Below are 64,820 nucleotides of genomic sequence, written 5' to 3'. Positions count from 1 at the left end.
ATTTGCTTTTGAGCATGAAAAATTTGGACCTTTTAGAGTTCTGAAGTCTGAACCTGCTTTTCATGCATTTTCATCATCAACCGGCAAGGAAGATTGGAAAGATTTGTATGCAAAGGAATTGGATGATATGAAAAAGTATGTATGATCAAAGGAAAAGGAACTATATCATTAGATTGTAAGCACAATATTGATAATATTTATTATGTTGAAGGTTTAAGGCATAATCTTTTGAGTGTAGGATAGTTGGTGGATAAGGGATTTCAATTATAATTCAAGGATAGAAAATGCAAAATCATTAATAGATCTGGATTGAAGATTGCAACTGGTACTTAGAAAAAAGTTAATATATTTCATTTGAATTCCAGTGAGAAGACATGTTTGATTGCACAAATTGATGAGAGTTGGCTATGGCAAAAAAGGTTATGTCATGTGAATTTTGATTGCATGGTAAAGATCAGTTCAACTAAGGCAGTTAGAGATATACCTAATATTGTGAAGCCCTATATTCTAGTACATAAAGAATGTCAAATGGGAAAATATGTCAGAAGCTCTTTTAAGAGTGTACAAGACAAATCTAATGATCTTCTTGATCATATTCATACAGATTTGTGTGGCCCTTCTAGAATTAAAAGTTTTCAAGGTGATAGACATTTTATGCTAATCATTGATAATTATTCTAGAATGATGTGGGTTACTTTTCTAAGGGAGAAGTCTGAGCCTTTTGAAAAGTTTAAAATCTTTAAGGCTAAAGTTGAAACTGAGACATGCTTGAAGATTAAGTGTTTAAGGTCAGATCATGGTGGAGAATTCACATCTAGTGAGTTTAATAACATTTGTGAGCGGCATGGCATAAGGAGACAATTTTCTGCTCCTCGGACACCTCAACTAAATGGAGTTGTGGAAGTAAAGAACATAACTATCTTGGATGCTGCTTGAACAATGATGAGGGAAGCTTATCTTCCTCATATCTACTGGAGAGAAGAAGAGCACAACAGTCTATACATTCAATAGAGTACATGTCAAAGGAGAAACCGGTAAGACACCTTATGAATTATGGTTTGGCAATACACCTACAATTAAGTATTTCAGAATGTTTGGTAGTAAATGTTATATGAGTAGAGATGATAAAATTAGAAAATTTGATCCTAGATGTGATGAAGGAATATTTCTTGGTTATTCTAATGAAAGAAAAGCATATAGATGTTATAAAAAGAGATTGCAGAGAATTGTGGAGAGCGCTAATGTTAAGGTGGATGAGATGAATAAAAGTCAAATCGGAGTTCACGAGCAAGAACCAGCAATGGAAATGATCATTACTGAACCTGTAACACCTTTACCGGAACAAAATGTTGAACCAGTTACTGTGGTAGTCTCAAAAAATTCAACAGTAACTGAAGAAGAGGAAAGAGGAACCGAGAATCAGAAGACTCCTAGGTATGTAACGTTGAATCATTCAGAAGATCAGATCATTCGGGATAAGAACAATGGAGTGATGACAAGAAGGAGATTAACAACTAATGAGCTATGTTCAATTTATCAAGTTGAACCGGTATTAGTAATTGAGGCATGTAAAGATGAATGTTGGATGAAATCTATGGAAGAAGAGTTAGATCAAATAGAGAAGAATAACACATGAATTTTAGTTCCCCAACCTAAAAATAAGAGTTATTGGAACTAAATGGGTTTTTTAGGAATAAATAAAATGAAGATGGACAAGTTGAAAGGAATAAAGCTAGATTTGTTTGTAAAGGATATTCTCAAAAGGAAGGAATTGATTATGGTGAGACTTTTGCACTTGTAGCTAGGATTGATGTTGAATGCTACTTCTTTTCTTAAGGAAGCATCACCGACCGTTCTCATCTCATAGGCTATTAGTGAGGCAAATAGTTCATCCATTAAAAAGATCTCCAGATCCTTGGCTTCTTCTATGGCATACACCTTTGTATCATACTTAGGTGTAAGACACATAAGTACCTTCTTTACAAGGATCTCATCTGCAATTTCTTCACCAAGCCCTTTGGTGGTATTCATAGTTTCATCAAATTTGTGAAGATAATCTGCAACATTTTAATCATCCTTCATCTTGATACCTTCAAGTGGCCCCTTAGTGCTTGTAGCTTGGTCTCTTTGACTTTTGCATCTCCTTCAAATAATCTCTGCAATTTATCCCAAGTTTGCTTGGCTGATGCATAATGCATGACTTTGACATATTCATTATCAGACAGTCCACTCAAGATAGCATGTTTGACTTTTGCATTTTTCTCATACTCCTCCTTGGCATTTGGATCAATGAGAAGAACACTAGGGACAAAATACCCATCCTTAAAAGACATCCACACATCAAAACCAAGGGAGGAAATATAGGTCTCCATTCTTCTGCTCCAAAAGGCATAGTTAGATCCATCAAGCATGGGGGCTTTTGAGGAAGAAGACTCATTTCTTACCATTGTGTTCAAGTTCAAAAACTAGCCAAGGTTTATAAACAACTAGGAACCTATGCTCTTATACCAATTGTTGAACACAGAGAACCACTGAGAAAGGGGTGAATCAATGGTTCCTAAACTCTTTTACTTTTAAAATAACTTAAGAGTACCAGTTATTATCTTAAGCACCAAACAATCAAACCAGTAAAGCAAAAAAGGAAACCAAAGAGAAAAATCACATAAATGCAACCCACAACACCAGATATATGAGGAAAACCCAATATGGGAAAAACCTAACTGAGAAATGTTGTTGGAGACTATTGCTCCAATCGAGCCTCACAAGTAAAACATTGGATTACAAAGATTTAAGGCAACTTTCCAAAGAGCACCAAGCCCTTTTGTTTCAGGGGACCAACCCAAGGAGCACCAACCCGTGCACCAAGCTCCAACTTGGTGATGTATATATTGAAAAATAATTTAGACATAGTTAAGGCTTCTTGTTGCAAATGAATTTTGCTACTCCTGATCAAATGGCTTACTGCCAGTTGACAGTCTTTTCTTCTCCACTAGATCTCACACTACCAGTTGTGAGATCACTCTCTCTAATTCTTGGCCTCTCTTCTCTCTCTCTCTCTCTCTCTCTCTCTCACATAGTCTCACAACTTACTGTGTCACACTTGGATGTTGTCTTGCTCTAACACACCTCACCAGTTTGCTTAATTGTTGCACCTTCTACAGTTATACTGGTACTCAATCACTGCCAGTAAAACCCTCTCACCAGTCTACTTTCTCACTCACTCTGTAGCTTTCTTAGAATAAATCTAAGGCAAAATGATCCTGCTCTACACTTAAGCTCTCTTTTCTCTTTTTCTTCTCTACAAGCATCCATCTTTTCTATTTTGAGCTTGTATATTTATAATCATAGATTCCCGCCAAGAATGCATTCAAACACTGCCATGTTAGGTTTTCCTTTTCCAACTCAATCCAAATCCCCATTTATTCAATCCGCTTTTCAAGATGTGATCTTTATGACAACGATCAATCTCCAGCCAAACTTTGCATTCCAATGTGCGTTTTCTAAATCTGGAGGTGTACACCATCCTTTTCTACTTTTCTCTGTCACTTGCCATTAATGGCTTTTCTGTTTCCTTCACCTATGAGGTACAAAAATCAAATGTTCTTTCAAGATCAGTGTGATTTCTTTTCCAGCTAGCCTTCCTCGAAACGCAATCTTCTGGCATCGTCTGTGACTTGCAGGTTCCTCATTACAGCCAACCTGCATGCAGATTTTTACATCGATGCACACTCCACTGATGTGTGCAATACCTCCACCTAGCATCCAATTGTCATGCTTGTCGACATCCTCCTTTGCTTGGATTCGTATATCAGTTTGACATACTCTGTCGAACCAGGTTGACTATCGATTTAGCTTATCTCACCGGTATGACCATCAACCATTCTTTTGATTCTGTTCACCAGTCGTCCATTAGTTGATGTGCCTTCTTTTCGGTTTATGCCTTACCGATAAGCCTTCTTTACCTGTAGCTAACCTGAGTCATTTGTACCGGTAGCCTTCCTTCTTTCTACTCACTCTCACTTGTATCACCATCATATATGTCACCACTTCTAACTTACCGGTGACCTTGCCAAACCGGTTGACATCAATGACAACTTAGTGCCAAATTGCCAACATATAGTTATCCTTAGATTGTATTTTATGAAGTTGAATATTTTTTACACTTAAAAATATTGGGAAGCCCTCTTGAAGCCCCCAAATATGAATTTTCAATATACCTCCATTTTTACAAGCGTTGAACAATTGAGAGCTTTCTCAATCTAAAAATCCAGTCTATTGCAACATTACTAAATCTACCCGACAAGAATCCACGCGAGCCTTTTGAAGGCATGTTTTGTTAGGGGTATTTAAGACCCTACCATTCCAACTTATAATTTTTATGGATAACGTGGAGAACAACATACTCTCCACAGTCCCATTTTATTGTATAATGTAGTCTAATTACCTCCTTTAATTTCTACCTTTAATTTTTTGCTCCTAGAAAATTCATCTCATTTACTCTTTGGCTACCTTGACATAGATGTTTGTTTATGGGGGGATAAAGGTTTTTGGTGTATATCTAGCCGAGTAGAGTCTAAACCTAAATCCTAAAGATAAATTTCAAGTTGAAGAGACTCGGATTCTCTAACCAATGGAGATGAACTCATCACCTTATCAATTTTTACAAAAAATTCAACACATTCCTCCCTCCATAAATCTGATGTAGAAATTCCTCTTCCTATACTGATTGATCATTACCCATGAGGTAATCCTCTTTAAAAATTTGTTAATCCTCTTCTCCCAAAAATTCATGTTCAATCTGCTTTATTTTTTGAATACACACTTTTATAACCATTTCATCAATAATAGAATCAGGATCCAAAACAAAAAAGTAGCTTTTTTAAAGTTTGAAAAGAATTAACATAATGCTTGTCTAGAATCTTCCTCATAGCTAAGAATTGTTTTCTCAAAACTCTCCAACATGTGTGTATTCAAGGGAGATTGTAGAATATAACATGGAAGAGTCATTAATTTCTCCCTCTGAAAACTAGCTCCCTTAAAGCATTCCATTACATGATTTTTTTTATCAATAGAACTAATTGGAAAGGATGTTGAGAACACTAACAAGGTAAGAAAACCCCTAAAAAAACATGTGATATTTGGATAGAAACATCAATTCAAAAAGAAGACCTCTTTTTGCCATAGCTCACTTCTAACACCTTATTACTTGGCACATCATATGTTTGTAGACGAGATGGAGACCAAGAAACCAAATCCACTATTGTAGAATGAGACAATATATTTCTTTGAAGTGGACCTTGAGTATATCTCTCCTACTAGAGGTTATTTTTAGAGAAGAGGAAGCTCTCTTGGGTCCTTGCAAAAGAGCATACTTTTGTATTGGAAACTAGATCTTCATGATCCCTGATATCAACATTTCCCATCGTTAAGAAATCAGAAGTGAAATAACACAATTGATTATGATGGGAGACTACCATAGATGGATCTTCAATAACAATGTTTTGTAGGCAGGATACAAATTGAGATTGAATTAAAATATTGGTTGGAAAAGATTTAGTCAGATCTAGTAAGACAAAAACCCTAACATGAAGACTAGTATGTTGAAATAGTTTAAAATCATGCTTCAGAAAATACCCATTTGATTAGCAAGGGTTTGCACAATATGAAGATCTTGATATTCCAAAGGAAGAGTGGGTAACATGACTGAGAAAGGAACAAACTTCATAGACACCCTGGTAGGATCAAAATTTGGCATCCATCCTTGTGTGAACAAGAAAATGAATCTAAGAACCATGACATAGATCTATGAACTAGATCTCTATCTTTCTTATCAAAAAATATTGCAATTAAAATCTCCTCACCACCATCGAGGAAAAAAAGTTCAAGGATATTAGACCAAGAACTTCGAACCCATAAGGATAATTTAGAAATTTCAAGGTTATAGCTATAAAACTAACTAGTCAAGGCCCTATTTTGGAGTTCAAATATCTGGGTTTCAAGGAGACCTTATCAAAAGGTTACTTTTAAAACAACCTCATCATTAGACCTACCCACATTAGCAAGGACTAGTGTCTCCTAGATGACCAAATTGTTTTTCGCTTTTTGTGAACCCATTTTGTCAAAATCTCCTTGTGATTCCTCTAGGCTCTCCTTTTCCTCCCACAAAACATTTTAGCTTACCATTAATAGTTACGTCATTTGTATATCCATCCAATCTTTGATCATGCCAACCATTTATAGGCTGTAGATTTGGACTGAGAGGGACTCATCATAGAGGGATATTATTAGGAGATGAAATAGAGGGTGAAACATAGACAAGGAGAGAGTTACGGTAAGAAATGAAATCCCTAAGCTGGAAGGGTGAAAATTATTATTTGTAAAAGTGCCATTCTAACAAAACTGATCTCGAGGTCCACACCATGATGACAATCTTGTTGTGGTGGAATACCTCAAGGTTTGCAACCGTAAAGTTTTTTAAAAATTGGTCATTTATATCCTACTTGTTTTTGGAGTTCTCATCCTACTTGTCATCATATAACATTTTCCCATACCTAAAAGAATATTAGAAATAATGAAGAAACAAGAACTCCAAAAGAAGTGATTATTAACATTGTCATATCCGATTTATCAAATTTATCTATTACACATTTCATGGGTTCAAAGCCTTCAAATTATTAGATTATTAGATGCATTTACCCTCTACCTTTCGTCCATTGAAACTGAAAACTAAAGATGAAATTTATTATACATAAAATCAAGGGGGCATTCAAGCATTTAGTGTATAAATTAATTTGATTTTATTATTTATATATTACTTTCACTAGTATTAAAATAAAAAAAATTAAACTAGAAAACTATTGTATACAACCACTGATATATCCATTCATGATACCAAGTCTTCCTACATGAAACCAAAACAAAAATCCAATTTACGTTAACCATAACTTCTTAACTCGTCTTTGCATTCGCATGCTACCATAAAGTACAAAAACATCTTAGTCAACACTTTAGAAACAAATTAAATATGTAGAGAAATAATTGAGAATAGAATATGTGAAAATATAAGTACAAGAAGTTTTTGATAGATATACACATAAAAATAAATAAATATTTAAATAGATAATTGATTATTTTATTTTATTTTGCAAATCAAAGTCTTGATTGAAAAATTTAGAGAAAAGGAAACATTCCATAGAAAACTACGTACATTGCAACTTTTGCATATTTTCATTGCAATGCTTGACAAGGACTTTAGTTGTGGCATAGCTCTGATTGTTGATATACAAAGTGCAACCTTTATATTTTATTCATTTCAAGAATGTCTGAAACCAATAAACTGATGCTTTTGGATATCGATTTAAGTTATTCTTATAATCTATGTAATGAAGACCAAACCGAACAGTATAGCCATTTACCCACTCAAAGTTGTCTAACAAAGACCATGCAAAGTAACCTTGTATGTTTGATCCATCCCTGCAATTCAACCATCACAATATTCTAGTATATAAAAGCTAAAAAGCAAAAAACAAAAACATTTTTTTTAACAAAAAATACCTTATTGCTTGTTGAACAAATGATAAATGTTTGGAGTGATAATCGATTCTCCGAGTATCATTAAGAGCTTGTGCCAATGACAATGTATCATCATTTTTTTCATCAATACCTATAAAAATATACTCAATTTTTTTAATTGAAAGGATAAACTTTGATATTATACAAAGTAAATCTACTTCTATAACAAAAATATATTAATAAAAAATACAAGCAACAACAAATTTATTATTGCACCATGTATAGGGATAGCCAAAATTTTAATGACTGTCCAGTGAAAATAGTTAAATTCACTATAAAATGTTTTACCATTCTCTGTGATGAAAATGAGTGGATTGTCATATCTGTATTTAATATACTTCAACAGGTCCCTTATACCACGTGGATACACGTGAAGCCAACTCGATCCTGCCTGTGGTCCGATGAGCATACCATTTCTCTCAGCTGATCACATTTCGATAGCAAATCATGTCAGAGGTTAAGTTCAATTTTTATAAAGTATTGCTAGATCACGTCAATTCATGCCCTTTGGAAGAAGAAATCAAAGATGTGTACCTGTTTGATTAGTTTGAGAGTCCAATGTGAAGCTTGTGTTAAGGGGATTCGGAGCTGTTAAAACATCAGCAGCATAGAGAGCTGTGTAATAATTTAAGCCCAGAAAATCAAATGAACCTTTCACAATGGCAGATTGATGGACAGTAAATTTGGGTAGCCGCTCGCCAACAAGCTGTCTCATGGTTGAGGGGTATCTCCCTTTTGTAATTGGATCCATATACCTGTAAATTTACCCAGCCAATCAAATTCATACGAACGGGTAACTAAAATGGGCATAAGTAGACAGTTTTCAGAAAATCGTTTACTTACCAACCAAACATAAAATCTATGGCCCTTTGGGCGGCTTTCTGGTCCGAATGTGATTTTGAATAGCGAAGAAACCAGTGGCTTACTAGTGTAATTCCGATCAATCCCTTCTGTGCCGCCTACACAAAAAAAATGGAAGATTGGCATTTTGACCGTTGTATGCAGAACAAGAAAATTTGGGGCTAAAAGGTGGCTAACCTGATACTTGGTCTTATAAACACGCACAGCAGCTGCATGAGAAAGAAGAAGATTATGCGTCACAATATATGGCTCTGTTGCAGAATTTCCTGTGCTCGAACTTCCATTGGAAGAGGAATGGCGGCCGGGTGGAGTTAGCCCAACGTCATATCCTCCATAAGCGTAGTTATAAGGTTCGTTTAATGTAATCCAGTGCTTCACTCGATCGCCAAACTCTTGAAAGCACAATTCACTGTAAGCTTCAAAATCTTGCCTGCATATATCAGATCACAGATCTCCTTATGCACGGAAAATGGGTAATCAATGAAACGAGTGGGTAATGCATCAAGGATTCAATGATTTGGAAGGGTTACATACACAATATTCTCGCTGAGAAAACCTCCATACTTGTCCTCCAGAGCTTGCGGAAGGTCCCAATGGAAGAGAGTCACAAAAGGCTTGATATCTACAGACAGGAGTTGGTTACCACCTTAACAGTATTGCAGTGATTTCCACATCGATATTAGTAAAAGAGAAACACTTTACCATGTTTTAGGAGTTCGTTAATAAGGTTATTGTAGTACGCCACTCCAATTTTGTTTATTCCACCTTTGATCGACCCATCTTTCTCGCAAGAAAACTCAATTTAGGAGACCAAGAAATAGAATACCTAAACGCTAGCTATATTTCTCTAGAAAAAGAAAACATATGGCTCACATGGTAGTATCCGTGACCAAGAAATAGAAAACCTATATGCATCCATGCCCATGTCCTTCATCAGTTTCACATCCTCCTGTAAATTACACTATCCCTCTTTAATATAGTTCAACACAAAATGCATTCAGATGGCAAGAAATGGTAAAGGTACATTCATAGATCTGAGAAATATATGATTCGAATCAAATGTTATAAGCACGACACCTTATAGCGATGATATTGGTCCACAGCAACATCCCCATTGCTCCCATCAGCGATTGTCCCTGCACATAGTTTCATTTACAATAAGCTTTCGGACATAGATTGCAAGAGAGCAAATAAATAGATAGAAATGGATAAAAAGATAATTGTATGTATAGAAGAGCAAAAGTTAACCTGGGATATGGGAGAAAGTATCCCAGATGCTTGGGCTTCTTCCTCCTTCCCTAGCAGCGCCTTCATACTGATATGAAGCAGAGGCTGCACCGAATATGAACCCATGTGGAAACCCACTCCTATTCAGTACTTTTATTTCTTCCTGAGCTCCTACAAGAAACACCCACCACATGCACACTACTGCACAGGCTCTCCATCCCACAAGGCTATTCATTGTAGTAAAATGCTGGAGTTTTTATCCAATACAAAGCAATACAGTTAAGCCAGGAGAATGCATAGATAGCCTCTATTTAAACAAGAAAAACGAGACCACTCTATGAGAAGTTTAATTTGACCGTCAAGAGTTAGAATTATGCATTAAAACGATGTCCCTCTTCTAGAATTTGAATCTGACCGTTGGTTTCATACTGATCAGCAGTATGCTTTATTTCATGATGATTTAAGTATAAACAATGCTGTATATGGATTTTAGGCAATTTTTTCTGTGATATTAATTTGAATGAGCGGAAAATTCCTAACACATCGTCTATAATTGATTTCAAACGTGGAACTTGAACTGGTCCTTGTCACGTGGATTGTGCGAGCCTCGGAATTTGAATAAACATACTCAGAAGCGTTAGATTCAGACAAAGAAGGGATGCACAAAAAACGTGAATTCGGAGAGAAATAAGGAAGCACGAGTGAAACCATTATGAACTTTTGTATTATCACATTCTCAAATTCAACCTTATCGTTTTGTCGTAAGCGTCTATAAATTTTATGACAACATCAAGTATTGTTTTGTTTTTCCCTTTAAAAATTTGGGTTAAATACTTTTATTTAGAATTATGAGTTGATCAGGTTAGAGATAAGGATCATAATTTTCAATAGGAAGATAAAGCAATAATATTTAATAGGGGTTTTAATTTTAGTGACCAGAATCACAATGACATTACTGACTATAATAGGGGTTTGATTATCTAAACGAGAGTGTGAAAACCATCAGCAATCATTTTGTTAGACTAGGGAATTTAGTTATCTTTGAATTGTAAGGAGTAAGGGTGAAAATAACTATGTGATATGAATGATTTCAGTGAAAATATATATTTTTCAAATGTTTCAAGGAATATATTTGAAACAATTAGTTAGTTCAAAATAGTCTTATTATATGTAAAAAAATAAAATAAATTGAAAATTGGATTTTGAATTAAGATGGCTTAAGCTAAAAATAAAATCATTGCTAATTAATTTACAACACATTAAAAAAGAGTTTGAGTAAGTCAACAATAATTTTAAATGCTACAAATTTAAAGATAACTTTCATTGTTGTAGCACAAAATACTAAAACAAGTCTCATTAATGAAAAATGAGTTTGATATGAACTTGTTGGCCTTTTTTCTTATCATATTGTACTTAATATATTGTCTTTGAGTTTTTCTTGTGATATATATTTTCATTATGTTTCAAAGCATGCAATTATTATTGACTTGTTTAAATTTGAGTTTAATGTCTAACTTTTCTTTCGTATTAGTTACAATGTCAAGTAATTAATGTTTTAGTTTATATATATCTAGAAGTTTTATGTACTCTCAAACTTTTAGCTTCTTCAAGTTTTTTTCTAAAATATAACTTAATTTATTTTTTTGTTATCACAATTGAAAAACTAGTTAATTTAAAATCAACCCATCATATGCATAAAATATGTGGTGGCAAGTTAGTTTAAAATAATGTTATTGTATATTAGAAATCAAACTACTCATAAACCAATGAAAAGTTTAAAATCATCAATCAATTAAAATTCTTAAGTCTATGAAGGAATGAGAAAAAAATAATCTAAAAGAAGCTATGATTTTCCCTATAAGATAGAAGTAGAAATGTATCTAGTCAATCTTTCTTATGAGGCCCTTTACCTCAACTATCAAATTTTTTATTTCTCATGAATAGGGTTTAGTGGATGAGACAAAACCACTTTCAAAGTAATGGATTGTATTGGAGTAGGAAGAAATTTTCTAGATAATACATGGATTATTATAGACCACGATATATTATGTAAAAATTATTAATGCTAATACTTTTATAATTTTAATTTTTCGGTTAAAATATGTATTTTCTAAGTTTTGATTAGTAGTTTGTAGCGTAATTGATATTAAGATTTTATGGTTGTTTATTAAATATTGATTATTCAATTCAATAAAATTAGTACAATTAAATGATTTACATAAAAACCCTAATAAAATAGTCAACCATCTTTTTGAGGTGTAATTCAGAATCAAAGTAAGGGTATCATGCAAAAGGATGGCATTCATATATACAATCAATGTGGCAAAAATGTTGAGGTTTCTTAGTAGAGCCAACCCAACCACATAGTTGCATTGATGATAAGTTTTATGGGTCACCAATAGTTTTCGATTAGCTTTGTTCACTATATTCACAATAATATTTCCCTTATATCTTGAATTTTCATATACAAATACATTTTTATTGATGGGATATTTAGCATACATCTCAACTACAATGAAATGCCAAATATCTCAACTCTCTTAAAATTTAAAAAAATCATGAAATTAGAAAAAGACTACCGGGCAAGGCAATGATAATAAATTCTTATCATACAACTCCATTCATTATTATTTTTTGATTCAATAATGAACCTACAATTATGCTCTCATTTAAATATTGCAATAAGGGTTTATCGAAAAGAGATTTAAATTTAAGTAACTCCTTAACCCTAAAAATTTATGTTTCATAATTTAGAATTTTGAAAATACATAGATAGAAACAATATATTATTATATGATATTCAAGCATGTATCTTGACTATTTTCTAATCTATACTAAACATTCATAAAAAAGATAAATAGGTAGGAAAGGTATAGGGTTTGAGAAATCCTTGATTTGAACATCTTATGTAAATTTCATGAAGTATGAGTAGATAGATCTAAGTTAACTAACTCTTATTTAATTAGAAACTTATAATATCACGAAAATAAATTCAATCTTGAAATAAATTTTAAAAGTCATAGTAAAAATCTTCATCAATTGCTAAATTTTTAGTAAACATTAATTTAAACTTTTTCATAATATTAATAAGAAAGGAGTACTCACACTAATAAGGCAAGGCAACATGGAATCAAAAAATTACTACCAATATGAGAACAAGATTGATCAAATACTCATTGTATCGATGCATGTATAATACAATATTTATTGATATATCCAGAAACCATGACATAAACATTGTATTAAATCTTTATTTAGATGTTTAAATAATATCAATAATTTCTAATTACTTATATTGAGAAAAGAGAAATTGAAGTAATTGAACAAGAGTAGAAATAATAGCAAACAAAACAATCGTTGTCAAGCTGCAAGGTGGAAGAGTTAGCCATAGCTAAAGTTGAAGATATTGTAAAAAGTATTGAAGGTGTGTAGATTTGTTCTAGATTTGTAAAATAAATGGTCAAATAAATGTTGAGAACATCACATAGAAGGAAGACTCGAAAAAAATGCATTATGTTTTCGTATGAAAGCAATAGAGCCTACTTAAACTAGGATCCCTAAGCACCAGTAATGTGACTCTATGGGAGGTGCTAAGAAAATACAAGTGTCTCACACCTAAAATAACAATGGATTGATAACTGGTAAATTTTATGGACATATGATGAAGGAGAATTTGAATTTGCAGTAGATGAGAAAATGCAGCAATGGTGGAAATGGTAGTGGGATTGCAGAGAACGTCTCAAGGGATGAGGATGCGGACGACAAAGCTTATGCAGGCAAAAGTGAGACCTAGGATGGTGGGACTCTATGAGTTCCAAGGTATTGCAATGATGCTTTTTCTGGCAAGCTTGATGTTTTGCATGGCTCTAAGGGACCAAAGGAATCTGCTAGTCAACTGGACTCTTCTTCAGCCCCTCATTGTAATAGGAAATGGTCTGCCATTTTTAGTATGCATCCAAAAGGTAAGTCGGTCTCTCCCTTTTTGCACAGTGCAGACCTTGTTTCTTGTACATTCTCTATTTCAATTTCGGACTATATTATGGATAAAACTATGGCCAATATGGTTTGTATTATGGTTGGCAAATTTATGGAACCTCAACTTGATATTGGAACTGTTGAAGCACGGTTTGCTCGAAAATGGAAAGGCAAAGGCCAGATTGAAGTGGTTGCGATGGAAAATGGTTTCTTTTCCTTTTCTTTCAATTATGATGAAGATTTAAAATTATTGTTGGCTGGAGGACCTTGGGTGATGGGTAAGTCCTCTTTGGTATTGAAAAACTAGAAACCTAGCTTTAATCCCAATGATTGGGAGTGTTATGAGGCACCCATTTGGGTTAGTCTTCCTGGCCTCCCCTTGGAATATTGGGATGAGGAAATTTTTTGAGGGTTGGCTGCTTTTTTCAAAGAGTTGTTATCCTTGGATCTGATGATGGTGACTAAATGGAGATTACTTTATGCTCAGATCTGTGTGAATATAAAATAGTTAGTGGATCTTCCCTAGTAATTCACTTTCAATTTGAAGCTGGATAATTGGGTGTAGAAAGTCGAATATGAATGTATTCCCTTTTCCTTGTATCATTGTAAGAAGGTGGGACATTGGGCTAGGGATTGTCCTGCGGAAATACCTATAAAAAAAATTTGGAGGAAGAAAACAACTGATTCAGCCCCTGTTGTGGAGATTCATGTTAATCTGGTGCAGAATGGTCTATCATCTCAAGTGGTGTAGAAGCTTGACACTCTGAAGTAGAGTCGCTAGCAATTGTAAGTGGTTCCCAATGTTGATAATTAGGCCTTAGCTACTTCTCAGAGTGTTCCTGATGCCGAGCAGAGTTATCCATTGAATCATAATAGTATTCGTCATCAGGGGTTGTTAGAAAAGTCTCTTCCTTCATCGGAGGAAATGAGGGAGGTGTTGGTCATGGGTATCTCTATTTCTCCTATATTGGGAGAGCAGAGTCTCAATATGATTATGGATGTGGGTAACTCTTTAAATATTTTAAATCCTTAGATTAAGGTTGTGTAGTTGGGGACCTCTTCCTTAGAGGAATTGGAAACTAATCCTCCAATGATTCAATTTCTAGATATTGATCTTGAGGATTCAAATCATTTTGTTTAAGTAAAATCCTTGAATCATGACATAGTTTTCTCTCCCCTTTAGGAACTACGTCAGCTTTGGGTTTTGTTAGGGTTAAGACTAGGAATAAACAAAGAGCTGATTGTGGTTTAGAAACAAGAGGAGTGGCAAGACCCCCAAATAATTTTAATACAGATAAGCAAAGAAAGCCTGAGATTATTGATGACTCTGAGAGAACCCTATAAGGTATGAGGATTGGCTCCCCTTGTTCTACTAAATTAAGATAATTTCTTGGAACATAAGGGGGCTAAACCAGCCCCATAAGCATGATCTCCTATCTAATTTGGTGAGGGATCATAGACTTGAGATTTGCTTGTTTAGGAGACTAAAATATTGTGTAACAAACTTTAAAAAATGAAGTGGATAGTCTTTAAAGATTGTGGTGTCCATTATTGTGATGCAGACGTGGCGTCAAGAGGTATTGCTACTTTCTATAATCCTAAGTTGATTCAAGGTTCAGTTGTTGTTGCCACTCCTAAACATATTGCTACTAGAGTCACTAATCTTTTGGATGGGTCTTCTTTGATTATTTCCAATATTTATGCTCCTAATAGTAAGAATGCTAGAAAGCTTCTTTGGGTTTCTATGATTAATTCTAGACAGTTGTTTCTTAATGAGAAGTGGATCCTGATGGGGGATTTTAATACCGCTATATCTAATATGGAGAAGATGGGTGGGGCTCCGATTTCATAAAAAATTAAACAAGATGTATTAGATCTGATTAATTCTCTAGGTTTTCTTAATCTGGACCTTATAGGATCTATGTTTACCTAGTCCAAATGATGTAGTGGCTCGGAGCTTATCCAAGTCAGATTGGATAGAGGTCTCCTTTCTCCTAATTGGCTGATCTATTTCTCCTATAATTTATCATCTTTATCGAAGAGTGGTTCTAACTGATTCCCAATTTTCCTTTATATCTCCTCCCTGAGTAGGAGAAAGGCTTTCCCTTTCATATTTCAAAAAATGTGAGCCCATAACTTTGAGCTACATGATAAAATTGTAAAACAGTGGGATATCAACATCCAAAGAATGGCTATGTACCGAGTGGCCAAAAAAATTGCCAATGTTATGTTGACCATTTGGAGGAATTGATTATGTGTTGCATTGATGTTTTGTCATTGATGTTAACACTAGTTGTTTTGGCTTCTTTACTAGTATCCTTCTGGTCCCAGTAGGATGTTTGGTTTCTGGTTGGATTAGATCATGGTGATCCGGTATATTTTGGCTTATGGAGTTGGCTTAGATCTGCTATTCATACTACTTTGATTCATGTTTAGTCAACTAGTTTTGATTTGGTGATCGTATGTTATCATGTATGCTGTTAAGATTGGTTTGTTGATCCGGTGAGGGTTTCGTCGGTAACGCATTATTGAAGATCTTTGATGTTATGCATAAGTGGTGTTAGTATGGTTTCTAGTAGAGATTCAAGATGCTAATGGTGATCGTGCTTGAGACTTGGTTCATTGGGATAATTTCTTTAGCGTGTGTGGACCTAAATTGGGTCTTGCTTTATCTAGGTTATGGACTGGCTTAATGTAATGGTTTGTTTGGACTTATCGATGTGTTTCCGGGATGTCTTATGGGTTGGATATTATTTGTTTGGTCTTAGGCTGACATGCTTTGTAATTATATAATTATTTTATTATCTATTGGCTGACCTTATTGTTTGTGGTGAAGGGTGTGTATATATATGATGTAAGATCTTATTGTAGATGATATGCATGGGATATGGATGTATAGGAGCGAATAATGTAATAATCATTCATGCAAAGGATTTGGTCGATCATTGGAGATCATTTTGAGTTTATGTAAGAGGATTAATTCCTCTAGTATTGGGCTTAACTGGAACTATACTTAGGCATAGGAGATGATATCATTGTAGTTTATTCTTCCTTTCGGATTGCAGTCTGGATTTTTATGTAGTCAGTGAGACTCCTTTTTGTAATGAGCAGTGTGCTCTATGATGTTGGACTTCTTGCAAGTGCAGGCCCCTCATTTGTAATCACATAGTTAGTGTAGAAGTAATATTTGACTGTGGGTAGGCTTCCCGTCGTGGTTTTTCCCTTTAACAGGTTTTCCACGTACAAATCTTGGTATCATGTGGATGGTATTTATTCTCTAATTGTTGTTTACGATTAATTGGTAAATTTGCTATTTTGGTAATTGGTTTATGCATTCCGGTATTGATCTTTTGGGTTCCTGTATTAGAGTTTTAATTTCTTAAGGTTCCAGTAACCTGGTGACAACTAATTCACCCCCCCCCCTTCTCAATTGTCTTTTGGTTCTTTGAATTGTCTAACAATTGGTATCAGAGCTCTGGTCCTCTCTGCAGAAGAATAACTACTTGAGGAAGATCCTATGGTGACTAATAGTTCAAGTTCATCTAGTTCATCTGCTGCTATCTTTCGGAGAGAAATTCCTAGGCTTGATGGAACAAATTACAGAGTATGGAAGATTTGGATGGAGACTCATCTGAGATGTCTCGATAAGGAAATTTGGGAAATCACAAAGAATGGTATAACTCTTTTTAATACAGCATCTGGCAATCCTCCTCTGGGAAACTTAGATAAGGAGCTTGAGAATGTTTGTAGAGCTAGAGAAACCCTCTTGTGTGCACTTTCTTATCAGCAAATAATGGAATTAACTGACAAATCAATAACAAAGGCTATATGGGACAAGTTGGAGACTCTTAATGAAGGTGGCCCTACTGTTAAGATTGCTAAACTTGATGGTTACTGGGTGAGATATAAAAAGTTGGAGATGGAAGAAGATGAAAGGATTACTACATTCATGGAAAGGCTAAGTGAAATTGTTATAGGCATTCAATGATGTGGTGGATATCTGAGTGAAGATGAAATAGTTTCTAAAGTTCTGTGAGCTTTGCCACTGGCTTATAAAATGAAGTCTACTGCAATTAATGAATTGAGAACAACGGCTAATACTTCTGTCAATAGAGGTACCTAGGTTGGGAAATTATTTGCTTTTGAGCATGAAAAATTTGGACCTTTTAGAGTTCTGAAGTCTGAACCTGCTTTTCATGCATTTTCATCATCAACCGGCAAGGAAGATTGGAAAGATTTGTATGCAAAGGAATTGGATGATATGAAAAAGTATGTATGATCAAAGGAAAAGGAACTATATCATTAGATTGTAAGCACAATATTGATAATATTTATTATGTTGAAGGTTTAAGGCATAATCTTTTGAGTGTAGGATAGTTGGTGGATAAGGGATTTCAATTATAATTCAAGGATAGAAAATGCAAAATCATTAATAGATCTGGATTGAAGATTGCAACTGGTACTTAGAAAAAAGTTAATATATTTCATTTGAATTCCAGTGAGAAGACATGTTTGATTGCACAAATTGATGAGAGTTGGCTATGGCAAAAAAGGTTATGTCATGTGAATTTTGATTGCATGGTAAAGATCAGTTCAACTAAGGCAGTTAGAGATATACCTAATATTGTGAAGCCCTATATTCTAGTACATAAAGAATGTCAAATGGGAAAATATGTCAGAAGCTCTTTTAAGAGTGTACAAGACAAATCTAATGATCTTCTTGATCATATTCATACAGATTTGTGTGGCCCTTCTAGAATTAAAAGTTTTCAAGGTGATAGACATTTTATGCTAATCATTGATAATTATTCTAGAATGATGTGGGTTACTTTTCTAAGGGAGAAGTCTGAGCCTTTTGAAAAGTTTAAAATCTTTAAGGCTAAAGTTGAAACTGAGACATGCTTGAAGATTAAGTGTTTAAGGTCAGATCATGGTGGAGAATTCACATCTAGTGAGTTTAATAACATTTGTGAGCGGCATGGCATAAGGAGACAATTTTCTGCTCCTCGGACACCTCAACTAAATGGAGTTGTGGAAGTAAAGAACATAACTATCTTGGATGCTGCTTGAACAATGATGAGGGAAGCTTATCTTCCTCATATCTACTGGAGAGAAGAAGAGCACAACAGTCTATACATTCAATAGAGTACATGTCAAAGGAGAAACCGGTAAGACACCTTATGAATTATGGTTTGGCAATACACCTACAATTAAGTATTTCAGAATGTTTGGTAGTAAATGTTATATGAGTAGAGATGATAAAATTAGAAAATTTGATCCTAGATGTGATGAAGGAATATTTCTTGGTTATTCTAATGAAAGAAAAGCATATAGATGTTATAAAAAGAGATTGCAGAGAATTGTGGAGAGCGCTAATGTTAAGGTGGATGAGATGAATAAAAGTCAAATCGGAGTTCACGAGCAAGAACCAGCAATGGAAATGATCATTACTGAACCTGTAACACCTTTACCGGAACAAAATGTTGAACCAGTTACTGTGGTAGTCTCAAAAAATTCAACAGTAACTGAAGAAGAGGAAAGAGGAACCGAGAATCAGAAGACTCCTAGGTATGTAACGTTGAATCATTCAGAAGATCAGATCATTCGGGATAAGAACAATGGAGTGATGACAAGAAGGAGATTAACAACTAATGAGCTATGTTCAATTTATCAAGTTGAACCGGTATTAGTAATTGAGGCATGTAAAGATGAATGTTGGATGAAATCTATGGAAGAAGAGTTAGATCAAATAGAGAAGAATAACACATGAATTTTAGTTCCCCAACCTAAAAATAAGAGTTATTGGAACTAAATGGGTTTTTTAGGAATAAATAAAATGAAGATGGACAAGTTGAAAGGAATAAAGCTAGATTTGTTTGTAAAGGATATTCTCAAAAGGAAGGAATTGATTATGGTGAGACTTTTGCACTTGTAGCTAGGATTGATGTTGAATGCTACTTCTTTTCTTAAGGAAGCATCACCGACCGTTCTCATCTCATAGGCTATTAGTGAGGCAAATAGTTCATCCATTAAAAAGATCTCCAGATCCTTGGCTTCTTCTATGGCATACACCTTTGTATCATACTTAGGTGTAAGACACATAAGTACCTTCTTTACAAGGATCTCATCTGCAATTTCTTCACCAAGCCCTTTGGTGGTATTCATAGTTTCATCAAATTTGTGAAGATAATCTGCAACATTTTAATCATCCTTCATCTTGATACCTTCAAGTGGCCCCTTAGTGCTTGTAGCTTGGTCTCTTTGACTTTTGCATCTCCTTCAAATAATCTCTGCAATTTATCCCAAGTTTGCTTGGCTGATGCATAATGCATGACTTTGACATATTCATTATCAGACAGTCCACTCAAGATAGCATGTTTGACTTTTGCATTGTTCTCATACTCCTCCTTGGCATTTGGATCAATGAGAAGAACACTAGGGACAAAATACCCATCCTTAAAAGACATCCACACATCAAAACCAAGGGAGGAAATATAGGTCTCCATTCTTCTGCTCCAAAAGGCATAGTTAGATCCATCAAGCATGGGGGCTTTTGAGGAAGAAGACTCATTTCTTACCATTGTGTTCAAGTTCAAAAACTAGCCAAGGTTTATAAACAACTAGGAACCTATGCTCTTATACCAATTGTTGAACACAGAGAACCACTGAGAAAGGGGTGAATCAATGGTTCCTAAACTCTTTTACTTTTAAAATAACTTAAGAGTACCAGTTATTATCTTAAGCACCAAACAATCAAACCAGTAAAGCAAAAAAGGAAACCAAAGAGAAAAATCACATAAATGCAACCCACAACACCAGATATATGAGGAAAACCCAATATGGGAAAAACCTAACTGAGAAATGTTGTTGGAGACTATTGCTCCAATCGAGCCTCACAAGTAAAACATTGGATTACAAAGATTTAAGGCAACTTTCCAAAGAGCACCAAGCCCTTTTGTTTCAGGGGACCAACCCAAGGAGCACCAACCCGTGCACCAAGCTCCAACTTGGTGATGTATATATTGAAAAATAATTTAGACATAGTTAAGGCTTCTTGTTGCAAATGAATTTTGCTACTCCTGATCAAATGGCTTACTGCCAGTTGACAGTCTTTTCTTCTCCACTAGATCTCACACTACCAGTTGTGAGATCACTCTCTCTAATTCTTGGCCTCTCTTCTCTCTCTCTCTCTCTCTCTCTCTCTCTCTCTCTCACATAGTCTCACAACTTACTGTGTCACACTTGGATGTTGTCTTGCTCTAACACACCTCACCAGTTTGCTTAATTGTTGCACCTTCTACAGTTATACTGGTACTCAATCACTGCCAGTAAAACCCTCTCACCAGTCTACTTTCTCACTCACTCTGTAGCTTTCTTAGAATAAATCTAAGGCAAAATGATCCTGCTCTACACTTAAGCTCTCTTTTCTCTTTTTCTTCTCTACAAGCATCCATCTTTTCTATTTTGAGCTTGTATATTTATAATCATAGATTCCCGCCAAGAATGCATTCAAACACTGCCATGTTAGGTTTTCCTTTTCCAACTCAATCCAAATCCCCATTTATTCAATCCGCTTTTCAAGATGTGATCTTTATGACAACGATCAATCTCCAGCCAAACTTTGCATTCCAATGTGCGTTTTCTAAATCTGGAGGTCTACACCATCCTTTTCTACTTTTCTCTGTCACTTGCCATTAATGGCTTTTCTGTTTCCTTCACCTATGAGGTACAAAAATCAAATGTTCTTTCAAGATCAGTGTGATTTCTTTTCCAGCTAGCCTTCCTCGAAACGCAATCTTCTGGCATCGTCTGTGACTTGCAGGTTCCTCATTACAGCCAACCTGCATGCAGATTTTTACATCGATGCACACTCCACTGATGTGTGCAATACCTCCACCTAGCATCCAATTGTCATGCTTGTTGACATCCTCCTTTGCTTGGATTCGTATATCAGTTTGACATACTCTGTCGAACCAGGTTGACTATCGATTTAGCTTATCTCACCGGTATGACCATCAACCATTCTTTTGATTCTGTTCACCAGTCGTCCATTAGTTGATGTGCCTTCTTTTCGGTTTATGCCTTACCGATAAGCCTTCTTTACCTGTAGCTAACCTGAGTCATTTGTACCGGTAGCCTTCCTTCTTTCTACTCACTCTCACTTGTATCACCATCATATATGTCACCACTTCTAACTTACCGGTGACCTTGCCAAACCGGTTGACATCAATGACAACTTAGTGCCAAATTGCCAACATATAGTTATCCTTAGATTGTATTTTATGAAGTTGAATATTTTTTACACTTAAAAATATTGGGAAGCCCTCTTGAAGCCCCCAAATATGAATTTTCAATATACCTCCATTTTTACAAGCGTTGAACAATTGAGAGCTTTCTCAATCTAAAAATCCAGTCTATTGCAACATTACTAAATCTACCCGACAAGAATCCACGCGAGCCTTTTGAAGGCATGTTTTGTTAGGGGTATTTAAGACCCTACCATTCCAACTTATAATTTTTATGGATAACGTGGAGAACAACATACTCTCCACAGTCCCATTTTATTGTATAATGTAGTCTAATTACCTCCTTTAATTTCTACCTTTAATTTTTTGCTCCTAGAAAATTCATCTCATTTACTCTTTGGCTACCTTGACATAGATGTTTGTTTATGGGGGGATAAAGGTTTTTGGTGTATATCTAGCCGAGTAGAGTCTAAACCTAAATCCTAAAGATAAATTTCAAGTTGAAGAGACTCGGATTCTCTAACCAATGGAGATGAACTCATCACCTTATCAATTTTTACAAAAAATTCAACACATTCCTCCCTCCATAAATCTGATGTAGAAATTCCTCTTCCTATACTGATTGATCATTACCCATGAGGTAATCCTCTTTAAAAATTTGTTAATCCTCTTCTCCCAAAAATTCATGTTCAATCTGCTTTATTTTTTGAATACACACTTTTATAACCATTTCATCAATAATAGAATCAGGATCCAAAACAAAAAAGTAGCTTTTTTAAAGTTTGAAAAGAATTAACATAATGCTTGTCTAGAATCTTCCTCATAGCTAAGAATTGTTTTCTCAAAACTCTCCAACATGTGTGTATTCAAGGGAGATTGTAGAATATAACATGGAAGAGTCATTAATTTCTCCCTCTGAAAACTAGCTCCCTTAAAGCATTCCATTGCATGATTTTTTTTATCAATAGAACTAATTGGAAAGGATGTTGAGAACACTAACAAGGGTAAGAAAACCCCTAAAAAAACATGTGATATTTGGATAGAAACATCAATTCAAAAAGAAGACCTCTTTTTGCCATAGCTCACTTCTAACACCTTATTACTTGGCACATCATATGTTTGTAGACGAGATGGAGACCAAGAAACCAAATCCACTATTGTAGAATGAGACAATATATTTCTTTGAAGTGGACCTTGAGTATATCTCTCCTACTAGAGGTTATTTTTAGAGAAGAGGAAGCTCTCTTGGGTCCTTGCAAAAGAGCATACTTTTGTATTGGAAACTAGATCTTCATGATCCCTGATATCAACATTTCCCATCGTTAAGAAATCAGAAGTGAAATAACACAATTGATTATGATGGGAGACTACCATAGATGGATCTTCAATAACAATGTTTTGTAGGCAGGATACAAATTGAGATTGAATTAAAATATTGGTTGGAAAAGATTTAGTCAGATCTAGTAAGACAAAAACCCTAACATGAAGACTAGTATGTTGAAATAGTTTAAAATCATGCTTCAGAAAATACCCATTTGATTAGCAAGGGTTTGCACAATATGAAGATCTTGATATTCCAAAGGAAGAGTGGGTAACATGACTGAGAAAGGAACAAACTTCATAGACACCCTGGTAGGATCAAAATTTGGCATCCATCCTTGTGTGAACAAGAAAATGAATCTAAGAACCATGACATAGATCTATGAACTAGATCTCTATCTTTCTTATCAAAAAATATTGCAATTAAAATCTCCTCACCACCATCGAGGAAAAAAAGTTCAAGGATATTAGACCAAGAACTTCGAACCCATAAGGATAATTTAGAAATTTCAAGGTTATAGCTATAAAACTAACTAGTCAAGGCCCTATTTTGGAGTTCAAATATCTGGGTTTCAAGGAGACCTTATCAAAAGGTTACTTTTAAAACAACCTCATCATTAGACCTACCCACATTAGCAAGGACTAGTGTCTCCTAGATGACCAAATTGTTTTTCGCTTTTTGTGAACCCATTTTGTCAAAATCTCCTTGTGATTCCTCTAGGCTCTCCTTTTCCTCCCACAAAACATTTTAGCTTACCATTAATAGTTACGTCATTTGTATATCCATCCAATCTTTGATCATGCCAACCATTTATAGGCTGTAGATTTGGACTGAGAGGGACTCATGATAGAGGGATATTATTAGGAGATGAAATAGAGGGTGAAACATAGACAAGGAGAGAGTTACGGTAAGAAATGAAATCCCTAAGCTGGAAGGGTGAAAATTATTATTTGTAAAAGTGCCATTCTAACAAAACTGATCTCGAGGTCCACACCATGATGACAATCTTGTTGTGGTGGAATACCTCAAGGTTTGCAACCGTAAAGTTTTTTAAAAATTGGTCATTTATATCCTACTTGTTTTTGGAGTTCTCATCCTACTTGTCATCATATAACATTTTCCCATACCTAAAAGAATATTAGAAATAATGAAGAAACAAGAACTCCAAAAGAAGTGATTATTAACATTGTCATATCCGATTTATCAAATTTATCTATTACACATTTCATGGGTTCAAAGCCTTCAAATTATTAGATTATTAGATGCATTTACCCTCTACCTTTCGTCCATTGAAACTGAAAACTAAAGATGAAATTTATTATACATAAAATCAAGGGGGCATTCAAGCATTTAGTGTATAAATTAATTTGATTTTATTATTTATATATTACTTTCACTAGTATTAAAATAAAAAAAATTAAACTAGAAAACTATTGTATACAACCACTGATATATCCATTCATGATACCAAGTCTTCCTACATGAAACCAAAACAAAAATCCAATTTACGTTAACCATAACTTCTTAACTCGTCTTTGCATTCGCATGCTACCATAAAGTACAAAAACATCTTAGTCAACACTTTAGAAACAAATTAAATATGTAGAGAAATAATTGAGAATAGAATATGTGAAAATATAAGTACAAGAAGTTTTTGATAGATATACACATAAAAATAAATAAATATTTAAATAGATAATTGATTATTTTATTTTATTTTGCAAATCAAAGTCTTGATTGAAAAATTTAGAGAAAAGGAAACATTCCATAGAAAACTACGTACATTGCAACTTTTGCATATTTTCATTGCAATGCTTGACAAGGACTTTAGTTGTGGCATAGCTCTGATTGTTGATATACAAAGTGCAACCTTTATAATTTATTCATTTCAAGAATGTCTGAAACCAATAAACTGATGCTTTTGGATATCGATTTAAGTTATTCTTATAATCTATGTAATGAAGACCAAACCGAACAGTATAGCCATTTACCCACTCAAAGTTGTCTAACAAAGACCATGCAAAGTAACCTTGTATGTTTGATCCATCCCTGCAATTCAACCATCACAATATTCTAGTATATAAAAGCTAAAAAGCAAAAAACAAAAACATTTTTTTTAACAAAAAATACCTTATTGCTTGTTGAACAAATGATAAATGTTTGGAGTGATAATCGATTCTCCAAGTATCATTAAGAGCTTGTGCCAATGACAATGTATCATCATTTTTTTCATCAATACCTATAAAAATATACTCAATTTTTTTAATTGAAAGGATAAACTTTGATATTATACAAAGTAAATCTACTTCTATAACAAAAATATATTAATAAAAAATACAAGCAACAACAAATTTATTATTGCACCATGTATAGGGATAGCCAAAATTTTAATGACTGTCCAGTGAAAATAGTTAAATTCACTATAAAATGTTTTACCATTCTCTGTGATGAAAATGAGTGGATTGTCATATCTGTATTTAATATACTTCAACAGGTCCCTTATACCACGTGGATACACGTGAAGCCAACTCGATCCTGCCTGTGGTCCGATGAGCATACCATTTCTCTCAGCTGATCACATTTCGATAGCAAATCATGTCAGAGGTTAAGTTCAATTTTTATAAAGTATTGCTAGATCACGTCAATTCATGCCCTTTGGAAGAAGAAATCAAAGATGTGTACCTGTTTGATTAGTTTGAGAGTCCAATGTGAAGCTTGTGTTAAGGGGATTCGGAGCTGTTAAAACATCAGCAGCATAGAGAGCTGTGTAATAATTTAAGCCCAGAAAATCAAATGAACCTTTCACAATGGCAGATTGATGGACAGTAAATTTGGGTAGCCGCTCGCCAACAAGCTGTCTCATGGTTGAGGGGTATCTCCCTTTTGTAATTGGATCCATATACCTGTAAATTTACCCAGCCAATCAAATTCATACGAACGGGTAACTAAAATGGGCATAAGTAGACAGTTTTCAGAAAATCGTTTACTTACCAACCAAACATAAAATCTATGGCCCTTTGGGCGGCTTTCTGGTCCGAATGTGATTTTGAATAGCGAAGAAACCAGTGGCTTACTAGTGTAATTCCGATCAATCCCTTCTGTGCCGCCTACACAAAAAAAATGGAAGATTGGCATTTTGACCGTTGTATGCAGAACAAGAAAATTTGGGGCTAAAAGGTGGCTAACCTGATACTTGGTCTTATAAACACGCACAGCAGCTGCATGAGAAAGAAGAAGATTATGCGTCACAATATATGGCTCTGTTGCAGAATTTCCTGTGCTCGAACTTCCATTGGAAGAGGAATGGCGGCCGGGTGGAGTTAGCCCAACGTCATATCCTCCATAAGCGTAGTTATAAGGTTCGTTTAATGTAATCCAGTGCTTCACTCGATCGCCAAACTCTTGAAAGCACAATTCACTGTAAGCTTCAAAATCTTGCCTGCATATATCAGATCACAGATCTCCTTATGCACGGAAAATGGGTAATCAATGAAACGAGTGGGTAATGCATCAAGGATTCAATGATTTGGAAGGGTTACATACACAATATTCTCGCTGAGAAAACCTCCATACTTGTCCTCCAGAGCTTGCGGAAGGTCCCAATGGAAGAGAGTCACAAAAGGCTTGATATCTACAGACAGGAGTTGGTTACCACCTTAACAGTATTGCAGTGATTTCCACATCGATATTAGTAAAAGAGAAACACTTTACCATGTTTTAGGAGTTCGTTAATAAGGTTATTGTAGTACGCCACTCCAATTTTGTTTATTCCACCTTTGATCGACCCATCTTTCTCGCAAGAAAACTCAATTTAGGAGACCAAGAAATAGAATACCTAAACGCTAGCTATATTTCTCTAGAAAAAGAAAACATATGGCTCACATGGTAGTATCCGTGACCAAGAAATAGAAAACCTATATGCATCCATGCCCATGTCCTTCATCAGTTTCACATCCTCCTGTAAATTACACTATCCCTCTTTAATATAGTTCAACACAAAATGCATTCAGATGGCAAGAAATGGTAAAGGTACATTCATAGATCTGAGAAATATATGATTCGAATCAAATGTTATAAGCACGACACCTTATAGCGATGATATTGGTCCACAGCAACATCCCCATTGCTCCCATCAGCGATTGTCCCTGCACATAGTTTCATTTACAATAAGCTTTCGGACATAGATTGCAAGAGAGCAAATAAATAGATAGAAATGGATAAAAAGATAATTGTATGTATAGAAGAGCAAAAGTTAACCTGGGATATGGGAGAAAGTATCCCAGATGCTTGGGCTTCTTCCTCCTTCCCTAGCAGCGCCTTCATACTGATATGAAGCAGAGGCTGCACCGAATATGAACCCATGTGGAAACCCACTCCTATTCAGTACTTTTATTTCTTCCTGAGCTCCTACAAGAAACACCCACCACATGCACACTACTGCACAGGCTCTCCATCCCACAAGGCTATTCATTGTAGTAAAATGCTGGAGTTTTTATCCAATACAAAGCAATACAGTTAAGCCAGGAGAATGCATAGATAGCCTCTATTTAAACAAGAAAAACGAGACCACTCTATGAGAAGTTTAATTTGACCGTCAAGAGTTAGAATTATGCATTAAAACGATGTCCCTCTTCTAGAATTTGAATCTGACCGTTGGTTTCATACTGATCAGCAGTATGCTTTATTTCATGATGATTTAAGTATAAACAATGCTGTATATGGATTTTAGGCAATTTTTTCTGTGATATTAATTTGAATGAGCGGAAAATTCCTAACACATCGTCTATAATTGATTTCAAACGTGGAACTTGAACTGGTCCTTGTCACGTGGATTGTGCGAGCCTCGGAATTTGAATAAACATACTCAGAAGCGTTAGATTCAGACAAAGAAGGGATGCACAAAAAACGTGAATTCGGAGAGAAATAAGGAAGCACGAGTGAAACCATTATGAACTTTTGTATTATCACATTCTCAAATTCAACCTTATCGTTTTGTCGTAAGCGTCTATAAATTTTATGACAACATCAAGTATTGTTTTGTTTTTCCCTTTAAAAATTTGGGTTAAATACTTTTATTTAGAATTATGAGTTGATCAGGTTAGAGATAAGGATCATAATTTTCAATAGGAAGATAAAGCAATAATATTTAATAGGGGTTTTAATTTTAGTGACCAGAATCACAATGACATTACTGACTATAATAGGGGTTTGATTATCTAAACGAGAGTGTGAAAACCATCAGCAATCATTTTGTTAGACTAGGGAATTTAGTTATCTTTGAATTGTAAGGAGTAAGGGTGAAAATAACTATGTGATATGAATGATTTCAGTGAAAATATATATTTTTCAAATGTTTCAAGGAATATATTTGAAACAATTAGTTAGTTCAAAATAGTCTTATTATATGTAAAAAAATAAAATAAATTGAAAATTGGATTTTGAATTAAGATGGCTTAAGCTAAAAATAAAATCATTGCTAATTAATTTACAACACATTAAAAAAGAGTTTGAGTAAGTCAACAATAATTTTAAATGCTACAAATTTAAAGATAACTTTCATTGTTGTAGCACAAAATACTAAAACAAGTCTCATTAATGAAAAATGAGTTTGATATGAACTTGTTGGCCTTTTTTCTTATCATATTGTACTTAATATATTGTCTTTGAGTTTTTCTTGTGATATATATTTTCATTATGTTTCAAAGCATGCAATTATTATTGACTTGTTTAAATTTGAGTTTAATGTCTAACTTTTCTTTCGTATTAGTTACAATGTCAAGTAATTAATGTTTTAGTTTATATATATCTAGAAGTTTTATGTACTCTCAAACTTTTAGCTTCTTCAAGTTTTTTTCTAAAATATAACTTAATTTATTTTTTTGTTATCACAATTGAAAAACTAGTTAATTTAAAATCAACCCATCATATGCATAAAATATGTGGTGGCAAGTTAGTTTAAAATAATGTTATTGTATATTAGAAATCAAACTACTCATAAACCAATGAAAAGTTTAAAATCATCAATCAATTAAAATTCTTAAGTCTATGAAGGAATGAGAAAAAAATAATCTAAAAGAAGCTATGATTTTCCCTATAAGATAGAAGTAGAAATGTATCTAGTCAATCTTTCTTATGAGGCCCTTTACCTCAACTATCAAATTTTTTATTTCTCATGAATAGGGTTTAGTGGATGAGACAAAACCACTTTCAAAGTAATGGATTGTATTGGAGTAGGAAGAAATTTTCTAGATAATACATGGATTATTATAGACCACGATATATTATGTAAAAATTATTAATGCTAATACTTTTATAATTTTAATTTTTCGGTTAAAATATGTATTTTCTAAGTTTTGATTAGTAGTTTGTAGCGTAATTGATATTAAGATTTTATGGTTGTTTATTAAATATTGATTATTCAATTCAATAAAATTAGTACAATTAAATGATTTACATAAAAACCCTAATAAAATAGTCAACCATCTTTTTGAGGTGTAATTCAGAATCAAAGTAAGGGTATCATGCAAAAGGATGGCATTCATATATACAATCAATGTGGCAAAAATGTTGAGGTTTCTTAGTAGAGCCAACCCAACCACATAGTTGCATTGATGATAAGTTTTATGGGTCACCAATAGTTTTCGATTAGCTTTGTTCACTATATTCACAATAATATTTCCCTTATATCTTGAATTTTCATATACAAATACATTTTTATTGATGGGATATTTAGCATACATCTCAACTACAATGAAATGCCAAATATCTCAACTCTCTTAAAATTTAAAAAAATCATGAAATTAGAAAAAGACTACCGGGCAAGGCAATGATAATAAATTCTTATCATACAACTCCATTCATTATTATTTTTTGATTCAATAATGAACCTACAATTATGCTCTCATTTAAATATTGCAATAAGGGTTTATCGAAAAGAGATTTAAATTTAAGTAACTCCTTAACCCTAAAAATTTATGTTTCATAATTTAGAATTTTGAAAATACATAGATAGAAACAATATATTATTATATGATATTCAAGCATGTATCTTGACTATTTTCTAATCTATACTAAACATTCATAAAAAAGATAAATAGGTAGGAAAGGTATAGGGTTTGAGAAATCCTTGATTTGAACATCTTATGTAAATTTCATGAAGTATGAGTAGATAGATCTAAGTTAACTAACTCTTATTTAATTAGAAACTTATAATATCACGAAAATAAATTCAATCTTGAAATAAATTTTAAAAGTCATAGTAAAAATCTTCATCAATTGCTAAATTTTTAGTAAACATTAATTTAAACTTTTTCATAATATTAATAAGAAAGGAGTACTCACACTAATAAGGCAAGGCAACATGGAATCAAAAAATTACTACCAATATGAGAACAAGATTGATCAAATACTCATTGTATCGATGCATGTATAATACAATATTTATTGATATATCCAGAAACCATGACATAAACATTGTATTAAATCTTTATTTAGATGTTTAAATAATATCAATAATTTCTAATTACTTATATTGAGAAAAGAGAAATTGAAGTAATTGAACAAGAGTAGAAATAATAGCAAACAAAACAATCGTTGTCAAGCTGCAAGGTGGAAGAGTTAGCCATAGCTAAAGTTGAAGATATTGTAAAAAGTATTGAAGGTGTGTAGATTTGTTCTAGATTTGTAAAATAAATGGTCAAATAAATGTTGAGAACATCACATAGAAGGAAGACTCGAAAAAAATGCATTATGTTTTCGTATGAAAGCAATAGAGCCTACTTAAACTAGGATCCCTAAGCACCAGTAATGTGACTCTATGGGAGGTGCTAAGAAAATACAAGTGTCTCACACCTAAAATAACAATGGATTGATAACTGGTAAATTTTATGGACATATGATGAAGGAGAATTTGAATTTGCAGTAGATGAGAAAATGCAGCAATGGTGGAAATGGTAGAGGGATTGCAGAGAACGTCTCAAGGGATGAGGATGCGGACGACAAAGCTTATGCAGGCAAAAGTGAGACCTAGGATGGTGGGACTCTATGAGTTCCAAGGTATTGCAATGATGCTTTTTCTGGCAAGCTTGATGTTTTGCATGGCTCTAAGGGACCAAAGGAATCTGCTAGTCAACTGGACTCTTCTTTAGCCCCTCATTGTAATAGGAAATGGTCTGCCATTTTTAGTATGCATCCAAAAGGTAAGTCGGTCTCTCCCTTTTTGCACAGTGCAGACCTTGTTTCTTGTACATTCTCTATTTCAATTTCGGACTATATTATGCATAAAACTATGGCCAATATGGTTTCTATTATGGTTGGCAAATTTATGGAACCTCAACTTGATATTGGAACTGTTGAAGCACGGTTTGCTCGAAAATGGAAAGGCAAAGGCCAGATTGAAGTGGTTGCGATGGAAAATGGTTTCTTTTCCTTTTCTTTCAATTATGATGAAGATTTAAAATTATTGTTGGCTGGAGGACCTTGGGTGATGGGTAAGTCCTCTTTGGTATTGAAAAACTAGAAACCTAGCTTTAATCCCAATGATTGGGAGTGTTATGAGGCACCCATTTGGGTTAGTCTTCCTGGCCTCCCCTTGGAATATTGGGATGAGGAAATTTTTTGAGGGTTGGCTGCTTTTTTCAAAGAGTTGTTATCCTTGGATCTGATGATGGTGACTAAATGGAGATTACTTTATGCTCAGATCTGTGTGAATATAAAATAGTTAGTGGATCTTCCCTAGTAATTCACTTTCAATTTGAAGCTGGATAATTGGGTGTAGAAAGTCGAATATGAATGTATTCCCTTTTCCTTGTATCATTGTAAGAAGGTGGGACATTGGGCTAGGGATTGTCCTGCGGAAATACCTATAAAAAAAATTTGGAGGAAGAAAACAACTGATTCAGCCCCTGTTGTGGAGATTCATGTTAATCTGGTGCAGAATGGTCTATCATCTCAAGTGGTGTAGAAGCTTGACACTCTGAAGTAGAGTCGCTAGCAATTGTAAGTGGTTCCCAATGTTGATAATTAGGCCTTAGCTACTTCTCAGAGTGTTCCTGATGCCGAGCAGAGTTATCCATTGAATCATAATAGTATTCGTCATCAGGGGTTGTTAGAAAAGTCTCTTCCTTCATCGGAGGAAATGAGGGAGGTGTTGGTCATGGGTATCTCTATTTCTCCTATATTGGGAGAGCAGAGTCTCAATATGATTATGGATGTGGGTAACTCTTTAAATATTTTAAATCCTTAGATTAAGGTTGTGTAGTTGGGGACCTCTTCCTTAGAGGAATTGGAAACTAATCCTCCAATGATTCAATTTCTAGATATTGATCTTGAGGATTCAAATCATTTTGTTTAAGTAAAATCCTTGAATCATGACATAGTTTTCTCTCCCCTTTAGGAACTACGTCAGCTTTGGGTTTTGTTAGGGTTAAGACTAGGAATAAACAAAGAGCTGATTGTGGTTTAGAAACAAGAGGAGTGGCAAGACCCCCAAATAATTTTAATACAGATAAGCAAAGAAAGCCTGAGATTATTGATGACTCTGAGAGAACCCTATAAGGTATGAGGATTGGCTCCCCTTGTTCTACTAAATTAAGATAATTTCTTGGAACATAAGGGGGCTAAACCAGCCCCATAAGCATGATCTCCTATCTAATTTGGTGAGGGATCATAGACTTGAGATTTGCTTGTTTAGGAGACTAAAATATTGTGTAACAAACTTTAAAAAATGAAGTGGATAGTCTTTAAAGATTGTGGTGTCCATTATTGTGATGCAGACGTGGCGTCAAGAGGTATTGCTACTTTCTATAATCCTAAGTTGATTCAAGGTTCAGTTGTTGTTGCCACTCCTAAACATATTGCTACTAGAGTCACTAATCTTTTGGATGGGTCTTCTTTGATTATTTCCAATATTTATGCTCCTAATAGTAAGAATGCTAGAAAGCTTCTTTGGGTTTCTATGATTAATTCTAGACAGTTGTTTCTTAATGAGAAGTGGATCCTGATGGGGGATTTTAATACCGCTATATCTAATATGGAGAAGATGGGTGGGGCTCCGATTTCATAAAAAATTAAACAAGATGTATTAGATCTGATTAATTCTCTAGGTTTTCTTAATCTGGACCTTATAGGATCTATGTTTACCTAGTCCAAATGATGTAGTGGCTCGGAGCTTATCCAAGTCAGATTGGATAGAGGTCTCCTTTCTCCTAATTGGCTGATCTATTTCTCCTATAATTTATCATCTTTATCGAAGAGTGGTTCTAACTGATTCCCAATTTTCCTTTATATCTCCTCCCTGAGTAGGAGAAAGGCTTTCCCTTTCATATTTCAAAAAATGTGAGCCCATAACTTTGAGCTACATGATAAAATTGTAAAACAGTGGGATATCAACATCCAAAGAATGGCTATGTACCGAGTGGCCAAAAAAATTGCCAATGTTATGTTGACCATTTGGAGGAATTGATTATGTGTTGCATTGATGTTTTGTCATTGATGTTAACACTAGTTGTTTTGGCTTCTTTACTAGTATCCTCTGGTCCCAGTAGGATGTTTGGTTTCTGGTTGGATTAGATCATGGTGATCCGGTATATTTTGGCTTATGGAGTTGGCTTAGATCTGCTATTCATACTACTTTGATTCATGTTTAGTCAACTAGTTTTGATTTGGTGATCGTATGTTATCATGTATGCTGTTAAGATTGGTTTGTTGATCCGGTGAGGGTTTCGTCGGTAACGCATTATTGAAGATCTTTGATGTTATGCATAAGTGGTGTTAGTATGGTTTCTAGTAGAGATTCAAGATGCTAATGGTGATCGTGCTTGAGACTTGGTTCATTGGGATAATTTCTTTAGCGTGTGTGGACCTAAATTGGGTCTTGCTTTATCTAGGTTATGGACTGGCTTAATGTAATGGTTTGTTTGGACTTATCGATGTGTTTCCGGGATGTCTTATGGGTTGGATATTATTTGTTTGGTCTTAGGCTGACATGCTTTGTAATTATATAATTATTTTATTATCTATTGGCTGACCTTATTGTTTGTGGTGAAGGGTGTGTATATATATGATGTAAGATCTTATTGTAGATGATATGCATGGGATATGGATGTATAGGAGCGAATAATGTAATAATCATTCATGCAAAGGATTTGGTCGATCATTGGAGATCATTTTGAGTTTATGTAAGAGGATTAATTCCTCTAGTATTGGGCTTAACTGGAACTATACTTAGGCATAGGAGATGATATCATTGTAGTTTATTCTTCCTTTCGGATTGCAGTCTGGATTTTTATGTAGTCAGTGAGACTCCTTTTTGTAATGAGCAGTGTGCTCTATGATGTTGGACTTCTTGCAAGTGCAGGCCCCTCATTTGTAATCACATAGTTAGTGTAGAAGTAATATTTGACTGTGGGTAGGCTTCCCGTCGTGGTTTTTCCCTTTAACAGGTTTTCCACGTACAAATCTTGGTATCATGTGGATGGTATTTATTCTCTAATTGTTGTTTACGATTAATTGGTAAATTTGCTATTTTGGTAATTGGTTTATGCATTCTGGTATTGATCTTTTGGGTTCCTATATTAGAGTTTTAATTTCTTAAGGTTCCAGTAACCTGGTGACAACTAATTCACCCCCCCCCCTTCTCAATTGTCTTTTGGTTCTTTGAATTGTCTAACAATTGGTATCAGAGCTCTGGTCCTCTCTGCAGAAGAATAACTACTTGAGGAAGATCCTATGGTGACTAATAGTTCAAGTTCATCTAGTTCATCTGCTGCTATCTTTCGGAGAGAAATTCCTAGGCTTGATGGAACAAATTACAGAGTATGGAAGATTTGGATGGAGACTCATCTGAGATGTCTCGATAAGGAAATTTGGGAAATCAGAAAGAATGGTATAACTCTTTTTAATACAGCATCTGGCAATCCTCCTCTGGGAAACTTGGGTAAGGAGCTTGAGAATGTTCGTAGAGCTAGAGAAACCCTCTTGTGTGCACTTTCTTATCAGCAAATAATGGAATTAACTGACAAATCAATAACAAAGGCTATATTGGACAAGTTGGAGACTCTTAATGAAGGTGGCCCTACTGTTAAGATTGCTAAACTTGATGGTTACTGGGTGAGATATAAAAAGTTGAAGATGGAAGAAGATGAAAGGATTACTACATTCATGGAAAGGGTAAGTGAAATTGCTATGGGCATTCAATGATGAGGTGGATATCTGAGTGAATATGAAATAGTTTCTAAAGTTCTGTGAGCTTTGCCACTGGCTTATAAAATGAAGGCTACTGCAATTAATGAATTGAGAACAACGGCTAAGACTTCTGTCAATAGAGGTACCTTGGTTGGGAAATTATCTGCTTTTGAGCATGAAAAATTTGGACCTTTTAGAGTTGTGAAGTCTGAACCTGCTTTTCATGCATTTTCATCATCAACCGGCAAGGAAGATTGGAAAGATTTGTATGCAAAGGAATTGGATGATATGAAAAGAGAAGATGAAGAATTTGAGAAACTTGAAGCCCTATTTGCTAGAAGAGTACCTAAAGGACCGGTAGGAAGTAAGAATGAAGGAAAAGCACCTTTTAAATGTTTTACATGTAATAAGATAGGTCATTTTGCATCTAGATGTCCTGGAAGGAATTCAAAATTTGAAGAAAGAGATACAAGATCTTTTAAGCCTAACCCTAGATATCAGAACAAGTGTAAGTACAGGAAAAATAGAGATAAATCATGCTACATTGCGGATGAGGAAGGTGTGATTGATTTTGATGATGAACCGGCATAAGACTCTGCAAGTGGTTCCGGTAATGGAAAGGAATGGGTGTTCCTGCCTATCAAAGAAGATGTTTTGGCACTGGAAGATAATGTATTTGAAGAGAAGGCACTTGCTGCTAAAATTGAAGATAAGGATGAATGGGTAATTGATAGTGGATGTTCACATCATATGACTGGAGATAAAAGGAAGTTTCTATCTTTGCAAGAATTTGATGGCGGTTTGGTTAGATTTGGAGATGACAAAGTATGTATGATCAAAGGAAAAGGAACTATATCATTAGATTGTAAGCACAATATTGATAATATTTATTATGTTGAAGGTTTAAGGCATAATCTTTTGAGTGTAGGATAGTTGGTGGATAAGGGATTTCAATTATAATTCAAGGATAGAAAATGCAAAATCATTAATAGATCTGGATTGAAGATTGCAACTGGTACTTAGAAAAAAGGTAATATATTTCATTTGAATTCCAGTGAGAAGACATGTTTGATTGCACAAATTGATGAGAGTTGGCTATGGCAAAAAAGGTTATGTCATGTGAATTTTGATTGCATGGTAAAGATCAGTTCAACTAAGGCAGTTAGAGATATACCTAATATTGTGAAGCCCTATATTCTAGTACATAAAGAATGTCAAATGGGAAAATATGTCAGAAGCTCTTTTAAGAGTGTACAAGACAAATCTAATGATCTTCTTGATCATATTCATACAGATTTGTGTGGCCCTTCTAGAATTAAAATTTTTCAAGGTGATAGACATTTTATGCTAATCATTGATAATTATTCTAGAATGATGTGGGTTACTTTTCTAAGGGAGAAATCTGAGCCTTTTGAAAAGTTTAAAATCTTTAAGGCTAAAGTTGAAACTGAGACATGATTGAAGATTAAGTGTTTAAGGTCAGATCATGGTGGAGAATTCACATCTAGTGAGTTTAATAACATTTGTGAGCGGCATGGCATAAGGAGACAATTTTCTGCTCCTCGGACACCTCAACTAAATAAAGTTGTGGAAGTAAAGAACATAACTATCTTGGATGCTGCTTGAACAATGATGAGGGAAGCTTATCTTCCTCATATCTACTGGAGAGAAGAAGAGCACAATAGTCTATACATTCAATAGAGTACATATCAAAGGAGAAACCGGTAAGACACCTTATGAATTATGGTTTGGCAATACACCTACAATTAAGTATTTCAGAATGTTTGGTAGTAAATATTATATGAGTAGAGATGATAAAATTATAAAATTTGATCCTAGATGTGATGAAGGAATATTTCTTGGTTATTCTAATGAAAGAAAAGCATATAGATGTTATAAAAAGAGATTGCAGAGAATTGTGGAGAGCGCTAATGTTAAGGTGGATGAGTTGAATAAAAGTCAAATCGGAGTTCACGAGCAAGAACCAGCAATGGAAATGATTATTATTGAACCTGTAACACCTTTACCGGAACAAAATGTTGAACCAGTTACTGTGGTAGTCTCAAAAAATTCAACAGTAACTGAAGAAGAGGAAAGAGGAACCGAGAATCAGAAGACTCCTAGGTATGTAATGTTGAATCATTCAGAAGATCAGATCATTCAGGATAAGAACAATGGAGTGATGACAAGAAGGAGATTAACAACTAATGAGCTATGTTCAATTTATCAAGTTGAACCAGTATTAGTAATTGAGGCATGTAAAGATGAATGTTGGATGAAAACTATGGAAGAAGAGTTAGATCAAATAGAGAAGAATAACACATGAATTTTAGTTCCCCAACCTAAAAATAAGAGTTATTGGAACTAAATGGGTTTTTTAGGAATAAATAAAATGAAGATGGACAAGTTGAAAGGAATAAAGCTAGATTTGTTTGTAAAGGATATTCTCAAAAGGAAGGAATTGATTATGGTGAGACTTTTGCACTTGTAGCTAGGATTTATGTTGAATGCTACTTCTTTTCTTAAGGAAGCATCACCGACCGTTCTCATCTCATAGACTATTAGTGAGGCAAATAGTTCATCCATTAAAAAGATCTCCAGATCCTTGGCTTCTTCTATGGCATACACCTTTGTATCATACTTAGGTGTAAGAGACATAACTACCTTCTTTACAAGGATCTCATCTGCAATTTCTTCACCAAGCCCTTTGGTCGTATTCATAGTTTCATCAAATTTGTGAAGATAATCTGCAACATTTTAATCATCCTTCATCTTGATACCTTCAAGTGGCCCCTTAGTGCTTGTAGCTTGGTCTCTTTGACTTTTTCATCTCCTTCAAATAATCTCTGCAATTTATCCCAAGTTTGCTTGGCTGATGCATAGTGCCTGACTTTGACATATTCATTATCAGACAGTCCACTCAAGATAGCATGTTTGACTTTTGCATTGTTCTCATACTCCTCCTTGGCATCTGGATCAATGAGAAGAACACTAGGGACAAAATACCCATCCTTAACAGACATCTACACATCAAAACCAAGGGAGGAAATATAGGTCTCCATTCTTTTGCTCCAAAAGGCATAGTTAGATCCATCAAGCATGGGGGCTTTTGAGGAATAAGATTCATTTCTTACCATTGTGTTCAAGTTCAAAAACTAGCCAAGGTTTATAAACAACTAGGAACCTATGCTCTTATACCAATTGTTGAACACAGAGTACCACTGAGAAAGGGGTGAATTAGTGGTTCCTAAACTCTTTTACTTTTAAAATAACTTAAGAGTACCAGTTATTATCTTAAGCACCAAACAATCAAACCAGTAAAGCAAAAAAGGAAACCAAAGAGAAAAATCACATAAATGCAACCCACAACACCAGATATATGAGGAAAACCCAATATGGGAAAAACCTCACTGAGAAATGTTGTTGGAGACTATTGCTCCAATCGAGCCTCACAAGTAAAACATTGGATTACAAAGATTTAAGGCAACTTTCCAAAGAGCACCAAGCCCTTTTGTTTCAGGGCACCAACCCAAGGAGCACCAACCCCTGCACCAAGCTCCAACTTGGTGATGTATATATTGAAAAATAATTTAGACATAGTTAAGGCTTCTTGTTGCAAATGAATTTTGCAACTCTTGATGAAATGGCTTACTGCCAGTTGACAGTCTTTTCTTCTCCACTAGATCTCACACTACCAGTTGTGAGATCACTCTCTCTAATTCTTGGCCTCTCTTCTCTCTCTCTCTCTCTCTCTCTCTCACACACACACACACAGACATAGTCTCACAACTTACTGTGTCACACTTGGATGTTGTCTTTCTCTAACACACCTCACCAGTTTGCTTAACTGTTGCACCTTCTACAGTTATACTGGTACTCAATCACTGCCGGTAAAACCCTCTCACCAGTCTACTGGTACTCAATCACTCACTCAGTCTACTTTCTCACAATTTTCTGCTCCTCGGACACCAACTAAATGGAGTTGTGGAAGTAAAGAACATAACTATCTTGGATGCTGCGTGAACCATGATAAGGGAAGCATATCTACCTCATATCTATTGGAGAGAAGTAGAGCACAACAGTGTATACATTCAATAGAGTACATATCAAAGGAGAAACCGGTAAGACACCTTATGAATTATGGTTTGGCAATACACCTACAATTAAGTATTTCAGAATGTTTGGTAGTAAATGTTATATGAGTAGAGATGATAAAATTAGAAAATTTGATCCTAGATGTGATGAAGGAATATTTCTTGGTTATTCTAATGAAAGAAAAGCATATAGATGTTATAATAAGAGATTGTAGAGAATTGTGGAGAGGGCTAATGTTAAGATGGATGAGATGAATAAAAGTCAAATCGGAGTTCATGAGCAAGAACCAGCAATGGAAATGATCATTACTAAACCTGTAACACCTTTACCAGAACAAAATGTTGAACCAGTTACTGTGGTAGTATCAAAAAATTCAACAGTAATTGAAGAAGAGGAAAGAGGAACCGAGAATCAGAAGACTCCTAGGTATGTAACGTTGAATCATTCAGAAGATCAGATCATTTGGGATAAGAACAATGGAGTGATGACAAGAAGGAGATTGACAACTAATGAGCTATGTTCAATTTCTCAAGTTGAACCGGTATAAGTAATTGAAGCATGTAAAGATGAATGTTGGATGAAATCTATGGAAGAAGAGTTAGATCAGATAGAGAAGAATAACACATGAATTTTAGTTCCCCAACCTAAAAATAAGAGTTATTGGAACTAAATGGGTTTTTTAGGAGTAAATAAAATGAAGATGGACTAGTTGAAAGGAATAAATCTAGATTGGTTTGTAAAGGATATTCTCAAAAGGAAGGAATTGATTATGGTGAGACTTTTGCACCTGTAGCTAGGATTGAAGCTGTAAGATTATTTCTTACCTATGTTGCACATAAAAACTACAAGGTTTATCAGATGGATGTTAAGTGTGATTTTCTGAATGGGGATCTTGATGAGGAAGTTTATATTGAGCAACCTAATGGTTTTTCACTTTCAAATGATAAAAACATGGTTTGCAGGTTAAGGAAAGCTTTATATGGATTGAAACAGGCACCTAAAGCTTGGTATGCAAGGTTAGATAAATATCTTCTGAAGCTTGGTTTCACTAAAGGTAATGCTGATAGTAATCTATATTATAAAGTCACTGATGATGATATACTGATTATTGAGGTCTTTGTTGATGACATCATTTTTGGAGGTGAAGATAAGTTGTGCATGGAATTTTCTAAAAATATGGAGAAAGAATTTGAAATGTCTATGATTGGGGCAATAAAAAAATTCTTAGGCTTTCAGATTACTCAGACTGATAAAGGTATTTTCATCTGTCAAACTAAGTATGCTAGGGAATTGTTGAAGAAATTTGGTATGGAAGACTCTAAACTGGTAAGTACTCCTATGGTTACAAGTGAGAAATTGACAAGGAAAGATGAATCTGCACCGGTAAATCCTACAAGATACAAGTCTATGATTGAAGGTGAGCTATATTTGACTTAGACTAGGCATGATATATTGAATGTTGTTTGCATTGCATCAAGATATCAAAGTGATCCTAGAGAAAATCATGAGAGTGTGGTGAAAAGAATTTTTAGATACTTTCAAGGTACATCTTAATATGGTTTGTGGTACCCTAAGAATGATGAATTTACTTTATGTGTATATACAGATGCAGATTGGGCAGGTGATGTTGATGACAGGAAAAGTAATTCCAATGGAGCTTTCTTTCGTGTAAAGAAACTTATTTCATGGATCAACAAGAAACAATCATTTACTTCTTTATCTAGTGTTGAAGCTAAGTATGTTATTGCTGCTACTAACTATACACAAGTTCTATGGATGAAGAAAATTTTGAAGGACATTAAAGCACATTGCATTAGACCAGTAGTTATTCACTACACTAACTCTGCTGCTATAGGCATATCAAAGAATCTGGTATTTCAATCTAAGACAAAGCACATATCTATCAAGTATAACTTTCTGAAGGAGAAGGTGGAAGCAAATGAGGTTAGACTAGTTTAAGTGAACACTAAAGAGAAAATTGTAGATATTTTCACTAAATATTTACCTAAAGAATCATTTGAGTACCTTAGAGACAGATTAGGGGTTTTTGCCCCTCCAATAGAGAACTGATTAATTCTTTTTGGCATTAGTTTGGTATGCATTATCAAAGATATTATTCATTCTAGATTGATGTGGGGATGGTACTACTCAAGGGGAGTAATTAGCCTGTTGATTCAGTGGTTTTTTATTTTTACTTTGATATTTTTGCCATATTTTTGGCATTGATGTCAAAGGGGGAGAGGTATTCATGTGAAAAACTTAAGGAGATATATACATTAGGGGAAGAAATTTGCAGAACTTAATTGTGTTATCATTTACAAAAAGTATGAATTAGAACTACATTGCTATATTCTTTTATGGGAGATTTGTTTGGCATTTCTTGGCACTTGGATGCTTTTCACATCTAGTGTTGCCATCAATGCCAAAGGGGGAGATTGTTGATCATTTGGAGGAATTGATTATGTATTTCATTGATGTTTTGTCATTGATGTCAACACTAGCTATTTTGGCTTCTTTACCGGTATCCTTCTAGTCCTGATAGGATGTTTGGTTGTTGGTTGGATTAGATCATGATGATCCGGTATGCTTTGGTATGTTTTGACTTATGGGGTTGGCTTAGATCTGCTATTCATACTACTCAGATTTATGTTCAATTAGTTAGTTTTGATTTGGTGATCAAATGCTATCTTGTACGCTGGTAAGCTTGGTTTGTTGATCCTATGAGGATTTCATCAGCAGAGCATTGTTGAAGATCTTTGATGTTATGCATACGTGGTGTTGGTACAACTTCTAGTAGAGATTCAGGTTGCTGATGGTGATCATGTTCGAGACTTGGTTGATTGGGATCATTGCTTTAGTGTGTGTGGACCTAAATTTGGTCCCAGTTTATCTAGGTTACAGACCGACTTAATGCAACGTATTGTTTGGACTTCTCGATGTGTTTCTGGGATGTCTTATGGGTTGGATATTATTTTTTTGGTCTCAGGCTAACATTCTTTGTAATTATATAATTGCTTTATTGTCTGGTGGCCAACCTTATTGTTTGTGGTTAATGGTTTGTATATATATGATGTAAGATCTCATTGTAGATGATATGCATGGGATATGGATGTATAGGAGCGAATAATGTAATAATCATTCATGCAGAGGATTTGGTCGGCCATTGCTGATCAAGTTGGGTTTATGTAAGAGGGTTAAGTCCTCTAGTATTGAGCTTAACTAGAACTATACTCAGGCATAGGAGATGCTATCATTGCAGTTCATTCTTCCTTCTCGATTGTAGTCTAGATTTTTACGTAGTTAGTGAGACTCCTTTTTGTAATGGGCAGTGTTCTCTAGGATATTGGTCTTCCTACAAGCGTAGGCCCCACATTTGTAATCAAATACTTACAACATAAGCATTATCTGACTGTGGGTAGGCTTCCCACCATGATTTTTCCCTTTACCAGGTTTTCCATGTACAAATCTTGGTTTGATGTGGATGGTATTTATTCTCTAATTGTTGTTTATGCTTAATTGGTATATCTTCTATTTCGCTAATTGGTTTATGCATTCTGGTATTGATCTTTTGGGTTTTGGTATTAAATTTTTAATTCCTCAAGGTTTCAGTAATCTGGTGACAACTAATTCACCCCCCGTCTCAGTTTTCTTCTGGTTATTTGAATTGTCTAACATGTTAAAGGTAATATCCAGAAATGAAACAAGTCTTCTTTTGGAAATATTTTTCAGATGAAAAATACATTGAAAAGGGAGCTTGATGATATTCAATAGCAGATCCAAAACCATGGCATTTCTTCCCAAATCATGGATAAAGAAGTGGAAAGTCTCACAAAACTTCATGATATTATTTCCACAGAAGAGGAGTACTGGAAACAGAGATATAGAGCTATTTGGCTCAAAAGTGGGCATTAGAATTCTAAATTCTTCTATCTTACCACTCTAAAACACAGAGATTCTAATAGAATTAAGAGTGTCTCCATAAAAAATCAATGGATTGATAAGTAGGAGGAGATGAGTTTGGAAGTTGTTCGTTTCTTTTCATCTCTCTTGGTTGATGAAGGCCCCTTGGATTTGGGTGTGTAGGAAGAGATTCCCAAAGAAATACTAACAATTATCTCTCAAGATATGAATACAGAGCTCATTAAAAGTCTCTTTGTGGATGAGGTCAAGGAGGTGGTTTTCTCCTTTGAAGCAAATAAAGTTTGCGGCTCGAATGGGTTTCCTCTATTTTTCTTCCATCTTTTCTAGAATATTGTGGGGGAGGATGTTGTCAATGCATCTAAGGAATGTTTTGGCTCCCATTCTCTCCTTATACAACTCAATTCTACTTTCATTGTGTTGATCCCCAAGAACCTTAATGGTAGTTTCTTTTGGGAGTTCAAACCCATCAATCTCCGCAACTCTATCTATAAGGTGTTTTCTAAAATTTTAGTTATCCAGTTGAAAAAGGTTCTTCGTATTTTGATTTTGAAGCGACAAAATGGTTTTGTTTTAGGGCGCCAAATTTTGGACTTGATTGTTTTTGTTCAAGAGAATATTCATTCTCTCTCGATTAATAAGAAGCCTTCTTTTTTGTTGAAGTTGTATTTTCTTAAGGCTTATGACAAGATGAATTGGTTGTTTCTTATCAGGATGCTTTAGTGACCACTTCATCCAATTAGTGAACTAATTTATCTCTACCCCCTAACTCTCGATACTGATTAATGGTTCTCTGTCAGGATTTTTCTTAGCTTTCAGAGGTCTCATGTAGGGGGATCCCATTTCTTTGTTTCTTTACATTATTATTGGGGAAGCCCTGAGTAAAATTATTCATAGAGAGGTTAGAATTAGTAGGCTTAAATCTCTTTGACCCTCTTCTGGTATCTAGGTTTGCTTGCACCAACAATTTGTTGATGGCATACTACTGTTGGGTAAAGGTTCGATGTCAAAAGATAATATTTTGAATCAACTTCTTTCTCTTTATGAAAAAGGTTTGGGCTAGAGGATTAGTATTCTCAAAAGTTCTATTTTCTTTCTTAATACCCCTGATCATAGGTAGATCAAAATTTCTAAAATGCTGGAGTGTAAGCTGGGCTCCCTTTTGACTATTTTTTTGGGTCTTTCCCTTTGTTCTAGGCCTGCTCCTAACTCTTTTTTGTTTATTTTGATTGATCGATTCCAAAACAAGCTTGCTAGTTAGAAAAGTGCTCTTCTAATTCAAGCAGGTAAGCTCTAGTTAATCAAAGCCTATTTGCAAAATTTACCAGTGTATGCTATGAGCCTATTTAAGATCCCTTAGAAATTTGCAGATCGGATGGAGAAAAACCAAAATAATTTTTTGTGGATGGGCACAGAGACCAAAAATTGTCCCCATCTTGTTTCCTAGGATCAAGTCTATCTTTTAATGAAGTTTGGGGGTCTTTCCATTGGACATATTTGAGATTTTAACAAATTCCTCTTGGCTAAAAAAATTTGGATACCTCTTATAGTGTCTAATGAGTGGATTATTATCATCTGGAACAAGTACTTTATTGATCTTTGGGGAATTAGATGGTGCTTTCCCCTTAGCCTTTTTGATTGTTGGTGCCAGTGGAAATGCCCTTTTGACAATCCTTCTCTTAATTTTTTATGGAGTTTCATGCTCCCTCATATTGCTTCGGCATCTAGAAGGAAAGGAACAAATGTATTTTCAGGGACAAAGAGTCATCGACCTTCTCGGTGGCTCGTCACATCCAGAATAATATTAAGGAGGATTTGGTGACATTTTGTCCTTCTCGTAGGCATGATCCTACTATTCCTACTCTTGATCTGGATCGGGACATTATTAATAGATGGCACATCGATCGGGTTATCTCTCGACCTACTGTAAAGATAAAGCATACTGGAACTAACATTTCTTGGGTTGCACCCTTGAGAAGGTGGATAAGAAATTAATGTTGATGGGGTGGCTAAAGGGAATCTTGGGCCAGAAATTTGTGGGGGAGTTTCTCATGATCACAATGGTAGGCTTGTCATAGTAGCAACATTTCCACTAGTTAACTAGACAAATCACTTTGCTAAGGCAAATGCAGCTTGCATTGGGCCTCAACTTGCTATTCAAGGAGGGCATAAAAAGGTATGGTTAGAAAGTTATTCTCTAAATATTATTAATTACCTAATTAAAGAGACACCTCCCTATTGGACAATCAAACATCTAATTCAGGAATGCCTTAGTATGATTGGCCATCTAGACAAAATTCGAATAACTCATGTCTCTAGGGAAGGCAATATACTTATGGATTACATGACAAATCTTGGTTTGGTGTATGATGAAATCAAATGGTGGACATCCACAGAATCCTTCCCAATTCACTTGTGTGAGCTGACACAAAGGGATGCCAGAAAGTTTGCGCAATAGCCAAATATTAGTGATGCCATCAGTTCACATGAGCAAAATCATTAATTGTATTAAGTAGAATCGACTTTCTAGATTGTTCTTGACCATTGGATTTGTTTCTACTAGTTTAGGTTTGGAGCCATTTTTGTGAACATTAAAAGTTACAGGGGTTCGCGTTTTATAGGGGAGATAAGAATAGAATGGAGTTGTCGTTTTGCCAGAAGTGGGAACAAAACAAGGAGTTGTGGACTGAAATTACAGATGGCGGTCTTGAGCCTTACCTCAAAAATCTGCATGGCCAGGATTCCAATTTGATGGAAGAGTTTGTGAAGGGATGGAATAAAGGTATTCTCAATGGTTATGGTGCTGAATTTAGGATTGATGAGCATTCGATAGAGGATATTATGGGCTTAAGAATGGAAGGAAAAAAGTTCTACAGAGAGTGGAAGGTTTCGTAGGAAGCTCTGTTATTCTTCTTTGACAAATAGAGTGAGGAAAATGGCCAACAGGGGCTACAATAAAAAGATCTCATGAAGCTTTCAGCGGATATGACAAAGATCATATTTAGGTACATCACTCTGGATGGCCATTATGCTAGCTTTTTTTCCTATCACTTCACCATTTTAAATTATTTTAGATTTTGATAAGAAAATTTCTCTGTCTTTTTTCTTTATTTAATTGAGCATAGCCTTTTAAATCATGTCAAAAACAATGAGAACCTTGTTTTACATGAGGGGTTAATCTTGCTTATTATGGAATACACCAAATCACATGAGGTTAATCCTTCTCGTGTTGTGAACAACCCTAAATCCTTGGCTAGCCATGATGTGCATGTCATTTTCAACACCGATTTTGATGAGAAGGAGGGGTGAAATGGGCATGTATTGATGTGACCTCCATGTGTCTAATGACTCAAATTACCGGCTTTCAGAGGATGAGGGTCACCCATAGAAAGCTACTCCTAGTACCAATAGTAGTAGAAAAAGAAACCCCCTCCTAGACATGCAACTAAAATTTTGAAACCCCTCCTTCCAAACTCCAAGAGTTGGGTCCTCAAAGCTTGAAAAAGAAGAAAATTGGGGAAAGGGGTGGAGTCAAAGGGTAAAGGGGATGATGGAATCAAACTAGATATCCCCCTCAATGTGACCCCAAGAGAAAAAAAAGGAAGAAATGGATTTTGAAGTTCTCCTGGCTAACTCTACCAATAGCTAGGAGAACTATTTTCGTTAGATGAACAGTGAAATTTCCCTCTTAAAAGAGGCCATTAATAACACAATCAACACATTCATAGAGAACCCTATGCCAGATAAAACTAAAAAGGTCCTAAAAAAGACTCAAAAACTAACTGAAGATGTGAACTTTATGAAAACCAAGCATGAGTCAAGAATTGTTTATCTGGAAAAAATGTATGGAGGAAATAAAGGGCAACCTTAGGGGTTTGGTGAATATTAGCAAAGAGAGTATGAATAATAATGTGGAAAGTCTCAAAAGGGTTAATGAGAAAATTTATATCCAGAGAGCCCACCACTCAACAGTGTTCCGCCATCAACCACCAAGTTGAATAAGAAGAGTTTGGAGACAAAATCGCAGGATGTGGATATGCAATTTTCTTCTAAACCCTCTACCAAGACTAGAAGCAAGAACTTGGAGAGGAGTAGCACGAGATTCATCATGGAGAAGATTGAAGATATAAACAAGAACATAATCTAGAAAAATATTGAGCTCATGAAAGCTCTTGACTAACTTTTTGTTTGTACTGATTGTTGTAATGCTCTAGTTTCATTATTTTTGTTAAGTGTTGTGGGGTGCTTCCCCTAGTTTTGTTGTCATTTGGTTGTTGGTTGTACTCTAGTTTGCTACTATTTTAATTTTTTATTTTTGTATTTGGGTTTCAGGTCCCTGTAAAACCCATTTTTCTTAATAAAAAACAATGGACTAATAACCAAATGGTCTAGAGCTCGTGGTAAAAGCATCACAATAGCAACATGATATTTCGTAGGTTCAATCTCTAAATCTAAAATATTTTAGATGTCGCAGCATTGGTGAAAGAGACTAAGAATATAATTAGAATTCATGGTAGAAATTAAGGTATAATGTTGGTAGGTATTAATTTCTTTCACCAAATATATGGTAATCATCAAACTCAGTTATTAAAGTACCATATTCCACATTACACTCCAGATGTCTCTCCCAGTCGATAGTCTAGATATTATTTATTATTTATTGCTACCTTATCCTCATAACTACTGTGTAGACCAAGACATCAGTAACATTAATCCCTTCACTATGATAATAAATGAAATTTGATAAAATTTCTCGTTACTCTTTGTTGAGTCCAGCTACATAGAGTTGTAATAGGTTGTGCAAAACTACAGAATGTAATGTGAAAGTTTCTAATTTAATGACTGGGTTTGATGATTGCCATATGTTTGGTGGGAGAAATCAATACCTACAAACAAGAACTATCTTTTATAGAGGAAAGCATGGAAAAATAGTACAAAATATTAAAAAAATAGAATAAATTATAAGAATGAAAACATAACAAGTAAAATGATGGTTGTGATGGCAGGAATATCTAACTAGCATGGAGAGGTTGTAGCCTCTTCATTTTTATGCGATTGATCTCATATCTTGGTGTATGAGAGGGGATTTGTTTTGTGTTTAGAGGGGTATTTTTTTTGTGTGTTTTGAGATTGTTGTGTGAAGGGGCAGTAGGTGTCTTTGATAGAGTAGATGTGTGTTATTGTGGGGGCCTCATGAAGGTCTTTTTATTTGTTTTTTACACCTTCCTTGATTTTTGGCTTCCACAAGAAGACAAATAACCATGACCTACAAGTATCTAGTCTCCATATTTTCCCTTGGTTTTGAATGTTGGTAGTATTGGTGTTAGGGACCTAATGAAAGTATTTTGTTGTGATTTTTTTGGAGGAGAGTGCACCGCCTATGGTATTTGTGTATTGGGTTTTTAGATTTTTTCTTCCATGGGGCTTGCATGGTCCTACCTAGAGACTCTCCTATGTAATAGAACCTCCACTTTAAATATTCACTGAGTAGGAGAATATTCTCTCCTATCATGATATATAATTCCAGCATGGAGTTGACTAATATGGACTCCAGGGTAAATGTTTCTCATAATGGTGGTTTTTGCCCTACAAGAGTGGATAGATATCTTGCTAGAAGTAAACATAGGCCTTTTCTTGGGATTCAACATAATAAAGTAGATGAGAATTTCAACTATTTAATTAATCATGTATTGATCTATAAATTCATTAGTATTCGGGTCTCCTTACCATTTTGGGAATGTTGGGCTCATCATACATGGAACTCAGAGGGAGAAATGGAGGTGTTCTTGAGTACTTTAGATAGGAATAATTCTTTGGAAGGTGGACCAGGTTTTCTACAATAAATTTGTTATCCTAATTGAGCTTTGGGTTCAACCTTATAGAGAATTTTCCATCAAGAGTTTCATGTGGGTATGACTTCAATGGTTTTTGCTTGAATTTTGGAGACCTGACATTTTTTATTTAGTTGTAGTATTACATAGTAAACCTAATGGTCCACCACAACAAATCATGGAAAAACATGTAATTACTTATCTCCATGTTTGTATTGAAATTAATTATGCAACCCTTTGCTAAATTTTATTGAAATCCAACGAGGATCCACTTCTTAGATTTAGCAATTAAATTATGTAACACTCCCTTCTAGATGTTGGATTTCGCATGCAAATAGTCATTTGTAGAGGACATACCCCAAATATAATCATGCGGGGATTTATATTCAAGCTCAATCTCGCCCACCTCCTAAGTAGGACAAAGGGAAAGCTCCTATAGTGGAGGATAATGAAGGTTTCATTCTAGTTAAAAATTGCAATAAGGGAAGAGGACATAACAAATCTCTAAGGGATAGGTAGTCAAATGATATGTTTAATAGATTTGATGCTCTTCATGACTTAGATTAGTTTGTTGAGGTCCTTGGAGACTTTCCTGTTGATTATATACCTATGGAGATAACAAAAATATATATTGAAAAGGACTAGTACTATTTCTAATGGTTCACAAGGAGGTGTAGATGCTCAAATAGATACATATCCCTTTATTGAACTCTAGTGATTTGGTGACAAGTGGATTAAAGAAGGTGAAATATTATCTAGGAATCTCCAATGCAATTCTTAATTTGGAGAAAGATTCTTAAGAGGCTATTAAAAGTGAGGGTCCCCATCTTTCTTTGGGCTTACAACAAAAATCTCTCAAAAAGGGATCTCCTAAGAAGCCCCCTACAGTGGGTAGGAAGAAAGATTAGGAAAAGGTGAAGTTGATCGAAGAGAAATTGGTGGAGTAAATATTTATGAAGACCATTGATTCTCTCTCCTATTCATCTTAAAAATAATTGTCCTTTCATTAAATGTTAGTGGGTTGGATAGAGGGAAAATACTATTTGAGAACTAATTAAATATTTTCTCCTGATGCAATATTTATTCAAGAAGCTAAATTATCAGTGGATAGTATGATAATAAGGGATTCTAAAATTTAGATTTGAGGTCATTGTTATTGTATTGGGGCTCATTGAAATTCAGGGGGTATGGTTTACCTTTGACCTGTAGAGGCTTGTCCTAGTTTGGTGGGTTTCTTGTAGATATTCTATCTCCATGGTTATTGTAAGTTATTAGTTTAGTGACACTATTCTTTTCACTAATGTATATGTTCCAATTGACATTATTGGAAATCCCTTCTTTGGGCACATATCAACTGGATTTTCTCTCTAGCTCCTTTATTTCCTTCAATCCTCGTAGGTTATTTTATTGTAGTTTCTAGTCTGGATGAGAAAAGTGGAAGTAATGTCAGGCTTGATCCTCTAGCTAGTCTTCTAAGGGATAATATTTAATTTACAAGGGTTTTATATGTTAATTCTACCAATGGATTGTTTATATATAATAATAAAATAATTAGTGCAAAAGATATAGTGGAGAGACTAGAAAAATTGGCAATATCTTCTTGGAGAAATTGAAGGCTCAATCTTGGGTTGATGGCATTACTTACCAAGTTAGAGTTCAAGGTTTATCAAAGGATTTATATAGAGAGGAGATCGTTATGGTGAAGGAGTTTTAGGAATGAGAGCTTCATGAAGAGTTTTATTGGAACCTAAAATCTAAAGTGGAAGGCATGATAAAGAGGGCTTCTATAATTTGGGCTCAAGGTCATTATTAGTGTAGTGGGGCTCAATGAAATTTAGGGGGTATGCCTTGCCTTTGACCCATAGAGGCTTATCCAACTTGGTGGGTTTCTAGTAGATATGCTATCTCAATGGTTATTTAAAGTTGTGAGTTTGGTGACACTATCCTTTTAGCTAATGTTTATGCTCAAATTGACCTTATTGGAAATTCCTTCTTTGAGATCATTTTATATATGTTTGTTCTCTAGCTCCTTTATTTCTATGAATCCATGTAGGAGATTTTAATGTAGTTGCTAATCTTCTAGAGGATACTATTGAATTCTTGAGGGTTGTAGATGTTAAGCTTACTAATGGATTGTTTAAGTATAATAGAAGATGTTGTGCAACGAATACAATAGAGAGACTAGACAAATGTCTAGTTTCTTTTTTTTAGATGGGTGATAGCTGGGTGACTAGCTCTAAGATTTTACATTGGAAAGGATTTGACCATTGGCTGATCAAATTTGTTGTTGCTCATTTTTGGGTCTCCCAAAATATCTCCTTTAAGTTTTAGCTTATGTAGCTTCAAGATCCTTCCTTGCAAGACCTTATTATGGAATAGTGGTTTGATGGGAAGCCTTCTTATGGAATTACAATGTTCTCTTTCTCAAGAAACTCTTACTTTTCAATTATAAGATTAAAAGATGGAACAAATTGTGCTTTGGCAATATCTTCGCAGAGAAGGTGAAGGCAATCTAGAGAGGATTTCATTAATTACCAAATTAGAGATCAAGGTTTATCAAAATATTTATATAGAGAGGATTATGTGGTGGTGAAGGAGTTGGAGGAATGAGAGCTTATGAAGAGATTTATTGGAAGTGGAAATCTAGTGTTGAATGACTATAAGAAGATGACATGAACACAAAGTTATTCCATAACTTAGTTAAGGATAGAATAAATGGGAATTATATTACTTCACTCACTTCCTCAGAGGGTGCATCTTTATTTGTATTGGGAGTTTGCATAGGAGTAAAATAGATTCTTTGTGGCTTTGTTTATTGAGTACTCTCCCTTTGCTAGTATTGAAGAGGGTCTTGTGCTTGATTGTATTGCATCTATTGTTTCTAATAAGATGAATGAGGACCTTATAAGACCCAATTTTTAATTTTATCTTGAGGATGTTATGTTTGCAATGAAAAAGGTAAAGCCCCTAGTCTAGATGTATTTTTCATAGAATTCAATCAAGAATTTTTGGGAGATTATTCAGTTTGATCACTTAGAGGTGGTGTAGGAGTCTCATAGGAACAACTACATATTAACAGCTATGAATGCTATATTCCTTGCCCTCTTTACTAAAAAGGAAGGTGCTAACTCTTTGGAATACTTTCTACCTATAGATTAGTGTAATGTGATTAATAAAATAATCACAATATATTTTGGAAAGGCTTAAGCCATGGCTTCGTAAATTAATTTATGAGGAGGAAGAAGGTTTTGTCACTGCCAAACAAATTCTTGATGGGGTTATCATATTAATAGAATCTATCCACTCTATGGTGTAATCTAGGGAGAAACATGTTTATAATCTAGATATGGTCAAAGCCTATGATTGAGTTAAGTGGACCTCTTTATGAAAATTTCTCACAAATTTTGGTTTTAGGAATAAATGGATTACTTGGGTGATTTGTTATATCACATCCTCTTCCTTTTTTGTTCTTATAAATATTTATCTTACTAAGTTGTTTTTAGTTTCTAGGGGTCTTTGTGAAAGTGACTCGGGTTTCCCCTTACTTGTTTATTGTAATGGCCGAAGGGCTAGGAAGGTTCATTAGGTCTTTTGCAGGGCGAGGATTACTTCAATTTTTGATTTTGAGGAATAAACTTCCTCCTTCTTCTCATTTTCAATTTGTGGATGACATGGTGTTGATGGCTGTTATCAAAGTTATTGAGGCAAACAATTTGAGAAAGCCTCTTAATATTTATTTGGTATATTCATTTCAAAACATTAATGAGGATAAATCTTTTGTCTTCTTGTTTAATAGTCCTTTTCTCAATCAAGTTAGGATTGTTAGGATCTTGAGGTTTCAAATTGTTTTTATTCCATTTGTTTATCCCAAAGTTCCTCTTTCAATTAGACCCTCGAATAATGGTTTTTGGCAAGATATGTTGTAGAAGCTTCATAAAAAGATCAGTCACTAGACTTTTAGATGGCTCTCTACTATTGGGAGTGACTCCCTTGGAGTTTGTGGTTTAGGCTATCCATATAGTGTAGGAGCACCTAACTCAAACATACACCAGGAGTTTAAAGATCATGTCATGAATCATTTCACTCATATTTGAGTTTATATGGTCATTTTAATGTATTTTGAGTCATTTTGTGAAGCATTGTAAGACATTTGCTCAAGATGTGTATTTGAGTCCTAATTGGGTCTAGGAGGTCAAATTTGTATAAAAAATTCATGGAAGGGTAAAGAGGATGTAAAAGGTTGTTTTGAGTCTATCTAAATGTATTTTAAGTGTACAAGCAAAGATTAGGGGTCATATTTATCAAAATGTCTAAATTGTCAATTGTGTCAAAAATGTTGTCAAGCACAAATTGCATTATAAAGTTGCAAACCAAGGATGTAATTGGTCTTGGGTAGTTGTAACTTCCATATGGATGTGTGGAGGTTATAAAAAACATCATTTGGTTGAATCCAATGGGTGTGTGTAAGATTGGAGGAAGGAAATGAATAACATTTGAAGTTTTTACACACTCCACATTGTTTTCTGGCTATAGCAGTCTGATCATTCACGTTTTTCTTTATGAAATTTTATTTGTATCCATAAGAAATGTATTGGATATGATAATGGAATTAGTTAAATTTTTTTTCCCTTTGGTTTCATTTAATTTCAATCATTTTGAAGCAAGTTATGCAGGATTTGGTGAAAACTGTCAAAAAACCTTCCAAATTGGGGTTTGTGCAGAGTGTCACTAAACTCTTTTGATTTCACCATTGAAAATTGTTGTAACTTTGGTGTTTTCTAGAGGGTTGAATTATATTTGAAATTAATTCAGTTTCAATGTGATTGATTAAGTATTCTATGAGATATTTGATGCCCTAGTAGGCTAAATGGTGAATTTTTATGAGTTATTTATGACAGTAAAAAGAGGTCTCCATACGGGGGGAATAACTAGAACATGAACTGTTGGATTGTTCTACATTTTTTATATGGTTTTAGAAACCTAGTTTTATAAAGCCTCACCAAAGGGATCTTCAAAATATTCTCAGGTTTGAAAGTTATTAATAACGGAGTACGGGTCTTTTAGACTGTCATTAACTGGGACACCATAATGCATTGTTTGGGTCTTGAATAATGTTTAGATGGTTATAAATGATGTGAAAGATTTTATATTGGATTGGTTGGTTGATATTAATCTTGTTAGATGCCTCAAACATATCAAGGTTGTAGATTGATGATTATTTTTGGGTCATTGAGCACCCTAGGATTGGGACTCCATGGTTGATTTGGGGTTCTTGGTTGGTTTTTCATGATGATCTGCATGAAATTGGTATCAGAGCCCAGCAAAAGATCTGGGCTAGGAAAGTTGTTTAAGTTGTGTTTATTTTTAGGTGTTGGATCCACCTAACTACATAGGAATAGGTTGAGGAGAGAACCTGGTTGTGGTTGCCAAAAGACTGGGGAGAGAGGAAAAAGAGACTCCTAGGTGATGCAAAGGAAGAATGAGGTTGTGTGGATACCTGAGGAACACTTTGAGTTGTATCCATTGGATACTCTATGGATGTGAGTAGTTGAGATAATGATTACCTTTTTGAAGTTGGTAGCAGCAACATGAGGATAATGAGATAATGATGAAAGGAAGAGGCAGAGATTAAGATGAAGACAAAGACAAAGTTTCAGTCCAAGACACAAAATTTTCTTGCAGGTTGTTTCCAAGGGACTTGGAAAGATTTCAAGGTCAGTAGTATGGTGCAGGAGCACCTAACCCAAATGTACACTAGGAGGTTAAAGGTCATGCCATGAATAATTTCACTCATATTTGAGTTTATATGGTCATTTTAATGTATTTTGAGTCATTTTGTGAAGCATTGTAAGACATTTGCTCAAGATGTGTATTTGAGTCCTAATTGGGTCTAGAAGGTCAAATTTGTATTAAAAATTCATGGAAGGGTAAATAGGATGTAAAAGTTTGTTTTGAGTCCATCTAAATGTATTTGAAGTGCACAGACAAAGATTAGGGGTCATATTTATCAAAATGTCTAAATTGTCAATTGTGTCAAAAATGTTGTCAGGCGCAAATTGCATTATAAAGTTGCAAACCAAGGATGTAATTGGTCTTGGGTAGTTGTAACTACTGTATGGATTTGTGGAGGTTATAAAAACCATCATTTTGTCGAATCCAATGGGTGTGTGTATGATTGGAGGAAGGAAATGAATAACATTTGAAGTTCTTACACACTCCACATTGTTTTCTGGGTATAGCAGTCTGATCATTTCCATTTTCCTTTATGAAAATTTATTTGTATCCATGTGAAATGTATTGGATATGATAATTCAATAAGTTAAATTTTTTTTCCCTTTGGTTTCATTTAATTTCAATCATTTTGAAGCAAGTTATGCAATATTTGGTGAAAACTGTCAAAAATTCCTCCAAATTGGGGTTTGTGCAGAGTGTCACTAAAATATTTTGATTGCACCATTGAAAATTGTTGTAACTTTGATGTTTTCTAGAGGGTTTAATTATATTTAAAATTAATTCAGTTTCAATGTGATTGGTTAAGTATTTTATGAGATATTTAATGCCCTATCAGGCTAAATCGTGAATTTTTCTGAGTTGTTTATGACAGTAAAAATAGGTCTCAGTACGAGGGGCCTAACTCTAAAATGAACTGTTGGAATGTTCTGAATTTTTGATATGGTTTTAGAAACATAGTTTTCCATAGCCTCACCAAAGAGATCGTCAAAAGGTGCTCAGGTGTGAAAGTTATTAAAAACTGAGTACGGGTCTATCAGACTGTCATTAACTGGGACAACATAATGCATTGTTTGTGTCTTGAATAATGATTAAAGGGTTATAAATGATGTGAAAGAGTTTATATTGGATTTTTTGGTTGATATTAATCTTGTTAGATGCCTCAAACATATCAAGGTTTCAGATTGATGATTATTTTTGGGTCATTGACCACCCTAGGATTGGGACTCCATGGTTGCTTTGGGGTTCTTGGTTGGTTTTTCATGATGCTCTACATCACCATATCAATAGAATCTTTGTGTAGATAACTTTGAGAAGTTTTATTAATAAATTTGATGGTCTATCTTGTCCAATTTTGTGGACAAGCAATCTTGTTTCTTCAAAATGGATTTTGGTGAAGTGGGATTCTATTTGTGGACCATTTTAGGGTGATGGTTTGGGCTTGTGATAAACAAGAATGAATGGCCATATTTTAGCTACTAAACTATCTTAGAGATGGGTAATTAATGAAGACAAAGATTTGACCAAATTCCTTAATTTTAAGTATTTGGGACTAGTGGACAACACAGATTTCCCCGAATGAATATGGTAGGTAAAGATTCTATGATTTATAACACTCTATGGAGGGGACCATAGTTAGTTAAGAAAGGAATTTTCTAGATATGCAATAAAGGTGTTGACGCTTTTTTTTTACATGATTCTTTGAATGGACACCTACCCACTTTTCTACAATTCCCAAAGATTTAACCCTTAAGTTATAGATTCCTTCAAGCTAGTTGAAATAGTGTTGAAGATTTCAAAACTAATATGAATATGGGGCAAGTGGAAGTGGTCAAATGGAAAGAGTATCATGATTTTCCTCCTAGGGGATAAGTGGAAGGTTGGGAGGAATTTTCTCATATATTATCAAAAAAATGTGTAACTCTCTAAAGGAGATGGATGTTTTAGCCTAGAGTCCATATTTGAAGGGAATTTTTTTAGTAGCTTAAGGCTACATGGAGTTGGGTACATTGTCATGGGAAGCAAAATATTCCTTGCTCGAAGAAGGTGTGGGATAGGTTTTCTTGGCCCAAGTATAATTTTTTCTTGTGGCTTCTTGTGCCGAATAGATGTCTTACGTCTGAGACTCTTTGAAAAAGAGAATTTCAAGGACCCTCTGCTAACATTTAATGTAATAACAATTAGGACAATACTTCTCATCTCTTCATTCAATGTCCTTTCTCGAAAGAGATTTTGAATTTTTTTTTGGGAGATTGGAAGCATACTTGTGTTCATGCTAATTTCTTGATTGAGTTCTAGAATAGCTTTGGAAAAACTCCAACTAAGACCACTTTTCTCCATGTTGGTTGGGATGTTGGCGATTATTTTATCATATGGCAATTGTGCTTGTAAATAAATCATAGTATTTTTTAGGGTAAGAATTTGTTGGTGCAATGTGTATGGTAGAGGAATATTAATATGATCCAAGAAACCTTTATGACTAAGTGTGATGTTTTTGCTAAGTTAGATCCTAGCAATATGGTTGTGATTCAAAAGTTGAATATCCCTATTGGGAATATTAGAGATCCCATTTTTAAGAAGTGTTGAAATGATACAAAATGATGGAAAGTGTTCCCCTCCACCCTTGGGATATTTGAAGATTAATATTGATGTTTCTTCTAGGGGAAACCTCGAGCATGCAAGGATTTGAGGTATTGGTAGGGATAGTCTAGGAAATGTGATTTTTCTCTTTTTTCTTTTTATAAGGGACAAAAATCTAATAATTCAATGGATTTTTATGCTATTCTTTATGTGCTTGAAAGAAGGGGGTTCTATTTCTTGGCACAAGGTTATTTGTGAACCAGACTCTGATATTGTTATCGATATGTTAAATAAGTAACGGTTGTAGGATTTTGAGTGGAATTTGGTTTTGGTGGTCAGGCAATTTCTTAGTTTGAGGAACTCTTTGTAGTCATTATCCTTTTACTACATCCCACAAGAGTGGAATAAGGTAGTTGATTGTCTGACTAAATGGGCTTATGAGTGTCTTGATCATTGGAATACTAAGGAATAGAGAAGATTCCCTTTAATTATATTCAAATTCTTGATAAGATTATCATGGATGATTTTCTTTCTTAGTTGTGATCCAATTTGGGTCACCCTTTAGGTGAGAATTATTGTTATGCTCACTTTGTTGGGTTGGTTGTCTTTTGCTTATGCACTCATATTTTTATTCAATAAATTTTTATCCCTCTATTTAATAAAAAAAGAATCACAACCTAATTAACAAGACCAAATACCTTTCTCAAAACATAAAATAGAAATAATCATATTAATAGAAAATTATGAATACAATATTTATAATAATTAGAATATAATAAGATGACATTGCTAGAAAGGGAAGGATAAAATTCTAAAATAAACCTTATGACTGAAAGAGGATATCATATTATATAGTCCAAAAATATGTTAATAATACCATGAAAGTGATGGCTCAAACTCCTTCCAAGAATGTGACAATTGTAGAAGACAACATGTTACGACTAGGAGTATTGATTTTTTATTTTGAATAATAACAAGAGATTGTTTTGATGGTAGAGAATGTAAGTTAAATAGAAATTGTAAATAGCATAAGAATGTTTTAGTGTACAATAGTTATTTATTTTGGAGGAATTGTAGCATTGGATGATAGAAAATTATCACTCACAATTTGGATTTGATCTTAAATTTAGTAAAGATAGATTTGAAAAGAAACATAGAGGTAGTAGACATTGATTGTGTTAGGTGATGCAAGTAGTGTTACAAGAATCCATTAACATGAGCAAGAAAGAGATCAAGAAAAAGTTCTGGAGAGAATTAATTTATCTGTTTCCCTACCAAACACTTTCCAACAACATTGAAAATATACAATTAAATGAGCTGGTTAGGAAAGGGCTACTACAATTTATTTATTTGATATGTGATGTCAAGAAAAGAGGATCCATGCCAAGGTCAAAAGGCACTATGGTATAGATGAAGAAAGAGAGATATCTCCAAAATTTAATGACTATTTATTGATTAATGGATTATAATTGAGATACGGATGTTCAGAGTATGAGTTTTAATGGTGGATATATTTTTACTATGTTTGATACTATAATTAATTAGATGGGCAAGTGATAAATTGTGGTTGCTTTGTCTATTATATAATTGGAGTAAATAGTAGATAATCATGCTTAAAAGTAATTCATATAGTGTTTAGATGTGGATCTTAGTCAGAAAGCTATTACAATGTTTTATATGGTAGTTAGAGAGTGATATGTATGATAATAAGTTCAAGATTTTATTTAAGCATAAATGATATGATATCTAATATTATTTGATTTTTGAAATAATAAGGATGAGAGCATGATGTTGGAGGAATATGATACTTTAGATAATGTTGAGAATGAATTGGTGAAGCTAGTGAGCACATAAATTTTTATATTCAATTGTGAGTCTATTGGCCTCTTGAACAATAGTAATTAGTTAAGATCTATTGGTACATTAGTTTACTCTTATAATATCTTTAACAAAGTGGATAATGTTATGAAAGGTGTATCAACCTTCACATTTTTAGTATGTGGAGAACATTTTTTCCAAACTATGAAACACAAGACCCTTATTTTTGTGTAAAATAAAAATTCTATGCACAAAGTCACTTCTAAGGATGCCTTTTTATAGAACTTTTTTGAGATAAACTTTTTTTTTTTTCAAAATTCCATTGAGGGGCCTCCCAAATCAAAATTTCTGGCCTCAATTTTTTTCCTTATATTTGAAACGTAAAAATGTTTAAGACATAAAACTTCACTATAAATAGGAGTTACATTTGGTGACCATATTGTGACGCATTTTATGACCCATCATAAGACACATTTGAATGTAAACAATAAAACCAAAATATTTTATTAAATTTAGTGAGTGGTTTAGGATATGCTTATAATAGGTGGAAGAATTGTGCTATTTTTAGCTTATAAAATTACCTTGGAGTATGAGTGTTAATTTTCTAGCTAGATATTTGAATGCTTCGTTTTTGGGGTGTTTTTATCTCATGCTTTTTAATTACTATTTGATGTGATTTTTGTGTAGTATTTCAATTATTTGTAAGATGATTGAGATGGAAATTTCTATTGAGAGTTTCTAGGTATTGTTAGGGTGTAAAAACTATTCTAGATCTCTAGTAGGTGATTCTCCTACAATAAATAGCTCTATAGCTTTATTGTAAGTATGCTTGGTTTACTAAAAAATACATTGAGTTTCTTCAAAGTGTGGAATTTTTATCTCAATAGGGTTTTCACTATAACACTTGTGTTGTAGTATGATTATTTTTTATGCTTTATATTTGATTCTTCCTTCTATAAATGTGAGGATTTAAAATTTGCACTATACTATCTTTTGATATAGCATCTAGTGTAAATTTTATTAGGATAAAATTATCTTAGTATAGTTAAAAAATGTTCTCTTGAATGTTATTATGACCATTCTATCAATAGGCATTATACATGCAAACATGAATTAATAGGTTTTGGATGTTAGAGGGTGAGAATCCACATAAACAAAATTGGCTTGGATTTCTTGGACCATTTGGTTCAAGTGTGTGCAAGCTAAGGCCCAAATTGTAGATGGACATTATCATTTTGTCAATATAATATGTTTGGCTCACCTTTTCTTGGGTACAAGAAAGTATTATTTTTCATCTCTAACATTATTTTCTTGAAAACATTCTATTATACTCTATTTTTGACAAATGAATAAGGGATGCATGACTAGATTATGGTTCAATTAGTTAATGGTGCATATTGAAATTCAATGTTTTCCAACCTTGAGTTTAATAGCAATGTTAATGGAATGGACAAGAATATTAAATAGATTATTGATTTTTTATTTTATTATATTTTGTAAATAGATGGCTAGATGCTTTGATTGAACAACTTAGTGAACTGAAGAACATTTCATAGAAAACTACGTAGATTGTGGCTTTTGAACACTATCCTTGCAATGCTTGACAAGGATTGCAGTTATAGCACAACCCTTATTGATGGTATACAAAGTGCGCATTACAATTTATTTATTTCAAGAATTTTTGGAACCAATAAACTGATGCTTTTGGATATCGCTTTAAGTTGTTCTTATAATCTATGTAATGAAGACCAAATCGAATAGTATAGCCATAAGCCCACTCGAAGTTGTCTAAAAAAGACCATGCAAAGTAACCTTGTACATTGGATCCATCCCTGCAGTTCAACCATCACAGTATTTTAATATATAATATTAAGAAACCGAACAAAACAAAAAATTTGTTTCACAAAAATTTACCTTATTGCTTGTTGGACAAATGATAAATGTTTTGAGTGAAAATCAATTCGCCAAGTATCATTTAGAGCTTGTACAAATGACAATGTATCATTATTTTTTTCATCAACACCTAACACATTAGAATATACTCAAAATTGTTAATTGAAAAAATAACTTTTATAATATACAAATTAAATTTAAGTATTAGAACAGTTAAGGAAATAAAAAATAAATTAAATTTTAATGGCACTGTGCACTGAAAATGTTATACCATTCTCTGTGATGAAAATGAGCGGATTGTTATATCTATGCTTAATATACTTCAACAGCTCTCCTATTCCACGCGGATACACGTAAAGCCAACTCGATCCTGCCTGTGGTCCGATGAGCATACCATTTCTCTCACCTGATCACATTTCGATAGCAACCCATGTCAAAGTTAACATCTTTTTTTGCCAGAACAGCTCAAGTCATGCCATTTGTAAAAAGAAATGAAAGATGTGTACCTGTTTGATTAGTTTGAGAGTCCAATGTATAGCTTGTGTTAAGAGGATTCGGTGGTGTTGAAACATCAGCAGCGTAGAGACTCGTGTAATAATTTAAGCCCAGAAAATCAAACGATCCTTTTACCATGGCAGATTGATGGGCACTAAATTTGGGTAACCGATCCCCAACAAGCTTTCTCATTGTTGAGGGGTATCTTCCTTTTGTAATTGGATCCATGTACCTGCATTTTTTGTACGGCCAGTTAATTTCATATGAACGACCAACCAAAATGGGCATTTGTGGACTGTTTTCAAAAGATGCTTTGCTTACCAACCAAACATAAAATCTATTGCCCTTTGAGCGGCTTTCTGGTCAGGATGTGAGTGTGAGTTTGAATAGGGAAGAAACCAATCGCTATTAAGTGAGATGCCGATTAATCCCTTCTGCACCGCCTACACAATAGAAAATGGCAGATTGGCATACTGACAGTTGTATATAGAAAAGGAAAAAAATGGGAGGAAAAGGTGGGTCACCTGATACTTGTTCTTATATACACGCACAACAGCTGCATGAGAAAGAAGAAGATTATGCGCAGCCTTGTATGGCTCTGTTGCTGGAGAGGAATTGCGGCCGGGTGCATATGTGCCACTCTCATATCCATACGTAGTGAAGGTTTGAGGTTCGTTTAGAGTAATCCAGTTCTTCACTCGATCGCCAAACAATTTGAAGCACACTTCACTGTAAGCTTCAAAATCTTCCCTGCATATATCACATAACAGGTCTGTTTATGCTCAGAAAATGGGTAATTGATGAAATCAGTGGGTATCATAAAGAATATAATCATTTTGAAGGGTTATATACACAATATTCTCGTTGAGAAAGCCTCCATAGCTACCCTCGAGAGCTTGCGGAAGGTCCCAATGAAACAGTGTCACGAAAGGCCTGATATCTGAAAACAAACTCGTTATAGCTTGAACGGTATCGCAGTAATTTCTATGTCAATACTAGCAAACGATATGGACTTTGGACTTTACCATGTTTCAAGAGTTCATTAATAAGATTGTTGTAGTACGCCACTCCAGCTTTGTTAATTCCACGTCTGACCGATCCATCTGTCTCCCAAAGAAAAATTGATTTAAGAGAGCAAAGTATGGAAAACTATATGCTAGGTATGTTTTTCTAGGATTAAAAAATGTGGCTCACATGGTAGTATCCGTGACCAAGAAATAGAAAACCTATATGCATCCATGCCCAAGTCCTTTATCAGTTTCACATCCTCCTGTAAATTACACTATCCCTGTTTAATATAGTTCAATACTAAATGCTTTCAGATGGCAAGAAATGGAAAAGGTACATTCATGGATCTGAAAGATATATTATTTGAATCAAATTTTTTAAGCAGGACATCTTATAGCGATGATATTGGTCCACAGCAGCATCCCCATTGGTCCCATCAACGATTGTCCCTGCACATAATTTCATTTACAATAAGTTTTCGGACATAGATTGCAGGAGAGCATATCAATAGATAGAAATGAAAAAAGGAGAGAAATACATGTATAGAAGAGTCGAAGTTAACCTGGGATATGGGAGAAAGTATCCCAGATGGTTGGGCCTTTTCCTCCTATCCGAGCAGCCCCTTCATACTGATACGCAGCAGAGCCTGTACCGAATATGAATCCATTTGGAAACCCACTCCTATTCAGTACGTTTATTTCTTCCTGACCCGCTACAAGAAAGATCCACCATATGCAGACCACTGCAAAGGCTCTCCATACCTTTTCGCTATTCATTGTAGTAAGAATCTATATTTTTTTATCGAATACAAAGCAATCCAGTCTTGCCATGAAGATAGCCCATTTTATAGAACAAACACGACACCCCTCTGCGATAAGTTTAATGCAGATTCTATAATTGATTTTTCAAACGTGAAAGTTAGCTTGTTCTTGTCATGTAGTTTATGACTATTTGCCTCATTGAAAGTTAGCTTGTTCTTGTCATGCAGTTTATGACTATTTGCATCGTTGAAAGTCAGCTTGTTCTTGTCATGTAGTTTATGACTATTTGCATCATTGAAACTTCGCTTGTTCTTGTCATGTAGTTTATGACTATTTGCATTATTGAAAGTTGGTTTGTTTTTGTCATGTAGTTTATCATTATTTGTATTATTGAATGTTCGAGTTCAATCTTATTATTTTGTTGTAAGCATCAATGAATTTGAAAACGTGAAAGTTGTAGCTTGTCCTTGTCATGTAGATTATGACTATTTGTATTATCAAATTCTCTAATACAATCACATTCTTTCGTTGTAAGCATCAATGAATTTGACATGAACTTGCTAGTCTTTACGAATATCATATCTTATGTCTTTACAAATATCATATCTTATTTCATATTATGTCTTCCAGTTTATTTTGTGAAACATTTTATTTATTTATTTAATTTTTTTAGAATATATATTTTTTATTATTATATTTAAATATTATTAATTAATTTTATTGCATCTTAAAGTAACATTATTAATAAGACATCACACAATTTAATTGCTTTCAGTGAAAAGATAAATTTCAATGCCAAAGAAGTTTATCCAAATTCAAACACAAAATATTAAACTAGCACTTGCACCAAAAAGAGGTGCAATTGTTACACTGATAGTAAGATATATGTTAAATAATACATTGGAGGGTACAAATAAGAGAAATGGTGATAATAATTTATAGTAGAGAGTAAACATAAATGAACAGTTGAGATGCTCGACACAAGTCCAGCCATAAGATCCTTCATTGCACACTATAGGCTTTTTACAATATAAGAAAATAATTAACTTTTAGAGCTAGTGTTAGATTTACTAGTTAAATTAGGTTTGAGGGTTGAGGATAGGGTTAGGGTTAGGGTTAGAGTTATGGTCAATATTATGATCATGGTTAGGTTTGTAGATGGAACCATTATCTTAATTACATCCTAACCTTAATATAAAACACATTAACTCTAACCATAAGACTCCTAATACTAATTTAACCCTAATTCTAGTTTTTTCTAATCCTAATTTAAATCTTAGGAACATGAATTGCTAATCTTAACCTG

At 34.4% G+C, this 64,820-nt stretch overlaps 3 protein-coding genes across 3 annotated transcripts; all 3 read right to left on the bottom strand.

The window, feature by feature from the left end:
- Window positions 1-7,253: 7,253 nt before the first annotated feature.
- On the bottom strand, window positions 7,254-9,905 carry LOC131859423 (beta-glucosidase 12-like). Its single transcript, XM_059213142.1, has 11 exons — window positions 9,682-9,905; window positions 9,511-9,569; window positions 9,307-9,382; window positions 9,136-9,213; window positions 8,968-9,055; window positions 8,611-8,863; window positions 8,416-8,531; window positions 8,107-8,327; window positions 7,861-7,995; window positions 7,555-7,663; window positions 7,254-7,473 (listed from the first exon to the last, which is right to left on the bottom strand). The coding sequence occupies exons 1-11, from the start codon at window positions 9,893-9,895 to the stop codon at window positions 7,308-7,310; spliced, it is 1,515 nt and encodes a 504-aa protein (XP_059069125.1). The 5' UTR covers window positions 9,896-9,905; the 3' UTR covers window positions 7,254-7,307.
- Window positions 9,906-25,085: 15,180 nt separating this feature from the next.
- On the bottom strand, window positions 25,086-27,683 carry LOC131859416 (beta-glucosidase 12-like). The gene is made up of 11 exons (XM_059213132.1): window positions 27,460-27,683; window positions 27,289-27,347; window positions 27,085-27,160; window positions 26,914-26,991; window positions 26,746-26,833; window positions 26,389-26,641; window positions 26,194-26,309; window positions 25,885-26,105; window positions 25,639-25,773; window positions 25,333-25,441; window positions 25,086-25,251 (listed from the first exon to the last, which is right to left on the bottom strand). The coding sequence occupies exons 1-11, from the start codon at window positions 27,671-27,673 to the stop codon at window positions 25,086-25,088; spliced, it is 1,515 nt and encodes a 504-aa protein (XP_059069115.1). The 5' UTR covers window positions 27,674-27,683.
- A 33,133-nt stretch (window positions 27,684-60,816) lies between these two features.
- Window positions 60,817-63,554, bottom strand: LOC131045482 (beta-glucosidase 12). Its single transcript, XM_059213148.1, has 11 exons — window positions 63,316-63,554; window positions 63,146-63,202; window positions 62,940-63,017; window positions 62,771-62,848; window positions 62,598-62,685; window positions 62,270-62,495; window positions 62,067-62,188; window positions 61,757-61,977; window positions 61,522-61,656; window positions 61,272-61,380; window positions 60,817-61,189 (listed from the first exon to the last, which is right to left on the bottom strand). The coding sequence occupies exons 1-11, from the start codon at window positions 63,527-63,529 to the stop codon at window positions 61,024-61,026; spliced, it is 1,494 nt and encodes a 497-aa protein (XP_059069131.1). The 5' UTR covers window positions 63,530-63,554; the 3' UTR covers window positions 60,817-61,023.
- Window positions 63,555-64,820: the final 1,266 nt, after the last annotated feature.

Source organism: Cryptomeria japonica, chromosome 10, assembly GCF_030272615.1.
Source record: "Cryptomeria japonica chromosome 10, Sugi_1.0, whole genome shotgun sequence".
Lineage (NCBI taxonomy): Eukaryota > Viridiplantae > Streptophyta > Pinopsida > Cupressales > Cupressaceae > Cryptomeria > Cryptomeria japonica.
This window is presented reverse-complemented; position numbering and strand designations above follow the sequence as displayed.

Coding starts and splice junctions, on each gene's coding strand:
- LOC131859423 (XM_059213142.1), bottom strand. CDS start 9,895: ATGAATAGCCTTGTGGGATGGAGAGCCTGTGCAGTAGTGTGCATGTGG. Junction 9,570..9,681: donor TACTTTCTCCCATATCCCAG/GTTAACTTTTGC, acceptor AACTATGTGCAG/GGACAATCGCTGATGGGAGC. Junction 8,864..8,967: donor TTTCTCAGCGAGAATATTGT/GTATGTAACCCT, acceptor TGATATATGCAG/GCAAGATTTTGAAGCTTACA.
- LOC131859416 (XM_059213132.1), bottom strand. CDS start 27,673: ATGAATAGCCTTGTGGGATGGAGAGCCTGTGCAGTAGTGTGCATGTGG. Junction 26,310..26,388: donor TTTATAAGACCAAGTATCAG/GTTAGCCACCTT, acceptor TTTTTTGTGTAG/GCGGCACAGAAGGGATTGAT. Junction 25,774..25,884: donor CTCTCAAACTAATCAAACAG/GTACACATCTTT, acceptor AAATGTGATCAG/CTGAGAGAAATGGTATGCTC.
- LOC131045482 (XM_059213148.1), bottom strand. CDS start 63,529: ATGAATAGCGAAAAGGTATGGAGAGCCTTTGCAGTGGTCTGCATATGG. Junction 63,018..63,145: donor GGACCAATATCATCGCTATA/AGATGTCCTGCT, acceptor AGTGTAATTTAC/AGGAGGATGTGAAACTGATA. Junction 61,657..61,756: donor CTCTCAAACTAATCAAACAG/GTACACATCTTT, acceptor AAATGTGATCAG/GTGAGAGAAATGGTATGCTC.